General features: G+C 40.5%; 2 protein-coding genes across 6 annotated transcripts; both read right to left on the bottom strand.

Annotated features, from left to right (window-relative positions):
- Positions 1–30488: 30488 nt before the first annotated feature.
- On the bottom strand, positions 30489–64380 carry gapvd1 (GTPase activating protein and VPS9 domains 1). Of its 5 annotated transcripts, none has more exons than XM_053325994.1 (28): positions 64246–64380; positions 56371–56589; positions 55435–55702; positions 54761–55333; positions 54585–54668; positions 54357–54491; positions 53274–53466; positions 52591–52671; positions 51014–51171; positions 50526–50655; positions 50164–50289; positions 49845–50018; positions 46509–46646; positions 45131–45265; positions 44304–44423; positions 43895–43972; positions 41495–41841; positions 41237–41324; positions 39682–39753; positions 39451–39579; positions 39209–39335; positions 38965–39077; positions 35560–35719; positions 35206–35393; positions 34623–34836; positions 34196–34268; positions 33885–34082; positions 30489–33633 (listed from the first exon to the last, which is right to left on the bottom strand). In XM_053325994.1, the coding sequence occupies exons 2-28, from the start codon at positions 56553–56555 to the stop codon at positions 33493–33495; spliced, it is 4428 nt and encodes a 1475-aa protein (XP_053181969.1). In that variant the 5' UTR covers positions 56556–56589; positions 64246–64380; the 3' UTR covers positions 30489–33492. The 5 variants fall into 5 exon arrangements, with proteins under 5 accessions (XP_053181969.1, XP_053181971.1, XP_053181970.1 ...); XM_053325996.1 differs by having other exon boundaries at positions 45131–45262; XM_053325995.1 differs by having other exon boundaries at positions 51014–51168.
- Positions 64381–67953: 3573 nt separating this feature from the next.
- unm_hu7912 (un-named hu7912) lies at positions 67954–71160 on the bottom strand. Its single transcript, XM_053325882.1, has one exon. The coding sequence runs from the start codon at positions 71158–71160 to the stop codon at positions 67954–67956; it is 3207 nt and encodes a 1068-aa protein (XP_053181857.1).
- Positions 71161–72089: the final 929 nt, after the last annotated feature.

Genomic DNA, 72089 nt, shown 5'->3' with positions numbered 1-72089 from the left:
AGACCATCAGTGTGGATTAACTGCACTGGGTGAATTCCACCAAGAGTATCTCAGAATTTTTTACGTAAATAGACTCTGAATGAAAGGAAATCTTTACACGTTGGCTCAGTGCGGAAAGAATAAAAATATAAAGTAAAAACTTTTCATGGTTTGTCAAAAACTGTAAAAGAGGGTGATTTAATATAAAACACAAAGAATGTGAATAGAAAGATAAAGCTGCACTTTGAGAATGTGTCCTGTTTTATTTTATTATGTATTAGTCCCCAAATGTTATCTATTCACATGAATTATATTCTAGTCACAGTAGTATAGTTCTACTATATCCTGTAACTAAATGAAACTTTTGGAGCAAATAACTTCAATTGGAAGTATTTCACATGCATATGCACCATCTATTAAAATGCATTACATGATACAGCTTACAGTATACGTCAGAGAAAATGGGTTAGCTTAGGTTAGGTTAGCTTACAGTAGGTCAGGTTAGGTTAGCTTTCCTTAGCTTAGCTTATTTTAGCTCAGTTTAGCTTAGCTTAACTTAGTTTACGATAGGTTAGGGGTGTGTTTTGAAGTGTTTATTTATATTTTAAATAATTTGTTCTGTGTTTTTGTTGTTTTACAATGAAGTAAGATATCAGCCTTCTCTATCAGCCTTTATGCAAAGTCCCCTGACAGCAAGGTAACATTTTATATGCAGAGAGGTGCACTGAAGTAACAATGTGACTGATTAAAAGAGTCATTACCAGACTAGATTAGATACTGGTCAACCTTGTCCTCATCTGCAACTATAATATGTCAGGAAGACAGATAACAGCCTGAGAATGAATCTGATACTTAGAAGAGATAATATGAATTGATTCCAATGCAGTTCCACCATCTACCACCTCTCACTTTAAAACTAAATGACACTATAGTGACATAATGACCAGAGCTGTGTACCTGAAGGTTGCATCAAAAACAAGTAAAACTTAGAGGGTTTTCCAATTTTCCCCATATGATTTAAGACATATTTGTAATAAATTTTAAAAATCAACTCACAAGAGCAAAATTCAACAACTTTTGACATCTTGAAGTGCTCTCGAAAACTTTTAAATTCATCCACACATGTCCTAACATAGATTTATTTCAATTCCCAGCACATATGGTATAGGATAATATTTTTTCATTCTTTCTTGTGTGTATGTGTGTGTAGGAGGCGGGGGGTACATTGACAGAGGTCAAAAAGGCCATTTTTGTTTTCCTTTTTAAATCCCTTGGCAGTGTGGCAGGACATTGTGTCTTAAATTGTGTACATCACCCTAAACCTAAAATCATCCTCCACTGCCTTTAATAAAGCCAGATAAGTCCCCTTTCATCCCATGGCCGCTTCAATTTTAGTGTGCCACCGAAGTTATTTAATCAGCACTGCAGTCTCCCATTCACAGTGTATTACCAATTCTGTCTGTGATCTTTATCAGTGCAGTGATGTATGTATGAGGCAGATGTTCCAAGAGGCAGAGGAAACAGAGGCCATGAATGAATGAATTATTGGACTCACGAAAAGGAGCTATAGATATAGAATTTTGAGCCCTGTAATATGTTTGCTTTCTCTCCCTTATCTTGCCAGACAAAAATATACCTTATCTCAGACTGCTGGGGTCTGCATGAATGTGGAGCCTCTCCAGATCATCCTCTTGTTCAATTTCTTTGTGTTGCATCTGGATAGGTTGTTACTATTCGGGCTGTTGTTATTTTTGCTGTTGTGTTGCTCCTCTGCATGTAATTCGAATGGGATCTTCTGGTTTGTTTAGTGTCATGGTTGTTTTGTCGGTGGAGGTGAGGGGAGTGTGGGAAACTACTTTTGATACTGACTGTACTTGAGTTTATGCAAACACACCATAATCACCAATCCCAAAGCAGACGTGCACTCATGCATGGCCACGCCCTTCACTTTACTACACACACACACACACACACACACACACAAATAAACACATACAGTATGGTCTCCCTGTGCCCCAATTTAGACGCCTTGACAACAATAATATCCAAAGATGCCAAATGTTTTTCTGCATGTTTCCTGTTATGTGAATTTGCAGTGAGTGTATGGAGAAAGGAAAGGGCATCTGCACACACACGCACACACGCACACACACACACACACACACACACACACACACACACACACACACATACAGCTGCGAGCCAGAAATACACTAGGCTGCTGGATAATGAGGGTGGACAGGGCAGAATTATCACTTCACATCACAATAATATTATCCTTCTCACAACTCCCGCATCATCCTCCATGACGGTGTGACATTTCCATTTTACTCAAGTTTAATCTTGGTCCTCTAAATAAAACCATAGCCTGCGGGCCCTTCCCAAACTGACCCAGTCCTATTTTAATCACATGGAATTAAATAACTACAGTTTAACACTGTACTTGTTCTGACAGCAGTCATGACAAGTGGTTTGCACAGCAAACTTCCCCTCGAGTCAAATGAAGAATAAAAACAAAGTAAATGGAGGCTGAAGATGACAGGAGTGATACTTAGTATGACTGAAAACTATATACTTTTTCTGTGTAAAGGGACATTTCTATGCTTAAATTCATGTGATACCATTATTATTATCATTTTCATTCCAGTTTACCTGTTTGATATATAAAAATAGAGAAGTATGTTTCATTTTGTGTAAGTGCAAACAATATCAGAGCCGAAATAATCAACATAATGATGCTTATATGTTGCTGCCTGTTACTTCTCCTCTTATTTTGGAGATCAGCAGTTAGTTAAATGTCAGATATATAAGAGTAGTGGAGACATTATATACATTATATACACTTTTTTTACAATAATGTAAATATGTCAGCCTCTAATCATCACCTTTGCTAGTTATTTGATTTCTTGGAAAGAAGTGACAGAAATATTTTCTTGCATGATATTTATATTAGCAACTTTGAGTTTCCTTACAGGTTAAATAAGACTGCGGGAACTTCCATTTTGCATCTCTTGTCAATTCAAATGCTGTGCATCTCTCCCTGCAAGCTGGCTCTCCTCCTCCATCTCATTCCTTTGTTGCACTGGGGCTGAACACTATGTTAACCTAGTAATTGGCACTGGGCCTTCCCCATTATACGGCTTTCTATTGAGCCGTTCTACATGACTAGTTAAAGAAGATGGCATGAAGATTAATGAAGTCCAGCTAATACAGGAGGGGGGTACCTCTCCAACACTTCCACTGAGGAGATAGCAGAGACCAACAGTCCGCCCTCGGCTCAGCCATTTCTCTACACCTTTTTTTATATTGCCTGTTTTAACCCGTGAACTCTGGACCTTCCACTTGTGCAGCAAAGCCACCACAGCGTCTTGGTTTGATTGATGTCACTACAGCAGTCAGTCTTTTCCCTTTGAATTGAAAGGCCCGGCGCTCCAAAATAGATTTTCCAGCACAATTCACACTGGCTGCCAGGAGATAGAATGGCAGGGCAACCCTTTATGCAGTTTCATTTAAAACCATGAGCTAGCTGACGTGTTCATTCACTTTTGGCAAATGCCCCTTTGGATAAGGTCTAAAGTCTTCACTTTCATATTGTCTGGGTAGGTTTCATTGTTGGTCTTAAGCCACCAATAACAGTGAAATGATAGAGCAAAAAATGTGAGGGTAATCCTATATAGCTGTAGTTTCTTTTCATGTGTGTGTGTGTGTGTGTGTGTGTGTGTGTGTGTGTGTGTGTGTGTGTGTGTGTGTGTGTGTGTGTGTCTGTGTGTCTGTGTGTCTGTGTGTGTATACAATATATAAAATGTCAATTAAATGTGCCCAAAGTGTCAAATAATGAGGTATAGAAATCCCAGTGAGCAAAAAGTTCCAGCTTCAAACTGCTCTGAACTCTCAGTTTCCAACATTTTTTTCTACTTTCAGCCCGAGCTGATGTCCACTCATGATTTATTTATATGGTCATCTGCTTCATGCACAGTATGCAAGTTCATTTCTCCACTTTTTCATTATTTTGGGGGTAGTCACACTCAGCCATGACTTGAGTCAAGCTGACATGTTGTGAGTTTTCCCATTGCACAGCAAGGCAAAGCAAACATCTCACTGTGGCTGTCTCTGCTTGTACTCTTCCTTCCTCCATTATTCTAACTGATCCATTGAACAAATAGCTCCAGTATCTCAATATCTTGTTGTGTCAACTGTTTTTCTCTTAAACTCTTAAGTAAAGCAGTAAATGTATCAGCAGTAACTCAACTCTGATATGGCTACCCTCAGCAGGTGTCTGGAAACCTAGCCAATCAGATCAGAGTGGACTCACCTGTTAAGAGACAGGGCTGGACAGAGGGACTGTATAAAGTGCCACTATAACATAAAGTTTGAACTGTTTGAACAGTGAATCATGCAATGATACTCTGGTGGGGTCCCGAAACAAAAATGTAGAGCTGTATTTCACACATTTCAGAATTATAGATACTCCAAAAGTGTCATTGGTGTTGTATAATTATGTACACATCTTTCAGTTTGATATTGATTCCTTTTCCAGCCCTGTTTTGGTCTCCACCAATTCCTGAAGGCTCTTTAGCTGCAGCTAGTCACTTACTTTGTCTGCTGTTTGGTGCTAAGCAGGTAGTGTGGTGTGCAGTGGGGTTTTAGGGTGTTTAGAGCATATGTTGATGAAAAGAGCTGTCTACTAGAGCTGGAAAATATCCTTAAGGGCATGACGAAGCCAAAATAGTAATTTGGAAATAGCTTTTCTGTGGGCCTCTCATGAGTGTTCTCTTTCACATTACACATCCTCACTATATTGTTAATAAAATAGCAGCTTTAAATAAACTACAACACAGATGCATTCACCAAGCAAGCATGTCCTCTTCCAGGAGAAAAGGAGACCTTATTTTTAATCATGGCCATGCCACACTGGTGGCAACGCATACACTAAAACCCAAGAACTGCTTTGATGCAACACTTGTGAAAGGTTGACTGCAGCTTGTTCTGTGGGTGCTCTTGTAATCAGATAAATTAACCAAAGCTATCAAAAGATTGCAATAACACTCAACGCTGCCATAAACCTAAGAGCTGCAACTGTGGCGGGAGCTTTATGACAGACGTCACTAGAGCATGCTGATTTATTTGTGCACCCCTGTCCTATCGATCTTTTGTACGGAGGCCTTACTCTGCCTCTCAAGAGAGACCTCTCAAGCCAGGTTCTCACCAGCAACCAACAACATCAACTCTAAAGCACCCCGATATTGAATGTGCATGTGTGTATGTGTGTATGCGTGTCATTGTTTTTATGACCTCGGACATGTGACAGTTAGTGGCAGGGTGGCTTTTTTTTTTTTTTTTAACGCTGTCACAAAGTGTACGCGTGCATGTATTCCTCGGGTGTTTGTGTAACATTAGTACATCAGGAAAGAACGCTGCTAATGAAATTAAATAGAAAGCATGTGTGGGTAGCAAAGTGACCCGTATCCCGTTTGTGCATGTAATCAATATTATAGCTTGGCCTCTCTCGGTTGTTACTTTAATCAAGAACAAGCTCTACCTCTCTTAATCGCTTGGTCCCAAGATGAATGTTTCACAAATGCTGCTGAACATATGCTTTGATATATGCATCTGATTAGTGTATATAATATATGAGGGCTTTCTTTTTCAATTGGTTCCATGAAATGTTATAATTTGGATGGCAAATTGTATTAATTATTCCTATATATTGAGCCCTTTTAAGAATCTCTCTTTTTTTCATAAAGACACCTTTTTGCCATTTTAATCATAAATGAAAAGTATGACACATAAGGGCACCCAATCATATGGTACATATTGCCTCATCCTTTTAACAAATATGTTTCATAGCCCTATTAAAAGGGGTCTTCATCTGTCCTGTCAAAAAGCAGCCTAGCAGGGTTTTTTACTTTAATTACACTATCCAATTAAAAAAAAAACTGAGCCGCATTCTGATCCGCCTCTCCTTGGGTTTGAGTGGATATGACATTTACAAGGCTCGCCTTTCAAGCAGACAATGGCATGATTGATGAGGTGCAGACGCTATGAAGGAGGCGATTGCCATGTGGAAGCAGTGCTTAGTGCACTTTGATTTATTTATCATCTGTTTCTAAAGCAAGGCTGGCTGCTCCAGGTCCACACGGCTAGGTGAGGCTGTAGGTGGACCGTAGCCTTGATGCTCTGTGCTTGGAGTTTAAACAGCAGCCAGGCTGGAACATGACACTTTAACATAAGTGGTACCCACTGTAAACGTCTGAGCGGCAGTATCTTCAGAAGAGTATCAGGGCGCCAAATCGTTGTCCTCATTGTGCTATGGTGTTGAGTCCAGTAGCTAAATGTTGCTGTTATTGACATTGACATGCTGTGGTCAACCAGCAGGGGCCTCTTGTTAGCTGACTCTTGCTGTTTTGTGTGTTTAGAGAATGATTAATTCATTCAGTAGGGAGAAAAGCTGGATTCAGTCCATACACAGATGCTGATGAGTGAAAATGAAAGTCTGTTTGCCTTCATGTCAAAAGTCTCTTTCTATTTATATATATCAAAAATAGAACATATTTCTGGCATATGGAGTTGTCAGAGCGAGTTGTTAGTTGGATACATTTTCTGTGGGCCATTAGATTTCTACAATAAGTGCTAAAATGGACAGTAAGACTACCATACATCATCTTGTTACACTACATTTGTATGACATTTCATTTGGCTTTTTATGATACAATGCTTTTTGAATTCCTTAGTCCAAAACCCCACTATTAAGACTTTTTAGGACAAATTCAGGGTCTTCTATTCTGTTACGAAATGCACTTTTCTAAAAGAGCTGGTAACATCTTGATTAGAACATCTTGAAAAGCGCAGCTGCATTGAAACTCAGTGAGGCGTGCTCACTCACTGCTGCAACAGCAGCAGCAGCAGCAGCAGCAACCTCATCAGAATCCACTGATGAACTTAGCCTCTGACATCTCTCTTGTCTTCACACTTGTACAGCGATGGAGTCAGAATAATTTAAAGCAATATTTCATTTTTTCAGCACATAGGCCTTGGTGCTGGTTCACGACCGGTTAACCACCAATTCATGCTGCCCAAGATGTCTATAATGCTGGCTTTCACATGACTTCGCTTCAAAAACCAATTACACAAACTCACACTTCATACTCATACATTTGAGTCAGAAAATAGGAGTATCTTTATTTTGTTTTATACCGTCCCTGTTTTTATTAGAAAAAGAATGAATGAATGTCAAAGTTAGACGATGATATCAAAGGGGAAACCTGTGAGTGAAACGAAACATCCTTTCATGTTAAAAACACCTTATATTCTGAAACAAAAGCATGGAAAAACATCTAATATAGCAACTCTCCGATTCCGCGACATCCTCTCCTTCATCCCAGTCAAACTCAGCGGTGATGGGTGGCACTGTTAACTCAGCATGATGATGGTCAGCCCTTGGAGAGGGAGCAAGGGTGAGCCACCTTTGTTGTTTATTTGCTGCCTCCCTGGCAGCCTCCTCCATACAGAGACTGAAGGGGGGAGTCAGGAGACAGATGCTTAACGACTCCCTCAAGGCCACAGCTCCGGCCCTTATCTCATCCCCAGTTTGTGCAGGTTACCATAGTAACTGACCTGAACACTTGAAAGGATGAGTAACACTACAGTATATTGGCCCACAAGCTACTAGAAGAATTTATTGAACATATATACCAATAATAGCCTCACCCCTTGTTGGGTTAATGCAGTTATAATGTTCACTGCTTAGTATTACTTTTTTTACAATTATAAATGTATGTCTTTTTTTCTCTAAAACAGCAGAAGCAAAGAGCAAAACAACTAGATTACCAAATGTTGCCCTCCAGATTGATAATTCATAATTCTGATTTAAAATGATATCAGTTTTTGTTATAAATAGGTCAATTGGGCTCTCTATTGAATGATGTATAGGTAAAATATGATAGCACATAATATTTTACATTAATGATACAAAAATGCATCTGCATTAAACCATTATATCATTTGGATATCCTATATCATGTATCAGCACTTTTCTACATACATGCAGTTATTTGATTTCCACAAAACAAAATAAGTGATGATAATAATAATAATGATAATAAGATCATAATAATAATAATAATAATAATAATAATAATAATAATAATGAACTGAAAATGCATTTTTGATTCACCTGGAGAAACATAAATTCCTCTGACCAACATTCACTAAATGTTAGTGACTCATGATTTGTTTTAGCTTCATTAACATACCATAATTTCAGTTAACGCTGTGATCCGCTACTGTTGTATACATAAGGATATCATTTTAAAACATCATTCATATTTAAACAATCTGAAATGTATTTAGACATCCTACACGGACAGTTCCCATTTATTAAAGTAGGGTTGTATGAGGCATCATAGCAAGTGTATTACATGCAGTAGATTTGGGTCGCCATGGTCCCAGTTTGGAGAAGTAAGCAGGAGTACTGCTGTACTGCTGTGGACAGGGCCAGGAGCAAAATGTATTTTAGTACCTAAATAAAAATCTATATCAGTTCAGTTTTGCATGCTCTATTAAAAAAAATTAGAATATTTGCACCATGATGTCAGACAGTTTTTTCCTTTGGCATGACATTTCTCATCCACAGAATTTACTTTACTATAGATAAGAACTTCACACAACCCCACTTCAAAAATGCAAACTATCCCTTTAACCTGTTCTGTATTCAGATTAATTATAGAAGTATGACAAAGAATAGCAGACTAAATTAATTTTTACTACCTACTTACACTGACTGACTGTGACCCAGAATATAAGCATGCAAATGGGGGAAAAATACAGAATAGTTAATGAAATTCAGCCTTTTGGGAGAGCTCTTACATGCACAGCAATGTTAAATAAAAAAATCTGCAGTGTCTTTGTCAGCTGACGTTGCCATAGTGTAGTCGCAGTCTGGGTCTTGAAGAGGAAACTAAACTAACAAGGACTGGTTGCACTGTTGCCGGTTGCACCAGCATGTGCACCATGGTGATCAGACAGGTGTTTTGACATCTCCCTCTCTCCTCTCAGAGAAACATCTGGCACGGCTGCCAGGCCTAATTGTAACAGTATTTTGCAGGCTGTCAGTAACCTGGACTCTAACAAGCAAAACAAAATTATAATAATGATGCAAGTAAAGCCTTTTAAAATACTGTTGGTTTGTAATGTGGACTTCTGGAAGAGGTAAAATGTATCAGGCTTGTAATTAACTTATTCTTGTTTATAATGGTTAATATCTGCTTATTGCAGTTATTACTGGACAGCATGTATATTGGAGTTTGTCTTCAGTTTTTTACATGCTTTACTTTTTCATGCATGCCATTTTGCAGGTCTGTTTTTCAACCCATATACCATGAGGGCAATCTAAGAGAATTCAACTATGGGTCTTTTATTGCTACTTTGTTGCAAAATATGTCTCAAAATTCATGAATCTTTTCTATTTACAATAAATTCCATCTCCACCAAAAATGACTGACATGGAGAACCATGTTAATATTCTACACACACACATATGTGTTATTATTATATGTGTTATTGTTATTGTGTGCATCAAACTGTGTTCTTGCTAACTCTGTTAATTCTAATTTAGTTTAGAATGTGCATATGAAATGAGAGATTAAGCTGCATGTAGGTTAAAAAAAAACCCTACTCTCCTAATGTCAGCATTGGATGATTTGTATTGAAAACATTGTATTGAAAAAAGAAACAACTGTAAGAGGCTAGAACAGGGTACATTCATAATTGATTACTCTTTTTGAGCTTGTATTGTTTTATGAATCGTCATTTAGTTTCCATTTGTAGTTATGTTTTGGGTTATTATCAAAACTGAATGATTGATGGCACAGTTAAATCAATCATTGTCAGTTTACCAATATGATATCATGCCGTGCAGTCATTACAATATGCTATAGAAATGACAACATGTCAGTCAACAGGTGTTTATAGCAGACTGTAAACAAAGCTCCACCTCTGATTGACACTGCACTCTGTATGACTTTCGATTATGCCATAATACTACAAACCCTGTGTGTGTGTGCGCCTTTGTGTGTGTATGTGTGTGTGTGTGTGTGTGTGTGCCTCTGTGTGTGTGTGTGTCATGTTCTTTGACAAATAGAGAATGAACCGTTTTATAAATGTAGACAAAGGGTGTTAAGTAGAACCGTGGCGAAGAAATTAAATGAGTACAATAAAAATGGTATGAGCCATTTTACAAGTGACAAAAGATGCTTACTTTTACAGCATCCAGAGGACAAATTCCTGTGGCAGTTGTAAGGAACAATTACTTAAATAATTGGGCTTTCAAAGAAAAGATTGATTGTCTAAAAGCTGTTTTCTGTGGAGAATCCATTAAGTGAAACCATTTTTTCTGGCTCCTTGACATAGTGTTTTTATTAATTTCTACTCGCAAAGATGCATGATTCTTTGGTTTTTTGCAGCTCTGTCACTGGCCTGTATGATGAACTATGCAGCATGGGGAAAAGTCATCAGATGAACAATTTAGATTCAACCTCTGATTTACTGTGGTTATATACATATATATTTCTCAAGAAGAAAAAAAATGTAGGGAACTGCCCTGGAATAAATGTGTGCAGTGCTGCTGGATGTCCTGAGGTAACTGTGATGTCTTGACAGGAGGGAAAGGTAGTAAGCATTGCTGTAAATATGTGTGTGTGGGTTTTTTTTTGTTGTTGTTGTTTTTTTTCCTTGTGCATCCTTTGGCTGCAACAGTATGGCATCTTCTTTATATTCACAAGCTTAATTAGCACCTATTCAGTACATGCTCTTCACACTGTGAGGAGAGGCAAGGGCTAGGAGGCTGCTGAAGGTTATCTCCCAGACAAGCTGCTCAGACGCTGCAGCCTCATTCATAGTCGACCACGAGTCACGTCAGGCGGGTCGTGCCCCGTCATCTTAAACCCGATTTTATTCTGTCTCATTTTGAGGAATATATTTCCTCATCTAGATCCCATTTTTAGGCTATATGCGATAGGCTCTACCCTTGACTTTAATGTAATACTGTAAGTACCCAGATGATTGATTCAACATCTCCAGTAGTGTGCTGAGGCGTTGGGGGGCGGGGTGGGGGGGTTTGGATGTTGTTAAAAACGTATCACGCTGGCGGGATGATAAGGCGTCTCCCTGAATGCTGTTAATGCGAGGGGGCCTGTGGCCATCTTGAGTCCCCCTTCTGTTGTGCTGATGGGACAGAGCCACTGCCATCTGCTTCCCATCCTCCCCATTGCCCCACCCACGGACGCGGCCGCTCTCCGATGCCCTTTCATCCAGCACGCTTGCATTGTCTTCCATCTCTCCTTGGAGGTCATGCAGTGCGCAAGTACAATAGCCTAAGCGGTGAGAGTGAATCCAGGCCTTCCTTTGAATATGATACTGCTGTCACCACAGAGATCCAGCCCCAATAGGGAGAAATTAGGAGCAGGTGCTGTAAACAAAAACACTATGCAAAGTATATGAAAGTACAAACATTTCTACCTGCAATAAATAGGTGGTTTGGGCTGTACTGCTAATATTTTGGAGGCTGATGTAAATTACAAGCCAATCCTGCTGCTACATGCATCATCACATGACTCTATAAACCTTGGGGCTGATAGAAGTGAGGGTGTGCATGGTAGAGTATTATGTAAATGTAAAGAGAGGGAAGTGTATTCCAGGAAGAAGGAAAAAAATCGCTTTATTTATGTGTCCTACATCTCAACTTCTATTTCAATCATCCTAGCCCCCACTCCCTCTGAGAAGGGACCGGCAGCTTTGCTCCGGGGCAGTCTGGTCCTCCTGTGACTGACACCCTCCACTGCTGCCCCCCCACCAGGATGCTTCACACACAACCTGGGGGGCCCGTGTAGAATTAGCTTTAAAAGTAGGGCACGGATAATTGTCTGGACAAGAAAGTGTATCAGTGCTCTGTCATGTTCAAGTTCCTGCCACTCAGCCTCATAAGGCTAATCCTGGGGAGCTACCTCATGCTGTAGAGGCAGAGTCGCTCTGCTTTTTGACTTATTTCTCTGCACTCGTACATTCATGTTAATGCACTCCTCAGCCCAAGGCAGCTGAATATAATTAATATGTATGAAAGGTGAAAAAGGGAGGAAAAGAGGTGTTTTTGATTAATTGTTCCTCTGTGTTGGCTTTACCGTATTAATAACCAGGAGGATTAAGAAGGTCAGGACTGACCTGGTAAACATTAAAATTTCATGGAACTACTACACATAGCTGACAGTAAAAAGACAGTAAGCATACACACGCAGGCTCTCATGCTGGCATGAATATAAATTACTCACATGGCGTAACACCAACCAAATCTGAAAAGTGTGCTGGGATGTCATTAATAATAAACAGGCAGGCTCTCATTTATTAGAATAGTGAAAAGTCATGTTTTCTCCAATGTGGCCTATTTTAAAAGTGCGTCTGTGGGAATAGAGGAGGCGCTCTGTGCTTGTGTCAGAGCAGGCTTTCCAGGTCCCCGCTGGGAGGAGGTATGGCTCGCAAGCAGCTGAACACACTCCTCATTCTGGTGGGACAGCACTGGGACAAATAGCAGAGGGAATATTTTGAAGAAGCAACGCTCCTGCTAGATTTCCCTTACACTGTGTCTCCATTCTGCTTATCATGTAAAAGATCTGGGATTTTATTAGCCATGAAAATGTTCCGTATATTTTTATGCTTTCAGCTATAAAATGTAATGAAAGGGGAACACCCCACGGTGCATAAAAATTGTTCAGATTTTAGCACGGCACTGTAGAATCCAGCTGATACAAGGCCAAAGGGTCCATTTTTATCTTTTGATTCTCGCATTAACCTTCCATTAAAAATTATCTATGTTATCATCACCCTAGATTTAGCCTAATAAATTCCAGTTTTATGAGCCATCTTGGAGGAGAATTATCATGATGTTATAGTTTAAGTAACATATGTTCCAATTTACTGACATCTACTGGATTTGACGCGGCATCAGCCATCCATTCACATCATCATCATTTCATGGCATGAAATTCCCTGCAATAAGTCGCCTTTGGATTTTGGTGATCAAGCAGTACATGGAGCCAGAAATGAACAGCCTGCTGCTGATCCAGGAACAGGACGGTGGTAGGAGGGAATGGGCTTTTTTCTGCTTATTATGATCATATAACATAATGTATTACAGTCTCTTTAGTTAAGAAAGGAGACAACCACTGCACTGAATAACACGCACAATTTTCTTTGTTGAATATACATATGTAATGCTGAATCCTTATATTTACTGGTAAGTGCTGGGAAATGTTACTGAATAGAGCCCTATTAGCCAAAAAAATGATATATATATATATATATATATGAATCTTCAAGTGATTAATGTTGGAATCTTGTTAAAAATCCCTTCATTTTATACCATACCAATGTACTTTATTTCCTCCTCTAATGTCTTCGATAGTATGTAGTAAAGTGAGTATTCAGTGGTTCATTTTGCATGATTGGTATTTGATGGTTGATATATAACTAGAGTCAAATATTTTCTGAGGTCATGGGAGATGTTTAAAGTCTCCAAGGTGTTTATTGCCGGATTTACCCGGTGGAGGTTGACAAATGCAGATGTAAATCTAATCCTTAAAGGTTAATGCTTTAAAGAATTCTGAGTCATAAAAAAGGAGTTGTGTTTATAAGTTTTCCTCTTCCATCTGGAAGGCTGATAAACTTTTCCCCCATGCTTATTTCATGGTACTTTTCTCGGTCACAAAAGTATCGCCTTATTAAATAAAATTCAAATAGTTGCGTTATTTGTTTATGAAGTAAAATGTGACTGTCTGCTGTACATTTGATAGCATACGTCAAATGCAAAATAGTTTTTAGGATGAAAATAATTCTGAATTTACAGGTAATGGCTTAAACTGAAACCATTTTTTTCGTTTACAATGCATTGATGTCAAAAATACACTAGTACTGTCTAGAGATGAGTCATAGAAATGTCACAAAATAAAAGTGGAGTGATATCACTATATGTCTAACACCTCTACGCGATACACGCAGTAGCCTTTCAGGAGGTCAGCTGGAGTCATATGGTGGGAGGGAGACACTGGGGCAAAAACTCCGCTTTTCTGGACAGCTGCTGCAATAACCTGAATAGATGTCTACCCCTTTGCAATTAAACCCTCCCTGATTACGTCTCTCTGGCCATCGATTGGAAACTTTCACTTAATAACCACTAACATGGTCTCTTATCTTAACCCCAAGGTCTAGCCTTCAAGGACTGACTGCGAAAAGATTTATGTCTGTTCCCTTAGTGACTCCTTTGGGACATTGTGTCATTTCTATATTCTAAAGTGTGGAGAGGTCTGTTGATTTCTTGTATTACCACATTATTAAGCACTGCGCTTACCCGGTTTGCAGGTCAAATCTTTTTGTAGAAGTATAGCGAAAAGGGACAAGGATAAGAAATGGCTGAATGTGGCCTGAAAAGTTTCTTTGATTGTCATTGATTATGAGTTAGGTTGTAAGAAAACTAAGCTGCATTAAAATTGATTGACTGTATTGCTGTTCAAAGGGATAATTCTAGCTCCAGGTCACAAAAAGAGCTGCTCTGAAAATCAATGTGACATAAATGGACCCAAAAATGTTCTTTTTTATGTAATAATAACCCACTGTTCAATGGCTGTCTACATTAAACCACAGCATATTGCAGTATTACATGTTTAATAAGTTTTCTTAAAAGGGAAATTTTAGTTTCATTCTTCCTGAGTCTTAATTATTATTCTGATTAAAAGGATTCCTAAATTATTTTTAGTACAAGTAGGCCGATTATTAAAGTTGCCTTTATAGGTACAGAAATGGGCTGGCATTAAGTGGCTGTGGTAAGTGGTTAGAAATTCAGTTTTGACAACCCAACACACTTAAACACAAGTGGATAGTTGATGTGGTTACCTAGCGCTCCCAGCTCATCTCTCCATACTGTACAGGCAGCAGGTGATTCGATGTTAGCTAATGCACTAGCCGTTGCTTTAGCGTTGCAGGTGCTTCTGGCAGCATCTGGATTACAGATGTGTTTATCTTTTGCCTTTAAAAATGTCTATGTCCATTTTGTTAGCTGCAGTACTACCTTGCTGTAATTTCCAAAATAGCACTTATTTGCTTTTGATTAGCGAGATACTTTGCAACCAAATCCGGATGTGATAGGCTACTTGAATTTGATGAGGCTAGCCTGGGCTTTGAAAAACAAACATTACATATATTAAATTCTATTACATGATTTAATTTATCAATATTTTGATGTATCTGCAGATTTTCTACACAATTATTTGTCTGCTTGTCTGACATATTTCTTGCAACTGCTTTGTAGTATATCCATGTTTCCAATCTCAGCAAAAACTTTGGTGTGTAAAGAAATCATAATCTATACCAACTATAGATTAGCCAGAACCTAAACCCAAGACCCAAATTGTTTTTAACAGAAATTAGCCTGTAGGCTAATTAACTAACAAGTTAGCTTGTAGCAGAGCCAGGAATTGTGCTGTTTATGTCAGATTCATTTTGATACAAAATGCCAAGTGGGGAGAAGTGACAGTTATGTTGTATTGTGGATGTTTTACAGGCAGTGATATGTAAAATGAATGTGAATACAGCCGGCACAAAAGGTGAACACAGCAGGGATTCCCCAGGTGTCTGCTGTTCCAGGCCGAATTAAAGGATCTGTTGTATTCTTATTAATACATCAACATCATCTACTCATAAGCTATCAGCTGCACTCAACACTACACACTCGCTGTTCCTCTGTGAAGCAGCAGATAGCAAGCAACAACACCAAATAGTAAATATTGCAACTGAAATGTTGTGTGATTATTGTTCAATCAGAATTATTTAGAGACGGAATCTGTAACGTCTTACATTGCTGCCTGTAAAGTACAGCAAACATGGCAGAGCCTGTACATGCAGCTGTGCTTGTTGCCTCTGTGTTGTTCAGATCCAGCTGTTTACAGACACACATTGAAATGGGGGTTTGATGACAAGCAGACTCCACAGTGAAGTAAATGAGAAAATGTTGATCACAATCAATAGGCAGCATTTGGTAAATGGCTTAAACACTGAAAACAATTTCCAAGGTGAAAATAAAATATCTCCATCTCCAGTGGATATGACACAATTCTTATTTAGCATTCAACAATTTATAAAAGGTTTTGTATCCTCCATGTTTAATCCAGAGATAATTCAGTGATGCACAGGATGTGAGGACTTTTTAACAGCAGCTGCAACAGAGATTTCTTTGAAATAAATAGAAATATGAGAAAAGCACTGATATCCTCTGTGGCTAAATGCAGAGGCCCACTAACACAAACTGAGATCTTATGTAGAGGAAATCCATCCCGGGAGCGATATCAGTGTTTAAAAAACACCACAGCCCTGATCACTTATTAGCATTATGGAGATTTTACACACTGTACTGATGAATGAGACTCAAACCCATTTTTAATGTTAGTATAGTAATATAGCATAGATAGGCAATGAAGAGTTACTCACTGCCTTGAGCTCACCATGAAACAATAGAAACACGTTTTGCCTTATGATAGGAAAAAGTCACAATGCGTGTAAATGTTTCCTGGGACAGCTCCAAGCCGCTGTTTGCTTCCAAAAGCAACATTGACTTGTATAAGAAATTCACCCTTCACAGCTCACGCCTCTGAATCATACACCTGTTTGGTTTCAGCGTGCCAGTCTTCCTCACTCGCTCTCTGCTCAGCCATGTGAACACAGCGCAGGTTGTCCACAGTACTGCCCTCAGGCCCCGCAATGTGTTCATAGCCCGGCTGGCTGGCTGGCTGGGTGGGTGGGTGGGTGGTTGGGTGCGTGCAGGGGAAAAGAAGAGAAAGGGAAAGGGGGGGGGGGGAATTAAATAAATAATAGCATGGCCTTTCTCTGGGTGAGTAAGCAAAGAGGGAAGCAGAGTTTCCAAGTGGCAGACATGGTGCCCTTTTATTTTCCGGAGCTTAGAGCCCATGCTCTTTATGGTAAATACAAAGCTTAAGATGATAAAGTATGTTTGCTGAGTGCAGAAAAAGCTACAAATCTACAAAGAGAAGATCCACCTCAACTATGGTTCGCATTTACTAAAAAAATAGTCTATTATAAATATGAATGTGAGATAAATGTGAAATCGGCAGTGGTCATTTGCACTCTGTGAACATGTTGAACATTGTGGGGCATTATCTTTTGAACTATATCTTGCAGATGGAAAGATGATTCGCTTTCTGTTCTCTCTGTCTGGTGTCTGATTTTTGGGTAACTGCTGCATTCATCAAAGGCCTAGTCAGACACACAGAGACAATAGCTAATGAGTAGAAGCTCCCAGTTGGGCTGATCCGGGCTTTGGTGCTCCACAACATCTGTGCTGCTGAGTGCTGGTGTGTGCTGACAGAAGCGTCCCCAGAGAGAGAAAGAGAGAGAGAGAGAGAGAGCAACTGAAAAGGGGGGGGGGGGTGTGAGGTGGTGTCTTCACATGTCCTGGACATACAAACCTCCCCCCCCTTCCTCCCTCCCATCCAAGCCCTCTCATCACCCATCTGTACAGGGGCTTGACACACAGAGGGGATGGGTGGTGTGAAACCATGATCCATTTCTCACCCAGGTATATCGCTTGTACAAAACGTGAATCTCCAACTCAAGAAGCATTTGAAATGTCAAGAGTTTTGAGTTACCACTGGAAGAGGGAGAGAGATGATTTTTCCAGAGTGAGGATGAAGGAGGAGAGAGGGGGGGGGGTGAACCAGGTGTGGACCTCCCTATGGCTAGACCTTCTCAAGGGGAGGGTTAGCAAAGACTGAGGCTGGATGGATGGATGCCTCCCCACAGGGAGAGAGGTACACATAATTCAGGGAAGATGCCGGTCTCTCCCATACACAGAATTAGTTATGTTGAGTGGTGACAGGCCAAGCATGAACAATAAGAACCCTATTCAGGCTCAAGCTTTACGATTACATTACGACGTTTAGGGGAGTATCTCACTGTAAACATGCAGGTCTGAAAGCAGGCACGTCTGCACACTCACTCCCACCAAGGCGGTGACCCATCAGGAGGACAAGGTGTACCTGGTAATTAAAATGCAATCTCTGCTGCTGTGCCCCCTGGAGTGGCGGTGGCAGCAGACTCACCCAGGAGCCTGGGGGCGAGAGGTGCCACCTGCACTGCCACACCACCTGCGCCACCACTGCCTCCCTTCATTAAGCCTGGTATTTATACTAGCGCCTGCCCCCCCAACAGCCCTGGTCTTCATGGGCCCCGCTAAGGCAGCGCTTTATTAGAATTAATGTGGCACTTCAGAGGAGAGTGTCAGTGTGGCGCGTACCGGGGTGCCAGGAGAAAGAGTCCCCAGCTCTCCTCTGTCACATTGAATAAAGGCGCCACAGCCAGCGCGGAGCTGAGATGAGCGTGGACAGCAGATGACAGAACTGTTTTCCAGGGCCAAGGGAAAGCAAAGTATTCTTTATTCAATCTGTTCTCATGTTTACAGGATGAGCTATTATATTGTACATGGAGAAGATCAAAGCCTTGAAGTGAACGTAACAGCTCGAGACGGAACGTTGTGTCGAGCGTTTAACAAAAAAACGGACATTCGCTAAAGCTCACCGGAAAACACATGTGACAGTTGAGGAAAATTAATATCAAATGGCCCCTGCAGTCAGAGGGTTTAGAGGAGCCTCCCTATCGCTCTGTTTTGAATGATGTAATTGTCAACTCGATTGATTCAAAATTTGATACATAACACATTTATGACACCCAGCTTTCTCTTTTTACATGTTGGATTTTCACCTCTGCCACAAGCTTTAAAAACCAGCCAAAACTCAACTTGTTGAGACTCATGACATCAGTATCACATTGTAAACCTCAACACCTTCATATGGCCAGTCATAACAAGCCACACATTATAAACCACAGACCAAATGTCCATTGAATACTCAGTATTGGGTTAATATAGAGCAACAAAACACTGGGTCAAATTTACCCTTTAAGCATTTGTAGAAAGCTTTATGTCACCAATCAAACCAAGACACTGGGATGTTTTGACACAGTGTTGCACTTATTTGTTATACTACTGGAAGTCCCCCAAACTAAATATAGTTCTTTTGACACAGTAATAACATTATCCACATTTCTGTTGGGTAAATTGAAGCAGGTACTTAACATAATCTGAAACAAAAAAGATTCCCACGTGAGTCATGTGAGTGCATCTTTGGCAGGATTGTCACAAATACTTTTGCACTTCTTTAAATGCCAGAAAAATAAAACAAAACTGGCGTTTAGATGCATTTAGTGTCTAATATCTGCGTGTTATGTTGCCACATTTAAAGGGGATTTTGTAAGAGTGTGTTTCAGATGTTGTTAGCAGTACGTTTGGTCATTTCTACGAGGATAGATGGAAAAGGAGGGGTGGCAACACTGATGCTACTTGTACTGAGGCAGCAGGGGAGGGCATTAAAACCTAGTTTGCATCACTCAGCGCCTCCAATTAAACACGAATAACCAGATACAAGTTCCTGTCTTCAGATGTGTTTTATGAGCTCCTGTGCAGCGGGGGAATTCGCCAGAATATACTGTACATCTCCCCGCAGGTTGGCGATCTCTACTGCACGCCTCAGTTCATTAGTGTTAAAAATTGTAAGCATTTTAGAACCAGATGTACTTCTTAAAGTCTTATTAGCTTCAGATGATGTTGTTTAAGGGGCATATGAGGCTTCCAATTAAAACTGCAGGAAACTAACACAGAAGTTTCTCCAATATTTTTTTTTTCCTAGAGTTATATGCAACTTTTTTCAAGCCATGGGCCTAACTGTTAGCACCCTCCTTATCAAAGGCAGACATCAAAGGACTTCGGCGGCTTCTGCACACACAGCTATATTAATCCTTCAGACAAAAATCTTACAAGTTTGCCTCAAAAAGAGAAATGAACAGTTGAGTCATGATTTGTTGATGTTGTCCATACTCAAAAGTAGCTTGAAGGTGGCTTTAGTTTGGATGTAAACAAATGCTAGCATTTGCATGCAGTATATCAACTGGGACTTCCACTCAGGGTTTGTAAATGTCTAATACATCAGCTGAATAAGCAAAGACGCATAACGCATAAATTGATACCATAACACCTTGTCTGAAAATCCCCTTTTGCCTCAATGGATGAAAGTTACTTCAATTAATTTGTCAGCAGGTCTTTTAGAAAAAAACTCAATATGTCCAGCTCCACTGTGACCAAGGCACAGCTCTTTTGGCGCTCAAATTTTTCAGCAGGTCCGCTCTAATGGGTTCATCCTGAGCCGCGGCAAAGGCAAGAACAAAGCCCTTTAGCATCTCCCTGTACGGGGAGGTGCGCCGAGCCCGGGCCGTGCTGCACTTCCAATCCCCTTACAGTCCTGTCACTATTCATTCACAGTCTGCCCTTCCTCCTCCCGCCACAACCTCAACAGGGGCATCGCTCATGATAGAAAACAATGAGCGTGATTTGTGAACTCTCGTCGTCTTTGTAATTTCATCAGTGTAATGGGATTATATTTCAAATCACCACTCCTTTGTTCATTACACGTTTAAACTCCTCTGACAGACAAAAACTTAAATAAAATGTGCATGTCAACCCTGGTTGACTTTGCCTGCTCCCGCACTTGATTAGACAAACAGTGCACTAGGGCTGTGGAACAGGGGGAAATAATGTGCTCATTTATTCATTTTTCAGACAAGTCACAATAGATTTTTAACGACCAGTGTCTGACCTCCCTTAGGTACTTCTTGCTTAAGGGGGTTAATAAAGCCTAACGCTGTGGCGCTCGAGCACCAAGGCGAGAAGCACGCTGAGAAGGTTCCTGTGATGAAATAAAGACAGGACCAAATCAAGTCTCCGAACGCCCGCTCCAACCCTGGAGAAAGGAGGAGAAAGAGGGTGTGGGGGTGGAAGCTGTGGTGGTGGTGGTGGTGGTGGTGTCGGGGGGGTGAGGCTGGAGAAAGAGACTGGTATTCCACTTAGATTCCAATTCCACAAGTCTCTGAGGGACAATTAAACCAAGTGAGGAAGAAGTACTCTCTTTTCTCAATGCACTGGGGCGTGCATATTAGACGCCGCAACCATGGTGATACACTCACACACAGAAGAGTCTGCCAAAGATTTAAACTGGGAAGCTTGTAAAAGCCGCTCTGAAAACTTCACATTGACATTTTAGAACACAGAGAGATCTCTCTGAATCGTCCTGAAACTTAATGTCAACTTGTGTGCAGCTAAAGGAGTCCTCACAGAGTCACAGCAACACTATAAGCAGTGTGTGCGTTCGTGAATGTCTTACAAGCGATTGTGTAATTTGCGGGCCTATTAAGTGTGCATCCAGACGGCTTTAGATGTGGAACATCTTGGGAAAATGTCAAAAGTTTGAGAGCACCAGACAGACAGATATACACACACACACACACAGACACACACATACAGAGGGAGCCTGTGCAGATGTGCTGCCACAAGACATCCATCTTGTTTTCCCTCTTAGCTCAGTGCTCTATTTGTCTGAATCTCTGTCATTTTAGCTCACTCAGGTCAACGGCAATTCAACCTCCTCTTTCGTCTGAGGCACTTCAGAATCATAATGTGATGCATGTGGGATAGGAACCTGCTAAACACAGTCCCTGTCACTGCTCAGACATTGCTGGATATAAATGATATACACCCTGTGCTTTGCCTTCCCCACTCTGAGTGATACTGCATCCTGTTTCCACCTGTCCATGATCACTGCTTTCTGCAAATGTTCTCCCCCACATCCTCTCAGGTAGCTTTCGCAATGTGTCACGGCATTAGACTATAATCACACCTCCACAAACAGCAGAAAAAAATAACTCGTAGCGATCTGGAAGAAGAAATAGTAACGAAAGGATTTGCTCATAAGTCAATATTTCATACTTTTTCTGGGCTCAGCCTTGTTTCTCTCCTTTTAGTTGGTGCAGCTCTCTGTTGGACGCCTCTTGGGAGCAGAGAAAATTACATCCTACCTGATAATTAGGAAAGTTCAGAGCAAACTAAAAATCTGCCCCACTCTCTTAGCTCCCCACCACTGGCAGCTTTCTCTTAGCAACTAATTAAGTCCGCCTCTGAGGTTTTCAGACAGCAATGGTGCTGGATGCTGCAACAGCAGAATTAGAAAAACAAAAGAAAGAAGGATGGAAATGAAGAGTGAGAGTTCATTTTTTTTATTATGTTGTTTTTTTTCCCCCGTTTCATCTTTTTATACTGACGAATAAAATATGACAATGGTATTCCTGGAGGGAGTATTATTATTTCACACATGGATGCATTCTTCAAATAGAAATAACAGTGTTGGTCGCCATTATACACGGTAGCAAATAGCAAAGCACCCTCTGTCCATAATGTTCTTTAATTATTATAATGTCATCATCCATATCCGGCAATGTTGCATGAAAAAGGAACAGCAGAGCACACCGGGTATTAAATGCAAATCACTAATCTCCCCTCTCCCCACAGTTGAATGAAATCACACTACACAGACAGCATTATTAGTGATGTTATCATCACCGTTGCAAATCATATTTGAGACTTCTCATATGAAACTTATATGGTCACAGAATGGGGTTTGATGCATGCTTTTTTTTCTCCCCTCCTTTGTGGTTTAAAAACTTAAAAATATAACTTCTTTTCTTTTTCTTTTTTTGGTCCCAATCGCCTCAAGAACTCAAGAACTCGAGAAAGCAAGGACAACAAATAAGAAACGGGAATGAAAAGGAAAGTCTGCTATTCAAGTGCACACAAAAATAGAAGCTAATTGTAATCTGTCATAAACCTTGAGTTAAACACTTACATACAAGTTGCTCATTAGAGACACTTGAGCCACTGGGCCACTGATGACTAGCAGTGTAAATGGAGTCGGCTTTAAAAGGCAACCCAACAGCCTCCTTGATAAGGCTCTGAGTTGCACTGAGACTGTTTGTGATGTGCAATCCATGAGAGACGGAGGAAGCAGGCAGGCAGTCATTATTTTCTCCACAATTACCTGAAGTCCTTGATAACGAGCAAAAAAAATGCCATATAATTAGAAAAACACCAGCAACACCATTATTGTCAGGAGAACACAACAGTATAATGAAGCAATTATAAATGAGCAGCTTTGTGCTTGTCATTAATTTCTGCTTTTAAGGATGTGGAGATGAAGCATGGCTAAACGTCAGAGGCAGAATGAGCTGAGAGGATGTTTAGGTGGGTTAGGCTATGAGGAGAACACTCTGGGGTGCAGTGTGCGTGAGGGGCTGTAACACTAGATGGACCAGGCCTGCAGAGCTGCTGGTGATGAGTCCACCAAGTCTCACCCTGGACCAAAATGTCCTAGGGGGGACACTTTAAACACGTTATAATAACCTTGTATCGTGCAAGTGCAGCTAAAGCGCTCAGTCTGAAAGGTGCGTTCACAAATATGTTCAGATGAGGACACGTAGCTTCCACTGCGGACACAGGCAGCTGAACATTGCTCTGCTGTATTCAAGTTGTTTATTTTGTATCAAGTAGAAGATGCTCAGTTGCCAAATGGAAGGTAATGAGGAAAATTACATGCTGGGCGAGGAGCTTGCCCTTTTCACACATCATCACAAAGATTGATCTCTCCTTCCCTTCCTCTCACTCGTATCTGGTCTCAATTGAGAGATACTACATTTGAAATTCATGCATATTTTCCTTTGAAATGTATACTGTGCTCCTGATGCAGCCGTGCAATTAGGTAACGTGTTGCATTTCATTAAAAAAATTTCCTCCCAGCCACTGAGTGGATTAGAGGCACGTCTTTTTATTAATGAGCCTTTTTCCCTCTTTGATTTCTCCACATATTGATATGAGTGGAGACAAGCTGAAATCCCAGTTTCCTCCTGATATGTCAGGACTACAGTGAGCTCAGTTGTTTGCTGCCTCAAAGGCATCAAATGGTAAAAAGGTGAGCAAACAAGAGACAGTGAGTGAGTGAAGTCACTCCACTTGGTATACACAGAGAGTGCAACTTCCAAAGGATTGTCCTCCTCAGTTGGAAATGCCATCTTATTAACACATCCTAAAGCACTCTTCATCATATTGTCTTGAGGAGGCAATTGTATGGAAGGGGCAATTAGGACAGAGAAGCTGTGAGGTTGCCATTATTTTAGAATTTAATGACCACGCAATACGGAGCTAGATGTAGAAATGAGGGCTACAATACTACAATTATGCATAATCTGGCAGATCTTACCGCACCCCCCACACTCCTCTTCCTTTCGTCTTGAATAAATTTACATGGAAATGCATCTCTGCCTAATTTATTCAGAAAAATTAGAATATACATTACAAATATTTCCATAGACGACATCAGCAACATGCGGTTAGAAATTTAATGACTTATTTCTTTGTATTCGTGCTTATGGATTAGGTCAGGGGGTCCCCCCCTCCTCAGGCAGAGTTTTTGTGAAGACAGATAAATAATTAAACACAGACGTATACTGATATTTATATTCACCTTTCTTTTTTGCAGCTGCTCTGCCATTTATCGTATAGGAAAAGAAAGCTTTCTGGTGTAACTCCAGAAAGAATACAAACTGAAGAAATGTGTGTGTGTGTGTGTGTGTGTGTGTGTGTGTGTGTGTGTGTGTGTGTGTGTGTGTGTGTGTGTGTGTGTGTGTGTGTGTGTGTGTGTGTGTGTGTGTGTGATGCATGACTCTGGACACCACCCAAAAACAGGGATTATTGACATGGATGCTCCACCATTAATAAGCCGCTGTATCCTTTGTGTTCGGGGTCGCCATTGCTGCAGTTAACTATAACTTGTCAAGGCTGCTCTAGCTGCACAATGCGTACCTCATGCATCTCCTGTCAGCAGGCATAATTCCTGGATGCTGGCACGCCGCTGATTTCTGCATAAGTGATGCGAGCCTTCTAGTAGAGTTAGGAGCACGAGTCTTTTGCCATTGAGAGATGTTCATCATTCTTGATCTGGCTCTGTCAAGACCTGGTGTTTTAGTACCTCTCACGATTAGGCAGAATTGACAGGCCAAGAAGGCAGTGAATAGCAAAAATGTGAGGAACTAAGGGGGAGTGGTGTAGGCTGTAGGGTGAAGTGGAGTGTGGCCGCCATTTAATCTGCAATTTATCAGTTTAGGCTGCACCATGTAACATCAGGGAGATTACATTCCAGAGAGAAGGAGCTCTATCGCTCCTCCATCCCCTCCTCCTTCCCTATCTCCTCTCACATGCCTCCTAATGTCGTCTGACGGCAGAATGCGGAGGACAAAGAGGGAGGACTGTCTTTATTGTCACCATTATTGTTTCTGAAACCCTTAATTAATATATAGCATTGTGGACTCCTCTGTGAGTAAGCAATGAAGTGCCGGTGACAGAGAGACGGAGCGTAAGAGGTTTTGCTGCATCAAGACAGGCTGCATCCTTTATGGAGGCTGTTTGTCAAGAAGAAAAAAAGTTGAGCCAGATTTAACATGCACAAGCATACAGACTGTATGTGTCTTCAAACACACACACACACACACACACACACACGTACGCACACATACACACACGCACTGCCATTGATGTCTGCACATGACCTCTGACAACACTGATCACGTTGGGCCAATAAATGCTTAATTGCCATTTTTCCGTTGGGCTGCTTTATTGATGCCATTTCAAAAGTGATTAATATGAACTGTTAACTAGCTGTTGCACTTGGCACTAAACAAAACAGAGCCAGCATATTGAATTATGTTAAATTCTTAGATGTTTTTGAACACTGTGCTTTGATAAAAAATGAATTTAAAAATGTAATATGTAAATTATAATAAAGATTCAGACTTCAGTGACATTGTAAGCTTTGCAATGGGAAGCCGTTTACAGCAGAGGTATATCTTTTTTCTGTTTACACAAATTTCAGAATCAAATAAATCCAAAATATTTTCTCTACATGTGTACTTTCGGGAACATTCTGCATGATGTTTAAAAAGGCCATTAACAGGGTCGCTAACTGCAGTTTTATCTCTTCTAGGAAGGCAGAAGGAGAAATATGAAGACACTGGCTTACAGGAAGGAAACCCATGGCAGCCTGATATTAAAATGGTTCAGGAGTCAAGTAGAACAAGTCAAGTAGCTGGAGGGCAAACAAAAGAGGGAGAAAGAGGAGGGAACGAACAGGTCATTCTTAAAAGCTAATGGACTGTCAATGGTCATATTGTAATATGTCGAATATTATGAAATATGTTTGCTTCATGTGAAACGGCACTATTAGTCATTGACTGTCCATTGACCAACAATAAAAACAACAACAACAAACAACAAGGAAAAACAACAGAAAATAAATGAACTGAATTTATATACTAGATCTATATACTATTTATATTATTCAAATATACACTATTTGAATAATGTTCATTTTCCCAATCATCATTTTTTGCTTTTCAAAAACTGGATTCAATTTTTACATGTTAAAAATCTGATTATTGATATCTCCATAAATTCTCTATTTCTTCTTTTTCCCTACAGCTTGGTAACCTTTTCTGCGTGGAGTCTGTCGACCAGCTGCTGATATCAGAGCTCAGCACTGCTGCAGCTTACAGTGATATCCACCAGATGGACTGCAGTCTGAATGTGAGGCCATGCAGGGCTCGTACAAAACACATTTCTGTTTCTGGACATACAGAACTAGCAGGCAACACTTGTAATAAAATGCACTCTTCACATCTTGATTAGGAGATGTATTTGTTAAATACTAGTGTTTTAGAATGTACAGTGCACGAATAAGTTGATACACTCTATCGCTTCATGATCATCAGTAAATCAGCCTTTGTTAAGCACGCATGTATCCCAAGGGTTATTTTCTAGACATTCCAAGTATGACCCGCTACACTTATCTGCACAGCCTCTCTCCAGCGACAGAGAGCTTGATCCATCCTGAAAGGGGGATTGAACTCTCACAAGATGAAGACATGACATCTTCGGCTTACTTGATGTCAATGATAGGACAGCTCACTTGTAGATCGGGCATGTTGCCAGCCAGCTCTCCCTGGGTCCTGAATGCTGTCTCTGAACAGAGGCCAACGACACAGATGACATCCGGGGAAGCCCATCACCTGTTGCTTAAGGACAGAATAATCAAAGTGGGTCATACCGGGAAGCTGGTCTCGCAGTGTGTGCATAGCTGATGTGTTCATCTAATGTGTGTGTGTATGTGTGTGTGTAAATGTGTTGTCAGGGCAGCAGCCAGAGCTGAGCCCTGAAATCCACCCCAGTGACAGAGATCATCAGCATCAGCAGCAGATCTTCAGCCTAGATCATGTTTGCAGTGAGGGCCATGCCAGCCACTGACACCACTGCACTGTCCAGTTATACAGAAAAAAAACCTGCCTGCCAACAAATTTCTAAACATTGATTCTGATATTTGCAAATTAGCCGACAAGCAGAAATGTATAAGCAATACAAGTTTTTCTCCAGGCGATAAAAACAAAGGCATTTTAATATAAAGCACCAGCTTTATTGATTTGCATGCATCCAGGTAAAATATAAATTATTATTAGCCTTAAGGGATTTTTCCCTACGATCCACGTTTGACACTTCCCTAACAATATTGCTTAATTGCAACCTAAATGAAACATGCATGTTCAATCAGAGAGGGAGTTTGCTGTCGAATTTATGGAAATGTACCAAAGAGGCCTGTGTTAGTTGTAGGGTACACCTGCACTTGTCAAGGTACTCAAGTATGCCGGGTAATTGGCTGTTGATTGCTGCCATTAACATCTGATGGCTAAGTGTATCTAATTCCTGTTCCATTTCCACGGTTCAATTTGATGTCACCACCCACTCTTTCTCTCATAGGTGATTAGCCGTGCCTGTGAAATTTGTTCTTTTTCTAATGATATAAGGACAATATAAGGTAGGAGCGGTTGCTGCAGAAGCACCATTGTAATTGACACCTTTGTCTAATTGATATCCTTTGTAGTGAGCAGTAAAAGAAAACATGGGGGTTGTTATTTATCCCATTTTGTATCCTATTTGAGACCAAACCCATCTGGTTGAATGCCACAATTAAACTGCAAAAGGATGCAATAGTCCACATGTCTGTCCCTTGGAATGATATCACAACGTGATTTTTAAAGGTTTCTTAGCATTTACTGTATTACCACAGTTTAATATTTACTTTATAGCAGCATTCTAATGAACCAGAGCTATTCTGTTATTTGCTATAAGACACAAATCTCCTTTCCCACCCTTTGTCTTTGTAGTTTAAGCAGACATTATTACAGAGAATGGTGCTCACTTTTACCATTTGCATCTCTACAGTATCACCACCTCGGGGCACAGAGACTTAGTATCCCTTTGAGTTTTAATCTCCTCGTCTGCCTGCATCCTTGCGGCTATTTCATTTAAGTTTTAATATGTGTATTTGACATTTTGTTCATTTAGTACCCCCCTCCTCCTCCTCCTCCTCTTCTTCCTCTGTCCCCCTCCACCCTTAATTTAATTGACGTGCTGCTGCCTTGCGTTGTTTGTTTTGTCCTTAGTGAAGATTTCCCGCCACCACCAGCAGATTAGTCAAATGTAAGTTATACTGTATGGACCTGTACCTTGCAGTATTCAGTGGGAAATGCACGTGATGGGAGAAAAGAGTATTTGCACATCAAAGAAAATGCCACAAGGAACTTATTACAGGCCATATTTAATAATGACAATGATTTGCCTTTTCTGTCAGTTTGCCTGTTCATTTAGCTTGAAGCATGGTTATTGTCAGTACTATTGCATTTCTACAACTACTACTAGCCTACTACTAGTAATAATATAAATTATAATAATAGCTAATAATAACAACAACAACAACAACAATAATTGAATCCAAATACTATTAATAATGATATTAATAAAATATGTTTAATTTGATGAATCTCTATCTGTAATAAACAAAACAGATCTGTTTCCAGACAGCTCAGTCCCACTGGCTTTAAATGTCAGGCCGTGGTGCCCCGTGGTGTTCTTTGTCTGAGCCGCTCTCAGATCAGATCTGCAGAGCGTCGAGGGGAATGGCGCGTCTGCCATCTGCAGGCCAGCGTGGGAAAAACACGCACGCTGTCACAATAGCCGTCAAGTCAGTCATTCAGTACAGCAGTGCTTCTTGCATGCTAAACGGACTCGTGTTGTTAAAATGGCAAAGCTGCTTTGAACACGAGGAATTATTTAGATAAAAGGAAAATCAGTGGATTATTGCAGGTCGTGCTTCACGTGGAGTTACAGTGTGTCTGCAGTGCACCTTCACACATCATGTTACCTTTTGTTTAATCTCCACTATTAGATCACTAGAATTTATCTTTTGGCACATACCTTAGAATTCATCATGTTTACTGTAGACTGCACTGCTCTTAATACAGCAAAGTGTTCAATAACTATTCCACTGTTGTAAAAATATACAATGCATTAGTGAGAGTTTTGTGATGATTTAGATTTTTCAAAGGAGAGCTGCATTTTACCTGTGTTCCCTGTAACAAGCACAAAGATGCTCAGTCTGGAATGTCTGTGTTCATGAGATAATTTTGTACGAAGGTATGTGGTGGAGGCTAGATATAAGAAGGGGGGGCTCCTCCACTGTTCCCCTGCAGTCAGGAAGTACCAGACCTACGTGTGAAGTCATGCACGAGCCCCGCTGGACTGATCATCTGTTACTCCACAGCCATCTGGGTGAGACCTCGGGCCTGTTTATGTCTTCAAGAAACAGAATGACATCAATATAAAACTCTGATGAGTTAAACAAGCCCAAACCCTGGTTCCATATGCCATCACCTGAAAAACTTTTGAATTGGAAATATTATTATTACACCTGATGTGTGTGGACACTGCCTTGTGCTGTTCCCAGATCAGTGCTGAAGAGGGTAATTAGCCAGTAATAATATAGTATTTGGGGCTCCTTCTGAGTACGATTTCATACAAAACAAAACCAAGCCTCCTTGTATCTCAAATCAGCTATGTGCCACATAGTCAAAAAGATCAAATCTCCAAATCTGGCCTATCTAGCCATTGGCTTATGCAACTAATTAACTTCACACACCAAAATTTGAATTTAAATTAACAATTGTGAGATATCATCAGGGGACACAAAGCACCCCATGAAGAACTTTATGATGAAAAAAAGATGAGTATTAGAGAAGGCAATCGGTGAAGTAAGGAGGGCTTTTAGATGAGGGGATATCTCCAATTACAATCCAGCGTACACTTGTCAGCAGTAATGAAATGTTTGCTGAGAGGCTGCTATTTGTGGCTGCTAGATTGGATGATGCTGCTCCACTGCCCCCACTAACAATTATATTCCATGCATAAATTTCCCCACCATCTATTCTATTGTGTGAACTGTCCGCCACATATACCTACAACTGTCCAAGAAGCTGCGGAATAATGGAACATTATTGTACGCGTACAGTAGGTACAGTTTGACATTCTCCTGTAGAAATTCATATTGTATCTCAACATGATGCCAGAGCCACAGAAAAATTAAAAAAAGGAAAAACTTCTGCTTCTTTTATTGTTTTTAAAGAATTACATAATGCATTAATCACAGTAAAGACAAACCGGCTTTCCCCGCATGTCATAATTGTGCAAGCTTACAATTAAATGTAAAATTAGATGTAATATGTAAAACTTTTTTTTTCTCTGCTCATCCTTTCAACTCAATTGTACAGGGAGCAGAGCAGTAAAGCTTTGAAGAACAGACCTCATTGGTCTGGTTTATTTGACACCACTGCTCAGTGGTTTGCATACAATCAGAGCTAAAAAATTATAGTCAATATCACAGTCGTATGTGTTTGTTTGCGTGTAGATGATTTGGTGTTTTGATCAGTGCTTCACTGGGGTCATTCGTAGCTGTGACCGGCTATCTGAGGAAACCCTGAAACATAAGCCAGGTCCAAATAATTTCATCAGATTTGTGCAGTATGTATTTCCAATTAAAGTGACATCACACAAACCTAATTAGTATAGATGCAACCTGCAACTTGATTTTCCAGTGCATGGTTTTCTCATCAAATTGATTACACAGACCCTGCGAGGAAGTGTACAGCACACATGTGAATCTGGTGCATGTGCTACTGTAGACGGGTAGAAAATGTATTTGTGATGTCTCCCATAAACGCGGATGCTCATCAGCTTGAAAGAGTAACAGTCAGGTCCTTAAGTTTGCTACTCAAATAAATGTTCATGTTAAATGACTGCGGCTGCGGAGGCCAGACAGTAATTCCAAAATGCACTGCTCCCTGTCAAATGCTTATTTTTTTTAATTTTTTTTTTAGGAAAAAGATATTTTGTGCAAAATAAATCATTGAGTTCTGATATGCAAGTATCACGGACACAAAGAAAAGCTTTGCATCCTCTTGCAGGTTCAATTACTGGCCTGTGGCAGATACTAATCCTATTCTACTGTTTTACCATGATTGAGAATGTACAGACCATTCAATGACTTCATGCAAGAGGAGGCAGAGGGTCAACCAATCACACAATCGTCTCACACACCCACTAGACAAAAAAGAAAGAAAGAAAAAAAGAAAGAAAAACACTCATGTACTACACCAACCACTTTAGCATTAACTGCAAAGTCAGTAACAAGTCAATAGTGTTGATTATTTGATCTTCTATCCTACTGTGTATTGTGCTGTCAGGTCATTTACCATAAAATGTAATGGATTATTCAAACTATAATACAAGTGGCACGTCTGTGCACAAAAATGAAGCAGAGGAATTCAAGAGAAAAGGAGTTTTAGTCATTTCTGGATAATTAAAGACATGCTTCTTCTATAATTGGAAAGATACAATGACACTGGGATATCACAGCACGCCAAAATAGGGGGAAACAAAAGAAATATAAGTGCACATAAACACGAGTCCCTTTCTTGAACTTATGAGGAGGTAGAGCGCTAATATCCAATAGTTCACTAGTCTGCCCATGCGGACACATGTGGCATCTCAGGTAATAAGATCAGAAAGTAAAACGTCTTTGTTCACTAACAAAGGCTTGTTATTTAAGGGTGATGTGACCACAACAAGCATCACAGCAGCTCAGTATCCCAACTTTCCTCCCCTTCCCCTTTATGTATTACTATGAAAAGGCGCTGAACTTACGAATCTACAGCAAACCTTTGACCAGTGCAAAATGTGATCCAGTACTCTGTTGTCGACCAATGCAGGACAGTTTCTGTTTCTGCGGACTGATATCAGGCTCATTGGTTTCAACTCTGAGGTAGGATCTAGCTAAGAATACCGAAGGGGATATTTGTTCAAACTCAAGTGCGTTTAAAGGGACTGAGCCGTCACAATCAGTAAAATGTGGCAATGCCTGTGTGTTCCTGCGTGTGAGGGCTAGACAAAAAGGTTCCTCAGTAAGATGTGGTTGGCCCATTGGAGTGTATGTGTGTGTGTAAGAGAGGGGGCGTTAATGCCTATTCTGGGTTTAAAAAAAAAAAGAATATTAACTACCTGTACAGAGCGCCCCACATCAAAGGCACTATTTTCAATATTTCCTCAAATGCCACCACTGCTCTGTGCATGAGTTGACCCTGTATGTCTTAGATCGCCCAGCGTCCCCCGCCTTAAGGGCTACTCACTACTAAGGTGCCTTCCTAACTCAAGCTTTTTTCTCGCAAGTTTAATACAATACCAGCACTTGCCTCAGACATTTGAATGGGCATGATATGTATTTTCATTGTTTTTTTTCTTAAAAATTAGATAAACAAAGCATTAAATAGAATTACAGAAATAAATACATTTTATTTCATATAAATATGTGGGCCCTTCTGTCCAAATTGTTCACTGACACGTGTTTTGGGAATAGGATGAAGTAAACAATTCATGTAATAAGCTGCCCTACTGTTTGATACACTAATCTTATGAGTAGTGATGGTTACTGTGAATTGCTCTCTATGTTTGAGTCACTAAATCCCATCAGTAACTCTCACGCACTGTAAATCACCATGTTACAATGCACTGATGGACGTTGCATTGTAATTTAATTGGAAGCCCATCCCTCTCACTCTGAAAAAAAAACAAACAAAAAAAGATCAGTGATCACACCAAGGAAGTCTGGTCCCTTTAAATAGGATTATCTTTTAGGTTGATTTAATGTCATACTGATAATTGTATATGTGTGTGTGTGTGTGTGTGTGTATTTATATGTATATATTCCTAATACAGACCCCAAAAGTGAAACATGACGGAAGAGACAAAAAGATTAAAAAGGAAAAATCCAAATTCGGTTCAAAGTTAACATTTTGCCAAATTTTTTCCCCCAAGGCCGTTTTTTCCCACCACGGCTAAAACCTGGATTTGTCCACATACATACAGTAATATATATTTTGTAATCTTTCAACGTCTCTGGCTATGTACAAGCTATACAAATAAAGAGCAGGCTGAGGGCCAGGTTTTAGAAGCTGTGCAGAGGGAGCAGTTGGTTGGGAAGTCTCCCAGTCTCCCGGCTCCTTCCCCCGCAGTCTGCCCATACAGGTGGCTGTTCTGCTTCACTTGCGATCGTCGATGGTCTTAATGAATTCCACTGCCGCGGTGAACTGCATCCACCAATAGCACTCCTCCCCACTCAGCCGGCTGGCGTAGAAATTATTGATGTACTGAACGGTGGACAGCAGGCAGGGCGGGTTTGCCTGGAGGGGGAGGAGATGTGGGGATGGGCCCGCATTAGCCGCTGAAAGAATCTCACGCTATGCCATACAGATTACAATCATAAATATGTAAATATGTAAGATATATACACACACGTTAAGGTGCCTTAAAATTATAACACAGTCATTTTTGGGGAACAATTTTCTGCTATTTATTCATTCATATCAAAATCTTGGAAATTTAAAAAATTGTTTAAAAAATGCACCTCAGTAGCAAGAGAGGCAGGACTCACCCTTATCAGGACAAAGACGAGCACGGGGACAAAGTCGTCGGCTCCGGGGACGGAGTCTTCATTTGCCAGACTGAGGAGGTTCATGATGGTGGAACACATGCGCAGTATACACTGGACTTTGTCTCTTGGAGTCTTGTAGGCATTGATGGTCCTGATCTCAGACTGCGCAGAGGGCCAGGGAGTCTCCTTCAGGTACACCTGCAGCCAGAATAAGTCACAACATTCAAAATCATTCAGAAGCTACATGAATCTTCTGTCTCCACAAATGCATTAGTAGAAGTGATTTTCAAATAATGTGAACGAGTTGATACCTCTGGGATTTGAAGAGCTTTATGATTCGCCGTCACAACTTTTGAGAGCCGCTGGATGTGTTCGTGGAAAAGCCTGCAAAGAGAAAAACAGCTCAGTGTGTCACGGCAGAGAGCTCATATTCTGTTCAGTGTGCTGGTCACTATTACTAAACTGTTTTTGTGTATTGGTTGTATTTGTAGCTCATCCTTTGGTTTTTTAATGATTGATCACATTGCCTCAACACTTTTAAAATACAGAGAATACAGTAAGATGAGCAAAATGAGCTTCCATGGTTTCATATATATACACACACATACACACACATACACACAACTTTCAAAATGATATTAACTCTATATAACCATACAGTATATTTTTGGATAATATAATAATATGATGGTATTTTATTCCACTTTGAGAGGCACTGTAGTAACTCCAGCTACTCACTGGTCTCTGAGAATATCTCCATCCTGGTTTGGGTAGAAAGCCAGTTTGAAGATGCGGTTCATAACGCTGCGCTCGATAGCCATCTGGGCATCCTGCAGCTGGTCCTCGCTAGCATACTGCCAAATGGCATCACTGGCCATGGCACCGTACAAGTAGCGCAGAAAATCCTCCACTGCTGCGGTCTTGTCATCAGATGCTGTGCACCCCTGGAACGCTGGAGGGAAGGCGGCGAATCAACAGAGTCAAAACCAGTACGGGATAGAGAGTGGATGTTTTAAAGTGAGTTAAGTAGAGTCTGACAGTGACACTGTGTGTGGACCCACGTCAACTGCCTTTAACTACATTTTAAGGATAAGGACACACAAAATAGGGAAAAAAGTGTCCAGGAAGTACATTTAAGCTACCAACAAATCACATTTTAGGCACTTACTGTAACTGCTTGTGAATAAACTCTACTCTATATTATGAATTGTATGTCTTGTATGGAGGCCACAGTCTCTTCACTTGTTCTGTTCGTGCAGTGATAACAGGGAAAAGCATTGGAAAGCTTGTAAAACACACCTAGATGAAAATTTAGAGATACCTTTAATGAAGTCCAGCATCTTGGACTCCATGTGTTCGAGAAGGAGCCGAACGCAGACAGTGGTGAAGTAGCGGTTTGCCACTTCCTTATCTCTCAGCACCCTCTGGACGAGCCTCTCCAGATGGGCCTGTGAGGTCTGCAGGCCCTGACGACACCTGGTTAGATAGGCTATGTATGGTGCCCGCTTTCTAGAAGAGGAAGCACACGCAAGAAGTTGTTTTTTATTATTGACGCTGTAGTACGGGCTTTGTCTCTGAGTTGCAGCATTATTCACTGAACAAAGAAAAGATCAATTAAATATACACCGGGTGGACAAAGTGAGTTCTCCTCATCTCTCCGGGTTTCCAAAGTTACCTGTAATCCTCCGCGATAGCAGCCAGCAGCTTCCTGCAGGTACGTGCGTCGAAACGGCTGACGCAACGCGTGGTCTCCTGGATCTGGGCCATCTGGTTCTTATCCTGAAGGTTGATGGCCTCTGCTAGCTGGACCTTCAGGAAGCAGACGATCTCATTGTCTGGGAGAGGGGACGACGGGGAGGCAGCATTAGACGCAGTGCTCGCCGCTCGCAAAGGGACGGCTGGTTGCTGTAATTTGATCAACCTGCCGCCTCCACATGACAATGTGACTGATGGCTACAAAGATGAAGTCTTATGGTTCTACTGTTAACCATTTCACAGCGGTGGCGTAGGCAGAAATTGTATTTTTTGGTGGGCCATCTTTTCCCCCAGAAAAACTGACTTGTGAAAAGTTTGAAGAAGAAGGAAAAAAAAAGAACACGGACAAACTGAAAAACGAGCGTTCAGTTTACTTTGCAACGCTCTTCATCACAAAAGCAATAACAGCGAAACACACTGCCTATCCAACATGTTCAACCAACAGCATGTCATAATATAAAGCCTGTACACAACAGTATAGACAAATAGCAGTCTTTTATAGCCTGTCCAGTCTAAAATACAGTATATTTGCACTGGCGAGACCGGCTGCTCATCAGCTCTACAGCACACCACACTGTTAATTAACTATTTTATTGCATAAAGTGGCAACTGAACATAAACCCAGACAGCGGAGGTGTTAACTTAGACAGAAATCACATGTAACATATCCCTTGTGCATTTATTATAGCCTACAGACGTTACTTCAGTGCCGGCCAGCTCAGGAAAAACCAAATCTGCACATTTGAAAGAAAACTGCGTCCTTACAAACTGTCCTCACCACTGTGATGAGAAGCTCCTTGATTTTCCATTCTTGGCTGTGTAGAGGAAATTGATACAAATGTAGCTGTGAATGTGGTTCATAAATGGCACATAAATCAGTGGGTTGAACCCATAGCTGCAGGAACATGATTTCAGTTGACTATTAAAACAGCCGCTCCCAAATAAATGTTTGAGTTCATTAAATACGTGCAGCGATCCCACCACAGCAGAAACAATAAGTGCGTCTCCCCATCGAGAGAGAAGCTGTACTTATGCACAAGTCACAGTAGTAGGGTTGGAAAATTTTTAAATTTGGAAACTTTCCATTGGAATTAACAGGAATATATGGGAATTAACGGAAATAAACTCGAAATGTACAAAACTGGATGTTAGCCTATAACAGGGAACTTACTGTAGTTACAAAAAAAACATCTTGTACCATAATCTTGGTTAAAACAAAAAAGGTTTAATGCAAAAACAGCTGAATATGTCTCCTATTCCTCAATCACATGCACATAGCACATTACTTACTGCAGGGCCACACCCCCTACACACACTGAGCATTCCTCCATCACATGCTCACATCATTTCTAGAAGGGAATATGTTTATTTCAACATTCATGTTTTTGTTGTTCAATGAAAGAATTGATTCAAGTTCTAATCACAAATAAATCAGGCAAAATGTCCTTTAAAAAAAAAAGTATTAGTTTGTATGCATGTCTGCTTATGACAAAACTTAATGTTTCTATTTATGTTTGTATAGGCTACAGTTGACACAATTTGTATAAATTACCCTAAACTTCCAGTTAATTCTGTAAATCTCTCATAATTCTCATAAATCTCATAATTCCCATGCAAAGTTTCCAATTTGGAATCTTTCCAAAATTCTCCAGTTTAACTTCCTATGGTATCTGAAATTTTCCACCCCTTTGCAACCCTTCACAGCAGCCTACCTACATTGATTATTTAAACCTCCCGACAGGCCGACAGAATCAGTCAGGATCTAAAGGTAATTAAAGAAGTGTTGTTCTACACATCCAAAAGGTCAAATACAGCCCAGGTTCATACATTTAAATGGTTTAGAGAAAAGCAGTCGTCCTCCTGATAAATGCTGAGCTCCATCACAGCTGTCTAAAAATCTAATACAGAAACTAAAAGTTGAATTCAATTTCCCCTGGAGAGTTTCCTCTGTTCTGTCAACTTGTTAACTAGTTTTTAGTTATCAGGCTGCCGGAGACAAATCTAGCCTGCATGTGTCAGCCGGGTCAATGAGCCGAGTGTTTCCCACCCAGTTCTTTTCCCCAATCCACTATCTTTACACACAGGATCTATTTTTGCTGGACCAGCTCGCACACGACAAAAAATAATAATTAATGCAACAACACAAATGGGCCTTTAGGTTGGAAGCCACCTGGAGGTTGCACAACGCCTACTTCCCCAGCTGTGGGTGAACCTGCATCGGGGTGACCGATGGGGAGAGAGCACCATATCACCAGGGAGAGAGCGGCTGGGCTGATGAGTGTGGTGGACTCAGTCGATGAAGGCAGCTGAGTTTCTTTTCCTTCTCAACTTTTTTCAAGTAATACATTAAAACATTTTTTGCCACTGTAGAGGCATTAACATTACATCACCTGAAAGGCAGCCAGTTGGCTAAAGGCAACGCAGGAAGGTCTGTGTGTCAGAACCAGCGCAACTACTTCCATTCTGGAGACTTCCTACTACTTATATTAACAGTTCAACTTTAATCAGCCCACAAATTCAAAACAAATGTCAATATATATATATATATATTTTTTTTATATCTATTGTTACAAAATGTATTTTGATTAAACTTAGATGGGTGGGTCAGTGTCACCAAGGCCCATTACTCACTACTCGTCTATTTCACTTAATTCTTTCTGCTTTTTTTCCTGCTTCATGATGTGTGGACATGAAGGTGGTGCCCTGTAGAATTGCTGTGAGGAAAGGTTAAGAGGTCCCTCTTTTATTTTGTGCACCATCCAGGTTCTTTTACCTTTTGATGAAATGTTTTGGGCTATAATTAATCCGTGAGGTTAAACAGGTATTCTTAATATGCATGATGGCTTTATAATGTGATATTTTACAGATCCCAATAGGGAATTCATTTTTTTTAACATACCCGACTCTTTCAACCTTCCCCCAAACCTTGGAGGGCGAGTCAAAAGGTGAAGGTGGTACAGATTTGGTGTCTTGCTTAAGGACTCTTTCAGCAGGTTGGATGTTTGCCAACATTAAAATCTGGTACCCCCTCCCAATACAGAGTTGTGACACAGATTGCTATTATTTAGCAGACAGGACAAAGTATAACAGCTTAATACACCCTGTAACACATTACTGAGTTAGCTTGTCTGCATTAATTCTGTCCTGCTGTTCTGCATCACGAAATTAAAAAATAAAAGTAAAAATAAATTCCTTCTTTTCAGAAAAAAGAAAGTAAATGAGTTGTGATATCTACCTATTCACTTCAGTCTACAGCAAGATCAAAAGCAGGCAACTCTTAACTAAAGTACTAATAAAGGATAAATGTAGCATGGATGCAGCCTACCTTCAGGGTCCATGTGGTCAGGCAGCCCATTTCGAGTGGTCGCAGGGGTCATGATGGGCAGAGCCACTGAGTCTGCAGAGCACAACGCCAACCTCAACTTCTTCTTTGCATCACTGGAAGACACAAAACAAATAGCATCTCTAAATAATAGCAACGGCGAGGCAATATTTGCTTTTAAAAAAAAAGAAGTGTTGAGTGATCGTTTGTAAAGTGGGTTTCGTGGTTTTTCTTAGCGATATCTGACCTGAAAGAGAACTTGGAGTCATGCTGCTGTGCTGTCTGACTGGCAGAGTCTGGGAGGTCATCTGTTGAAATGTTCTGCAGGGTGTCTTCTCTTGGAGAGTCATGCACGCTGTCCTCAACACAAAGATCTGTCGACATAGGAAAAAGCAAATAAGAAAGCAATAATTACTCGGTTTATCTGATGTAAGTGTGTGTAATAGCCGTATATATATACACAGAAAAAGGGTGTTGTTTTTTTCTGACCTCCGGTACCATCGTAAGAAGCTCCGGCTGCGGCTCCGTCACTCGGGCTGGTCCTCTTTATGTTCCTGTACTTGTCCAGGATGTCTTCAGCTGCCTGCGCTTGTGTGCTCTGTCTGGGCAAAGGGTCATCTAGAAAAATCCCAAAGCACACATGATGCATTAAACTTCCAACATGTCGGAAGTGCCTCGGCCAGTCTTGCACTGTCATTAAAAAACAAACCAGGAACCGACCTTGCGGCATTCGCTCCGGAACAATATCATCTTTCTCCTGCTTGTCCCTTTTCCTAAATGCTGCTATCGGTGCTGTGGAGGAGACGTAATGTCAGTTGGGTGGAGTGACAACAATTTCATTATCGCTGGATGACAGGCTGATCATGAGTAACCTGTTGGCAGCCCATCAAAAATGCACTTTATTAAATCTTTGGTACTTTTTCATGGGTTGTAATTAGACTGAAAATCTATAAGTGGGATGTATGGTATCATTCCATTTACAAGTGTCAAAAAAGCAACAAAAAAAAAAAAGGTGAATGAAACCATTGGCTGATATCAGAACATCAAAAAGGTCTGTATATCATGATGAAAAATATATAAAGACATAAATAATCCTACTGATACTTATCCTATTAACACACAGGTGCAAACGGGATAAACAAGACACACAGTGAGTCGACCATTTGATGGATCACACATGAAAATCTGATTGTCTACATTGATATTCTGTATTCTCCAAACAGTCAAAAATGGCAACATACTGTAACAAAGGAAGGGTGACAAAAAACAGATGCATGAATGAGGAGTGTGGGTGTATGAACTCAAGCTACACCATGTCACATCACAGCTATACAGCTCTAAAGGCGACATCTACAAAGCAGCATGGCACGCAGCCGCTGGCTCCAGCAGGAAAAGCTACGGTAGCTCAATGACGACAGCGTGAAAGCGTTACCTGGGACATCACTCTCAGCCGTCCAATACAGCACTGTGAGGAACACAACAGACAGGGTTGGCCTTTCACACACAGGCTGCCGCTCTGCGGGACGACTGACTGTGCGTCACCATGCAGAGCAACAGGACAAACACAATGGGCTCTACAGAGTTTTTGCTGGGAGATTAAGGCTTCACGACTCTCTACTTTCTCCATGTGTTCACACTCCTCATTTTTATGAATAACAATTTAGTGTTTGCTTAAGAAACATCATTATCTCAAGGAGTAATAAGCAGTCATTCCGCGTGGGTACAGCCCATTATTTCCCAGACAGATGTATGAGAGATGGTTGTAGAGTAGAACTGCAACAAGAGATGTGTCATCTATCAGTGCTGATGACAGAGAGGTCTATCTAATGACCATTAGCCGCTGGCTGACAGCACTGCTGGGAGGGCTACAGCCATACAATCTACACAGCTAAAGCTCCTGTGATGACTGATTAGCTTTGAAAAGTCTATATAAATCTGCAGCCGGTGAGACGTGAGAGAAAAAGGACTGGACATGTCTCTGGAGTAACTTCAAACAACAAGAAACATCATTTTCCAACTGGAACATCAGCAATGGAGTGGACAACATGGATCATCATTCTCTTTCTCACATTATAAATTGTTTTTTTTCGCTCTGCTCTTTAAAGTGTGATATTTTTCTGTCAGTTATGATTAAGAGAAGTTTTTAAACTAGAACAGAAAAAATAAAAAATAAAAAGGAGCACCACAATCAAACATCACTTAAATGTGCAAAAGCTGATTTTTCAGTTTAGAAAAGTCATCATGTTTTAAAATGACCGAGCGACCTGTTTCGTACCTTTGGGAATGGCTGACACAAAACGTTTCTTCCACCAAGGTCTGTTGCGATCAGACTTCTCATCATCACTGTCTTTTCTGTCCTCAGTCTGTGAATACAAATCACCAAATTACTCTTAGAAGCTAGCAAACAGATTATTATACCTAACAGTTGGAACTGGAGATGAAAGAAAACATTCATTTTTTTTTATTTGTTCCTATTTCTGAGCAGACACATCTGTCTATAGCGACGAAAAAGAGCACTGCTGTAGTTGGTTACCTCTCCTTTCAGGGAGTCCTTGCTGGGGGACGAGGACGGTCCTAATGCGAAGGCCCCAGCAGGGTCGCGCTCTTCGACTGCTACCCGCCGATTAAGGCCGGGGTCACTTGTGGGCCGGCGGCCTGGGCACACGATGTCAGAGCTGCGGCTACGGACCAGCCTGTCAGGGAAGGAGTGGCGCTGCTTAGTGTGCTCCAGCTCAGCCTGGGCCAAGCAGTGGGGCGTGAAGAGAGAGTGGCGTGTGTCCTGCCCCAGGGCACTGGCTTCAGGGATGGGAGGGTCGGGGGGAGGGTGAGGGGGCCTGGCGTAGTGCACTTTGGGCCTCACTATTGTTCCAGTGGAGGAACCTGAGGTAATAAATGACAGAAAATAACAGATTTGTTTAATGGAAATTTGCCAGATGAATATAGAGGACATTTAAATATGCACTTGGTATGAGTAGTTTTCATTAGAGTCCCTCTCATTTTTACTTTTAAGCCCAATGCTGAGATTTCAGACTTTACATAATAATCACGATGAAGGCACATCAGACCCACTTCCTCCACTTCAAGTAGCTGACTGAAGCTAGTCAGGAGAGAATGGGAACTGGTATGGCCTCTCTATCCTACACACACACACACACACACACACACACACACACACACACACACACACACACACACACACACACACACACACACACACACACACACACACACACACACACACACACACACACACACACACACACACACACACACACACACACACACACACACACACCAGCAGCGAGACAGTGAACCAGGTGAAGCGAAAGAATTGACGACTTTTACACTCATTACCGTAAGTGCAATAAAACCTTCACAAGAAAAAAGCCAAGTACTTTATCGAAAAAACTGCTTTGCCTGCAGTCCTTCATCCTCCACCGTTATGTTTTACACAACCACAGCTCACCACTGAGGCCAATAGCAAATTGTTATGAACAAGCTAAAACGATAACTTACTGTACGTCGCTGCTGTAAATGTTTAGCTTGGTTTGCCACCTATCTTGAAATTTGTCAAATTCTTGTCAACTTAGCTAATGGCTGAGACAGTAGCCCCCTTTCAAACCTTTCCCCCCCCCACCCCTCCCTCTACCAGCAGTACCTGCAGCAATGACTCACAGCGGCAGCAGAGGGAGGAGGACAGAGGACAGGAAGGGACTGATAGTGACTAATGTCTACATGTTCTTCTTTGTTTCTTCCCTCAGTATTTTGATGTCAGAAAAAATTATTTATTTCACTGACATTATAGATTTGTGTCCAGTGAGATACTATTGAGTTTATATAGTGATTTTGCTACTAATATAAATTTATGCTAATACTGCTCTCTGGATTGCTTCAGGAAATAGCACTTAATTCATGTTCATGTGTAATTCATGTTTGACTGTAATGTGAAAACTATAATCTGTGTTGGGGTTTTTTATATTGAAATGATAACTGGTCCAAAATTATGTGAAAATGCAATTTTTAGTCAATAACTTCAAATGTTCTTGGGGGAGGACCCCTAAACCCCTTAAATATATTGAGGCATTTCACTTTTCACACTTATCTGGAATGAATGAACAAATCTAAGCTAGTCTTAAGTTATTCCACAGCCAGTGTGAGTTAATACAGGTCCTGGCATTGTGGTCTTTGTTCATGCACAACAGAACTGCTGATTGAAGAAAAAAAAAAAAAAAACTGGATTATTTTTCTAAAGTAGATATTTGTGTTCAGCTCTTCTAAAGAATATAATAAGTTAATGAAATTCTACCAGTACATTAGCCAAGAGGTGTTTATTCTGCACCATAATATTTCACTGTTCATAAAGAGTAGTTGCTAAACATTACGGAAACAGTGGAAAAAAACACCTCGAAAGTGGGGGAGAGTGCTAAAGAGAGATGTTAGTGGGAGATGAGCCCTAGGTGTAGGTAGGCCACCTGTTCCAAGGGTAGACTCTCTCTCCTGAAAAGCTTCCAATGGCAGCCTCGTGCCATGAGCACAGTGGGACAAAGGGACAGTGCCAAAGAGCCTGGGGTGAGGTCTCTCAACCTGTCATCCCTTCACCTTGCCACAGACACACAGCCACTACCATCCTTCTCTCAAACAATCTCCACCTGCACTGTAAGAAAAAAAATAAAAGACTCCAAAGATGGGACAAAGACTGATCAAAATGGATCATTTGGGACACTAAACGTGGCGAACGGAATGACATTTCACTTCCACTTAAGACTGCATCCAATAATTGGCACAAGACTTGGGCGAGGGGGCACAGGCACTCTTTTGGTTAATTTCGCAGACCTCAAGCTGTTCCGTGAGCATGCGACATTAAGGTCGGGAATTTAATGATACTCATTTCTATCTCTGACTGGCTGTAGAGCATTACGGGAGCGCAAATTACCTTCACCGGAGGAGAGGGGATCAAACATGGCCAATAAGGAATCAGCTTGTGAGGGTGGAGATGTCAGATGGTGTGATCCTGTAACAACACAAAGAGGACATGAGACAATTAACAGAGTTGACTAAATTGACCACTGACACACAAATGCACATTTCTGTTCACTTGAGAAAAATGTCTATCATTTGAAGTCTTCCAAACTTGCTGATTCCACGGTCCTGCTTACAAGCACTGAGCATTTAACACTCTCTTTTAAATCTCAGTGAAAAAATACAACTGTTGAGCAAATGACACAGTTTGGTGGCAGCTGTGGAGGTGACAGGGATTGATAGCTCTGGCTTCTGCTGTTTTCACCAGGTAGACACCGGACTGATGGCTTAGCTAGCCTAGCGGGGATGTGACACTCTCCTACCGTGGCCTGACTCCTCCCCATCTGGACTGGTCACAGAGTCCTTTCCTCCAAAGTCTGAGCTGCACTCTGACCGCAGGTCCTCGATCTTGTTGGGGATGTCTTCTGAGGTTGCGCTGATACCTGCGGCATAAAAACAGCTGTGTTGATATTCAGGACAAAAGTAACTCAATATCACCTCAGTCTACAGAGAGATGCTTCAGCTTGGCAGCAGTCAAAAAGAAAGAAAAAAAAAGTGAGAACCTGCATGCTAACAAAAAAGAGGATATTTTTCTCTTTAGACTATGCTGTATGGCGTCTCTCAGATGGGAACCCAGTGGGAGCTCTAAATTGGAAGCGTAAGCTCCCATGGGTTAGGGGAAAGACACAGATAAGAGTGATCATCAGGCGTGGACTATCCATCGGCTGGATCCCGCGGGACATTTTCCTGTGTGCTGAGCCTGGAACGTCACCGCCGGCTTCTTAATCTAGGATACTACTTCATGCATGTCAACATAGCGTGTCCACCTGAGCCCACGGAAAAGACAACCGGCATTAACCTCTGTGTCACACAGAACATTTCACACTGACCCCACTATGCTGGTTAACAACCCTCCAAGCACCATGACCGCTCCAAAAAAGAAACAAGAGAAGCTAGAGGGGAGGCAGTTTCAGTCTGTGTATTTAACCTGCAGGTCAGCATACGACTTTCTCTACTTACAGAGACAAAATGAACCAGAGAGTAAAAATAGAAACCGAACTGAATTGTTTCAAAAGGAGAAAACATGTGAGATGAAGTAATCGAGTGTAAAGTTGGTGTTGTGGAAGAGACGGAGTAGGTAGATTTATACCTGAGACAACACTTAGGCCTGGAGTGCTGGGTCTTGAGCTGACCTCTCTGACCTCTGTATCATCTGAGGTACTGCCAACACCGGAGCAGCTCTCCAGCTCCTGCAGACGCTCCTCCTGTTTCAGGTCCGGGGCTTCTGCAAAAAAGCAAAAAATAAATAAACATAGAATTTCCCTCTTCAGGAAAAAGTCGTCTTTCCTCACTTGTAGTGCGAATAAAGTACCGTTTAAAACCAACGGTACTCATAGCTGTTACCAACAGATGCTGGTCATTCTGTCACTCCACCCCCTCCTCTGTTACGGTTAGGGGGAAATCAAGCGCGCACATATGCATGAAATCAAACAAAGCATACATTATCATGTCTTATACCTGCCAAACGAAACCATAAAGCTAGTTCGGCCAATTCTTTGGCTACCCAACGGAGCTGTTGGGTCGGACCCAGAGGCTCCATACTAACAGCAGTACTCATTTGCATGCTCGTTAGTAATAATGTGTTGGTGAAGTGCTCTTCAGAGTGTAGTTTTCTGCTGTCTAACCATGAAACAAGCGCTCCACTCAAAGCAAGCCTCCGATCGTGCTATTACAGAGCAGAACAGGAGCAGCAAACGGAACAAAAAGCAATCAAGACACTCATGCATGTCATTTCTACACTGCACATATTGAGATGGTGTACTACTTCAATTAACATAAGGCCCAGGCTTTTCAAAGCAACACTTAACACTATCAATAAAGCACTCCACTGATTTTCACAAAGCACAGGTAAGCACACAATCTCTAATTAATAAAAGCGTTAGACAGTATCTTCATTTTCATTTTCAAAGAACAGACAAAGAAAATATAATCTATAATTTAGAAGACAGTGTTTACACTGACATGGCGACACTACTGATGCCCAGAGTGATAACTGTCATAACAAAATAATAAATATATGCACACCAGTCTCTGAGCAGTGCAATGTTACATCTAGCCAGAAAAAGAACTGACACCACGTAAACTGACGGAGGACAGCTGCTGTCCTTGTGCTTCCCTCCCCACTGCTCCACCACAGGTGCAAACACACCTGGTGGTCCCTCTAAGGAAACCCTGAGCTGCCTTTTACTGGCACACGCAGATCTGCCCTGAAAGACAGGCAAGTGCACACAAATATGATGACAGATGCATGCACACATTTTTGGTGTGGAATGCAGTGCATCCACACCTGGTGTCCCAACCCCCCACTACATTGAACAAACAAAATATGCATGCAGACACACACACACACACATGTTTAAGCCTGTCGTGGAGATGAAGTGCAAGAATCAAGACAATAACCAAAAAAAAAAAGAAAAAAAAAACTGTCAAAAGGAGTCTACAACAGCAGGACAAGCCTAGCACCACACCTGAGTCGCTGGGCAGGACCTCCACACTCCAGGCCTCGCTTGTGGTCTCCGAGATCGTGGAGCCATAGGGGTCGAGCAGCACTGAGCCCGAGCCAGGAAGACACAGCAGGCTGCCGAGCATGTTCTCCGCAGCTGCCCCTGACAACAGAAAGAGACAGAGACAAAGAGTTAACCTCTTTCCCCAGCATGAAACTGCTTTTTGTTTTGTCTGAAAAAGTGTTGGACCCGCAAAAAGTCACCTCTGTTGTCGCAAAGTCATCTTGAGGGCACCTTTTGGTTCCTTTATCAAGTCTCTATTTGTTGTTAAGGCACTAGTGTTGATTCATTTTCTGTAATTAGTAGTAATAAATTATTCAGATATTAGGTATGAGCAATGTGTGAACTTGAGAATGCCACTACAGAAAGTATACCTTCTTTGACACCTTGAATTTTTTTTTTTTTTTTTTTTTTTTTTTTTAATTACATTAAATTAAACTATTTAGTCTGTAAAATGATCACATCTGGGATTTTACGGTGATATTTTCCTAGCAAATCCACACTTGAGAAGCAGGAATCCATCTGCATTGTTTCTTGATGAATGGCATAAAAGATTAACTGATTATCAGAATGATTAAAATAATTTATTTTTAATCAATTAATCACCTAATTGACTAATCATTTCACTATACCTATTGCATTAATTTTATGGTTTATATCTAAATTAGAAATGAACTGGCTCATCAGTTGTAAGCCTTTGTTTCTGACTTCTAAACAACATTGTGAAATGGCCTGAGATAAGCAAAACTAACTAAATAAAGCCTAACTGACTACAGAGATGGTGAGCTTTACATACAGAGACACAGACAGAGTTGGAGGTCACATGCATTTCATGCTGGGACCCACAGGCACATATACCACTGTGCCAAAGGTCAGAGGTTAATGGTAATATCTCACCCTGCCCTGGCCTCCGGGACCATGACTTTGAGCTTTTGATTAAGCCTAGCATTACTCACAACCAAATTACCGCTTCGCCCATGCTCCCACTAAGTCCTCAGCACAGTATCCCTCCATCTCCATTTGGGAAGCGGCGGCTTAACAAGGCGGAAGAATGCGGAGGAGTGGGAGAAGAGCTAGCAGGTGTGAGTGGGAGTCAGTGGCCAAGGCTCAAGACCAAGAAGTCGACCTGTGGTAGCCGCACCCCCTGGTACGTCATGCTTCCACTTCATGGCACACGCACGCCATGAGCACACAGGCATGCCAGCGCCCGGGCAACAGTGTGCACTGATGTTGGCGGGGGCAGGGCTCTCATTGGCGGTGGGAGAGTTCTATCCCGCTGTCCGTGTTTACAGTCTTCAAGGTAGGGGCGCAGAGTACTTGTCTTTCAGGTGGATGATTAAATAAGTGGCACAACAAGAAGTGAAACAATTAGAATTTCTGCCTCATTATCATGGTAATCTTATCAGTGGGATAATGAGGTATTAATGGATATTTAATGTGCATCTCATAACCCAATCCCTTGGAGAAAACACATAAGGAAATCGCTGTAAATTCACTTAATGATGGAAAAGTCCCCCAACGCCATATTCCGAAGAATGAAAAATGGTGGATGCAAATGAGAAGGAACCAAGGTCAATAAGACTGCAGGGACTGAGTGAATGTCAGAGAGAGAGAGAGAGAGAGAGAGAGGGAGAGAGAGAGAGTGAGTAGGAGAGAGATGGGCAGGGGGGCGGGTTGTGTAGAAAAATACTGAGGCAGAGCAGACAGGAAGATGGAGGTCTGAATAACATGAGGACTCAAATATTGTGTCTGTAGCTAGTTTCACATTAAATGACTGCTCAAGTCATCACAGACAAACCTGTTTTCTTTACTTATAACTAACTTCTACAATCTATTAAATATCTTTATCTTCACTCTATTATATTTATGCATGTACTTACAGTATTCACTGCTATCACTGTGATAATGCAAGGTATCCTCATTTTACATATATTTTATGAAATGATATCCTATCCTGTCTCTAGCTTTCACATTCTCTATTTTATTATAATGCAACCACTACACTGGTAATGTTCTATCTATGGGGAAATAATTCATTGCTTATTCATATAAATCCTGCAGTCATTGAAAATGGCCATTTTTGCTTCATCTGGCAATTTGTAATCAAAATTCAAATTAATGTTACAAATATGACGAAGGTTATGTTTTCTAAAATGCCAAAATCTTTAAAACTCAGATGTAATACTCAAACTAAGCATTGTTAAGATTTGGTAGTGTAACATGCCATTAGAGATGCAACGATTAGTCAGATAATCAATTAATTAATCTATAGAAAATTAACCAGTAATTATTTTGATAACCAATTAAATGTTTTAAGATAATTTATTTATGACAAAATGCTGAAAAGACGAGGTTCCAGCTCAAATGTTTCTAACTAAACCATTTCTGCTTTAGTTCTTGTCTCTTAAATCAAATTCAAGCATTTTAAACCTTTTCAAGCACCTTTGTGTTCATTTATATTTTATTCATCACATTAAATCAGATGTTATTGTGCTATAAACAACCACAAATGGTGTTAAGTGAGAGCATTCAAAAGAAAGGAGATAAATTAAAAAGGAAAACACAACAAAGTTTCAAAATGTATACTGACCCAGGGATTTACAGTTCCAAGCACTTTATTCAAAATCCAAGCACTTTTCAAACCTTGAAAATACTACATTATAATTCAAGCATTTTCAAGGATTTCCAGCACCTTTACAAACCCTGTAAACTGAATATCTCTGGGCTGTGAACCTTGGTCAGGGGAAACAATATCTTAAAATTGACTTTTTTTTCTTCCAGACACTTTATAGAACAAAAGATTATTAGATTAATTATGAAAATAATCTCCAGATTATTCGATAATCAAAATAGTTGTTAGCTGCTGCCCTATGACACTCTATTTGCAAAACAACAACATTATATTGTTAACGCTTCCCTGAAATATTACTTTCAGCCCAATAAGGAAATTAAGATTGTAATGATTTGCAGCATTTAAAATAAGTGTAATGAACCTTATTTTTGATATTGTAGAAAACTACTCAGAGAAAACCCTTAACAATGGTCATAGCCATATTCTATTTTGTATTCATCTGGTGATTATCTTTGTATGCACTGAGCTGAAAACCTGCCCTTTGCTGCTATTTCACCCAAGTACCACAAGGTGATGACATTTCCCTAAATCTACTGATATGAACAGTCACAGAAGGTCTTCGAGAGCAGAGCATTCACCCCTCATCATAAAATATTACACTGTCAGTTTAGGCCATTCAATTAATTTACTGATGCAGAGAGTAAAAGGATTCATCACCCATGTCTCACCTGCTATTTCCTGCAGACGGTCTTCATCCATGTTGGGATCAAAATCGCTGCCGAGCACATCAGTACTCCAAGTTTCACTGACAGTCTCAGAGATGTCCCTATCGTCCGTCAGGCCCATCATGTCTCTGATCTCAAATTTGCGCAGTTTATCATCCAGGTTGTCCTGAGTGGTGGCTGAAGGAGGCAAACAGTATGTCAGAGTGGGCCAAGTCATTATGAGCATCTATTTGTTTATAAAAATGCTAAAAAAAACAGTATCTATTCCTTCAACTCTATACCTTTTTTTAAGCAACATTCACAAAAACAAACATGTATGTACCCTGTTCATGCTCCAAAAGCTGTAGAGCCTCCACCCCGTTGCTCCCTGAAGGTCCAGCTCCCAACTCAGAAACTGATTCTCCCTCCAGGTCCAGGGATGACACAGAGTTAGAACGATTAGATGGACCTGAACATAAAAAATAAAAATTTACACAAAATTGTAGGGCTGGCCAGTAATTATATCAGGATTGTTTTGGTCACTCAAAATCCAATCAACTGTGTCTATGACAGACCATATACAAGCAGTTAACATTGTTTACTTTATCACCTTGCTTATATATATTCTGATATTTAAAAAATACCCTGTAGTAATTAGTTATTTGTTAGTTTTTGACTTCATGTGTATTCAGATAGCAGACTGACCCTCTGAGATGCCCTCCAAGTTGTCACTGCAGAGGGAGAAGCGCAGAGTTTTGTCTGGTTTACCATGCAGCTTAGTGTCATCAGCATGGCCGTCCCCTTGGGCCCCATCAGCCATCTGCAGGTTCAAAACCTGCAAATGCAAGAGGCAGTGGAGAGTATTGAGCACAAACAAGTGTGTGCATGAAAAAAGTCCCTTATGTTTGGTTGCAAATTTCTTTTGACTTTGGTCATTCTAAACAGAGGCATTACATCATATAAAAAAGTCAAGGGCCAGTTAAATGTGGATGAGGGAGTGAGTCTAACAGGGTATAAAATGGTTTCTTACCATTTAAACATTATTGCAAGCACAGATAAAGCCCTACAAAAGGCATGACACCCACTCTCAAAGAATTCACACTCCCCTTCACTTGACAGGAAAAAATATGACATTGAATTTATTAGATCATCATCTCTCCTGCAAATGAGTACATTAATTCAAGTCACATTACCTCATTCTCTGACATCATCCCAGGGACATTCTGAGGACCAGATCCTAGTGAAATCACCAGCACCTCCTCTGGCATCAGCTCCTGCAGGGACTCTTGGGAGCTGGCCTCTGCCTCCCCCTCCTGGGCTATGTTGGTACGGCTGCGGCTGCGAGCAGCTGCTGGTTGGATGGAAGGGAATTAGTAGAGAAGCATTGTTATTTTCAGATTGTTGGACATTAAACAGCATTTTTCACTTGTGTTTTAACCCTCAAGTTTTTGTTAGATTTAGGCAATACATTATGGAATCAATGTGTCACTTTTTGAGCCAACAAATTGCATTTGTGAAAATAAACAGCTCTATCTTAAAGCCAGCAAACCAAGACTCATCTCGTATATGTCATACCAATGTGTTGTCTGTAACTGCAACTTAATGACTGGTTTGAATTCAATTTTAATTTACTTTCTTTTACAAGAAAATGTTTTATATACAGTCTCCATTTTTTTCTCCATGTAGCTACATTTATAACACTGGTATGACATTTATGATGCGTGCCTTTGCCTCACGGTTTTTAAATGTTAGACAGTAGTTAGTTAACAATGCAATGGCTGAGTCTTTAGTATAAATATGTTTTTTTAATCTGAAAATGTTATTCCTGTTCAACTGTGAACAGTTTGCTGTAAACAAATAAACACACACACACACACACACAACAGCGTATAGACAGCTTTGATTATGATGTCACTTTATGCACCAATTCCTCACTTGAAAATAGAAGAAACTACATATTTGTCACAGTATTTAAACAATGTGATTCTGCCAACACTAGTACACTAGTATAAAGAATTCATAACACTGTGCATGAAAACTTGTAACATTTCAACAATTCAAACTCCCAACCCAAAATAAGTTGAACTACACTGGACTACGTTAATCTGTGTATGTTACAATACCAACTGACATGCTTTCATAATGTTTCTGGGATTAAAATGGCCAGCCTGACATAGTGAAGCACTTAAATATCACATGACTTAAAGAACTTGACTAATCTAAAAAAACAGGCCTGATGTATTTCATCCCTGTTGGACTGGTTTGATTCTTTAGCTTCATCCACTGAACATAGTCAAAAACGTACAAAGAACAGCTGATTACAGGCACTATACTAGTTCACAGAGGTTCTTCAATATTGTCAGTGTACTTAGTTTGGCCTTTACTCCCTCTCTCAGAGATACTTGATGCTCTATGTGCTATCAAGAACACAACTGCTATTCCAGTACCTGGAAATGAATAGCCATACTCCGCTGAATGAGGAAGCAAAAAGGGAAAAACTTAGAAAAAAACGAAATGAGTGGGGGAAAAACATCTTAGCCCCTAACAAATGAGCCAAAGCACTGTGCAACGCAAAAAGCATGGTATGGTGAAAGCACAAGGAGGAGAGCACTAGCGCTAGGTATCAGTGGCGAGGCGGGGGGAGGTTACTGTGCCGCTCGGGAGCATGGGCAGGATGCTGGATGAGCGTTATCTAACACGCAGCTGGGTGAAACAATAGCAACACGGCTAACTTCTCTCCAGCTCTAACAACGACTGACAGGCTACCCACCAAAAGGGGTTACTAATGGAATGTGAGCAGACAGAGTGGTGGTTGTGGGGTCCCAGGATGTTATAGCTGCTAAGTGTTGTCCTGGTCATTCATTGGCAGCACAGGAGGAAAAGGAGAAGGACAAGGTAGGGAGGTTGGAGAAAAGAATACAGAGTACATCTCAAAATTCAAAAGTATTTCAAGTATCAAAGTCAAGACTGTGTAGTATAAAACGTCATATTTCAGAGAAGCAAGAACAAGTGGTTCATTTCTAATTAAGAGGGGAGTCACTGCAGCATCATTTGTCTTGAAAATGCTAATGAAGGTAGTCTATGCATCTTTTCCATCCATTCCAATTAAAATGAGTTCATTTATATTTGGTAATTTAATTGGTTGTCATTTCTGTAATTGAGCCTCAATCCAGGCCGTGCTAATTATCTTTATAACAAGCTGAGAAGAAGCTCATTAGCTTCCTATAAAACACAAGGCCTTTCACTAGCCATCACCGCTCAACTCAACTTGTTTATTTTGCTTCTCATTAAACAAAATATTACAGTTTCATCTTATAGTTTTTGTTTCGAATTGCGATACTCCTTTAAAGCAAAATGGCCTTCAGATCTTCACATCAAGAAATTACACGAGGTTGCATCATATTGGGCGCATCGATAAGCGAGTGACAGGAAGACAAGAGGATTAGGAGGTACCTATGGGGAGCCTGTTCTTCTTGTTGGCGGGAGTGGTGGCTGGGGAGAGCTGAGGGGTGTTGGATGGGGTGAGCTCCAGGCTGTTGCTCTTCACAGTTCGAGACTGGGGCACATTGGCCAGCAGGGTCTCCAGAGCCATGTGGTCCTCCTCCCGAAGGTGGTCTCCCGCCGTCACGCTTCGCACAAAGTCCAACTACACATGAAGAAGTAGAAGATTGTTGTTTTTTTTCCTTATGAATCACAATCAATCAGTCTTTGAAAGTCTACAGTTATTCTAAGGAAGGGCGTGAGATGTTTGTGACAAGTCTGCACATGTCAAGCTTGCACAGTATGTGAATCTAAATGGTTGCTTGTTTAAATTATGGGATTCGACACAGAACCACAAGTGAGGTTGAAAATCCACCAAAAATATACGAGTAAACCAAAAGGCTCTTGATCCACCTTATTTCCTGACATGATACACTAATACGCACACACTGAGGTCACACTAATAATTTCTGCTGTGTTTGCAACCGATTTGTCAGTAATTCAGACATGGATTATCTATTTTTACCTCTGTGGGTTGCCTCAACAAGTCACTTTCAAGAATAATGCTTGTCACACGCCTACTAAAGCTTTTGTATACTGCTGTTGTGACTCACTTGTGCCATTTCCTGTCTTAAATTGTGATTCACATAGTTTGTGACTGAATTGCTATTAAATGATTTAAAGTGAGAATAAGTTAGGTCTCAGTATACATGGCCACATATGCCTAACATAGAAAGACTGCAAAGACAAGACGTCACAAGTAAAAACTGCCAACATTCCTGACATAATATAATAAAACCCCTAGTTTCAACAAGAACTCAACAATCTGAGCTGTACCAAAAGGTTGTTAACTGCACAGCTTTGTATTACAGTACATAAACTCTGTATCTGAAAGTTCTTACAAAGGTTTCATGGTAATATGCACATTTATGCTCCAAAATCTTATCAGATCACCTAGTCTGTAGGGAGCACGTGTGATGCAGGCTTGTTCATTTTACTATCTGTTGTTCCAGGCTGGCAGGACATAATTTGGCTATCAGATGCAAAATAATTTACCAGTGCCAGCAGCTGATGATGCGTAATATAGACCGCAGTCCTGCTCAGGCCTTCTAGAAGATTCATTGAGGACATTGGTGGGGTCTCGACTGCTCTACCTCCAATCACCACGTCCAGAAAGGCAGCTACACAACTCTGGAGAAACAGAAAAGAGACGTTGTATGAAGAAGTTGTAAAAGGAATGCAGTTAGGGTGCAGTTAGGCACAGCATAGTACCAATGTACATACCTTATCAAATTTAGACAAGCAGCTTTTCCGCCTTGGGTCTGCATCATCGTCAGCCATGGCCAACTGCTGCAAAAGCTGCCCCACCTGTACAACAAACAATTATCCAATATCAATCCATAGCAGAATGAGTCCCACATCTATATATGTGTGAGCAGATTACTTCCTGTGCTGCTGACCTGCATTAGATTGAAGCGGGCCACTTCATTGATGGGGGCATCTGAGATGATACCATACTGCTCCGGGTTGACTATAGCTGGGCAGATGAAGCAGGTCAGCAGTAGGTCTGTGCACATGGTGCGCACCTCACCCACTTCAAGACGCTCCACACAGGACAATGTCTTGTACATTTGGGACACAATCCAACGCAGGCTGTGGGGAAAGCAGTAGGTGTTCTGCTTCAAGTAACCAATAAACTTATTGACCAGAGCAACCAGCTTGGCTTCATTGGCCTCCACCGCTGCCTGCACCCGTTGTTTGTAACCCTCGGAGCCCTTCTCTCCAAAGCGCTCCTGCTGGGCCGGAGTAAGGCGCTCTGTCACCTTGGCTGGGTCTGTCTCCAGGTGGTCTTCATCTTCCACCAGCAGCTGCATAATGGGTTCGTGGAGGGTGGCAGTGAGGAAGAGTTTGGCTGAGTACAGGCCCTCAGAGAAGAGCTTGAAAAGGATGCTGAAGGCACAGGTTCCCCTTCGCAACAGACGGCGAGGGTTGTCATTCTCCTTCAGCTCAAACTCTACCAGGTACCGCAACACCTGGAAGATACACAAGAAGAGGTGAGACGACAACATTTCATCTCACTGAGGAGCTAAATTGTTTTTCTAATGTGTAACACTAGAGGGAGGTAGGACCTCACCTGTAGCAAGTAGCTCTCATCCTCCTGCATGATGCAGTTGCCATACAGTGAGGTGAAGACTGTATAGATGACCCCCTGGGTATGCTCCTGGTTCAGCCTCTCTCCTGCCACCAGGCATGACGCCACCAGTCTGGGGTTCTCCCTCAACCGGGCCACGAACTCACCGTAGATTGTCTCCTGGAAGCCCAGAGTCTTGTAGCCATCAACAAACTGTGTGTCTTCCAGCATTTTGGCATGTTGGCAGCATTCAGCTGGAGAGGCTTCCGCACTGTAGATTTTTAAAAAAAAGCCATGTTCTGATTGACATATATCCACTTTTACAAAAGCAAGTACATGCATTAGATCAAATGCTCATGATTAAAGGGTTGCTCTGGCTTTGTAGTTTCCCTTTCAGAACAACTGATCTGAACTGTTGTGGCCAAGCAAGTCCAAGAACACCACAAAGAATCAAACTTGTTTTTTAAATATTTGCATTTACCATTATTTTACTTTCAACAACAAATATCACTTACTCATTCGATATCATGCTTTTTGTTGATATAAGCACCACAAGAAACAACAACTCATAGGCATGTATAACAGGAAATATTAAGTTTCATACTACCTCTAAAGCCACAAACTGTTGTAACTACTATTACATTTCAAAATTACAATTTCTATTACAATATTATCACATTTCAATCTCGATGCAAATTAAACAAACATGTTAATTGCATGTTAATTAATGAGCTACAGAGTTGCTGGCATTCATATTATTAGACTTTGGAGGGAGCCAAGCTAGCCATTCCTACCTGCTCCTACTCTGAATAGTAAGACAACTACTGTAGGTCCTGGCTACAGCTCTGTAACACACAGGCATCCATCTTCTCACCTCACTCTTGGAAAGAAAGCAAGCCAGTTTATTTCCTGAAAGGTTAAACTATTCCTAGATCTGACCTGGTGAGGATGAGACGATCAAGGTTGATCCTCTGCTGCTTGGCGATCCAGGCGGCCCGATAGAGCCTCTCAGCTGTCTTCAGCACATCGCTGTTGAGCCTCTGGATCAGCTGCTTCTCCGACGCCACGTACAGTCGCTCCTGCTTCAGGTGGTGGGCCAGAGTGTGGATGTCTGGCTTCACCATCTTCACCAGCTCTCACAGGCAGAGGGGTAAATAACTAGGGAACAAAAAAAAGACAAGAATAGTCAGTCATGGCTGGAATACAGAACATAATTGTGCAATTGAGGTGAATATGAGGAACAGAGACTGAACAAAGCCTCATATTACCTTTCATCATATATTAAATAAACATCAGTGGGGGTAAAAAAAACAGGAATAAACAGTATAGCATGACATATAGCATGAAATAATGAAAGGGCAGGCCATCCCAGCAGTAGGATGGTAAACTGAACGTTGCCATTTGACATGAGTATCCCAACTATAAATGTATCATAGACAAATGTGACAAATGATCAAAGACTAGAAAAAGAGTTTGTATTTGTTCAATGAATTAGTAATGATGGTAATGACACTGGGCTCCTTCATACCTATATCATTTGTTCTGGACTTTCAGACTTTTTGTTTGTTCTGAACCAAAATTACAGGCGTGAAACCTCCACCGGATCACAGTTCAGACCAAACAGCCAGGCCTCCTTCCAACAAAAACAGGTAGGCTCGGTCCGCATTAAACCGAACCGCGGTTGGGTTCGTTCCTGTGATCCCTCTGTGCAAACATTTTTTTGGATGGCTCAGACTTATGGATCAATTACAGGAAGCTCTCAGAACCAGAAATAGAAAAAAATGAGCTGCAGAAGTACATTTTTGGTTCATATTTTCAGAGAGGATTAGAAAGAGGATATGAGAGGACAGGACAGCAATGCCAACTGAGGATAAAGAAACTGTAGTATATATGGCCTAGCATAATAATATAATATAGTGACTATGATTCATTTTTCTCTGTTAATTCAAACAATGATAGAAAGCAACACGCCAACGTCAGACACACACCCCCGTCTACAATCCAATCAACGTCGAGTACTGGGAGGCACAGCTCATGTAGGTGATGACGACAAGACTTCATGCATGTCATGTCAAGTTCTTCAGTGCACTCACATGACTGCAATGTGGAACCAAAAATAACTGGATCAAATGTTATGTAATAAAAACATAAACCTCGGTTCTGACTTTCAGGTGTCACATCAGGCAGGCTCTCACTCAGAGGGATGTTCACATCAGCGGTTTCCAAGGATGCAAGAGAGGCAGATTCACATTTGTTTTGACAACAGAGCCACACAGACGCTCTTAAACCAAAATTGTCATCACTTTCTGATCGAAGCAGATTGCGATGTTAAACACTCCTTGTCTGTTTAATAGGCACTGTTCTGGTTTTGAAGCCAGCTGTGCCAGAGGGGAACACCAATTTTACATCTAAGTTATGCATTATGTATAGGACCATTTAGCTGGGTCAGAGTTGATGATGACATCATCTCAGCTTGGGCCTTGAGACTACAAATTTATAATAAAAGCCATTTGCTCTGTTGAAACAACAAGTAATCAGCAGATGTTGGTCGGACAAATCAAGACATCTGAAGAAGGCTTTGCCTCTGAGAAACTGTGATGAACATTTATCTGACATCTATGGACTAAACAATGAATCAAGGAAGTAATAAAGGTTAATCCATAGTTAAAATTATTAGTATTACTTCTATTACAAATTGGGGGCATGGGGTTTGAAAAGAGGTTCTGATTAAAAGGAACTATTGGTGTATTATGGGAAGTGTAGCATCCAGCAATTCTGGCTATTTAACCAGAGCAGAGACTAAAAGTCTGAATATTTGAGCCTATGCTCATTTTTGTGATTGCAGAGTCCCCAAACTTTATGGAAGTGAATAATGAAATTGCTGAAGTTCCTGTTTAAGCATCAAAACACTGAGCCGGGATGCTTTTTCTGTAAGCACTTTCATCAAAAAGGAGAAAACTGCAGTTTTCACTATGTCTCTGTTGCACTGGCACAGGGCTTTTGACTGTGCAGTATGTCTAGTACCGTACAGAAACCCCAATCAACCAACTACTGCAGAGTAAAAAGCAACACTTTCAATTTCCTTGTTTTTTTGCAAATCTTTTCTTTTCATTTTCAATATTTGTGTAATGCTGCATTTTAAAGTAAAAGAAGCAGGAAGTGGCTCCCTTTTCTGTAAATGTCTGGCTGAACACTAGCACACACATGATGTGAGCGTCATGCAAGGGAAGTGATCATTTGCATTTAGTGTGCTTCACATACTGGCTGGATGACAACAGCAAAAGCATGCTTTTTCAGCTACATCGCAGAATATGCAAATCACTCTCTCCTGTTCCAGACAGACACAGCCAAGACATACAAACCAAGCTGAGTGCATGAAATTTGAATGATTTCTTGGTGAATCCTTTGCACAAAAGCCTCTTTGTGGCTGGTTGCTAACATAGCAAACACAGATTTAACTGCAGAATTAGGGCCCTGGGAGGAGAATGAGACCAGACTGGTGAAAACTGCCACAGAGCGGGAATGACTGCAAGGCAGCGTCTATGCTCACAAGGTAATAGACAACCACAACGTTAGAGTTGATATGCCTGACAAATCAAATTGGTTATGCAGATTTAAACACATAATGATAGGCTGTACAAAGAGTCCCTTCTGCAAGCCAAGAATAAACAGTGATTACTGATTTCAAATTACTGTGATAAGATTGTTTCATTAAAAAAAACAGGTCAAGTTTGAAGACCATTAACATTCTGTGTTAATTTATGGTTCAGAGAGAAAACATACATTTATTTTTTCAGAAATTCTTTATAAAAACACAGCTGCTCTTTATCACGTGAAAAACATGATGACTGCCTGAAAGCATGGCTGTAATCAAGTGACACAATGGTTTTATTGCAATCTCAATAAAATAAGTGAGTTAAAATATAGTTTCTGAATAACAGTTTTGAAATCATGACCACCAGCCTGCTTTGCATCATTTCATGTAATTTAGAAGTTTACACATTTTGCCATTGAGCATAAAAAAACAATCCACTGAAAAAATAATGAACACATGCCTTGGTCATTAAAACATACGAGTTAACATATCATTCTAAAGGATAAACCTTAGTGAATATTTCTCAATTTTCCTTCCTCCACTAATACTAATGTTAACGTTACTAGCACCATAATGTCAAAAGTGTCTAAAAAGAGAACAGAAACAACCTGTCTCACGCTTTACTTGAAAACCTACAAAGAGGGGCTGCACAACTATGGGATGGGCTTACGTTCAGGACATTTCCAGATTATAAATACATTTAAGATAAGATATTAAGATATTTCCTTTGGTTTCTTTTGTTTTTATTTTTATTTTACCTCATGAGTATTAGGCCATAAATTGACTTCAATACAGGATCGCAATAAAAATGTATGTCGATAACAATGATAAAATTTTATTACTAAATATAGACAGATGTAACAGTCTATCAAACAGCAGAAATAAACATGACAACATCCAGTCAGTCTGCAGTTTTCAACCGAGTACACACACATTTACTACCATGACCAGCATGACTTTGCTAGTGCTATCATAGCAGGGCTACAAGCATCCTGAGTGACTGTCACATCTAGGAGTAACGTTAGCTTAAAAAAAAAGCTTCTGAAAATCATGGACATGTTTCCCTAGTAAACACATCCCGTCTGCAACTGTGGGAAAAAACACACTCCATTGTTATAAACAGGTTGCTTTGACTTTGAATGAACAAGTTAACTACTAAACTACATTAAGCTTGAAGCCAGTAAACAGGGTAGCAACAAAAGGCTAGTTAGCCACTAGCACCAGTGTTGTTTCATAAAGAAAACTACTAAATCTAATGATATGTGAACTGAGCACAGAAAATAACAGTCAGTAAGATAAATGAAAAGGTTACAGCAGAATATAGATACAGAAAAGATGTAACATAATGACTGCATTAAAAGTTTGTACTTACTCAGTTTAAACCATTATATATTTAATATCTTTTACATTGTTTTTATCTTACAGTTGAGTGTATGAATGTGCCAGGACCTTTGTGATCCACATGTTTATTTATGTTTATTTTTGGTAGTACCTCTGAACATTTGAGATGTTTGCTGCCCTGCCAAAGCTATTTGATGTGATAGTAATCAAAGCTTTTATATTATTGTATTGTATTTATTTCATTACATTAATTGTCATTGTAAATGAGGCTCGCCCTCAATGATCTCTCGAGCATAAGTAAAGGTTTACTACTAGTACTACTACTACTACTACTACTACTAGTGCATTAGTAGGTTACAAGCCAGGCTGACTTGGGTTGTGTTGTTAAGGCAGATAAAACCTGTTTGTTAAGTTATGTTTACATTTAGATATGTAAACATAACTAAAATATATTCTCAACCAAACCGATTAAATCTTTACATTTTGTTATTCTACTTTTTTATGTTAATTAATTAAAAGAAAAAAACTCTGCTTTCTTCAGGCTTTAGTCATTATCAGGATACCCTTCAAATGCCAGCATTATCAAATTATATATATCAATATTGATCAACATGGACAAATGACTGATCATATTTTTGCCATATCGTCTAGCCCCATTACGTAGTACACTCATGGTGCACTTCGACGTGTGCTCTCGTGTTCTTGAATAAGCACATTCCTCACATACTTGGACGGAAGTGAAAAAGCAACTCGGCTATTAAGTGGCTAGCAGGGAGGTTAACTGCCATTTGTCATGGCCTCCTGTGACCGCCAACTCCAATACCATCAACTGCATAAAACTACCTGGTGAGTCAGTCATGGAGAGCACTGAGGAACTCTAAAGCAGAAGAGAAACCAAACAGCAGAGGGGTGTGAAGGACGGCATTATCTACTGCCTCCTGAGTTGTGTGAGAATGATAGTGGCTGTGGCAGGATCGTCATGAATATGGTTAATGTGGGAGACAAAGAAGCTTGATAACAGAAGCCAAACATCTGTGTAAGCACCTTAATTATAACAGCAAGGTAGGACAAGAGACAAGAGGCACACTAGAGACAAAAAAAAAAAAGTTAAACGCCAGGGGAAGTCCAACCACTTAGGTTATCTGATCAGATTTAATATTGCCAAAACATTTTTTTTGACATCCAATGCACAAAACAACACAATTTTACACAAAAATGTAAGTTAACATGAGAGTATTAGAGTAAAGGTGTTTGAAACACAACCCACTCCTCCTACTGCCTGGTCTCACAACCACAAACATACCAATGGAACAAAGTGCTTTTTATAGATATTCAAAGGATTTCACTCTCTACAAAAGGTATTCACGGTTGTGAGACAACATCCTCTTCACACTTCCCTTTCAGATAATTTCTTACACTGCTCAGCGAGCAGTAGAGTACAGTACATGAGATTTATGTGTGACTTCTCCCACCTCCAGCAGGATAAGTCACTAGTGGTGGAACTGAACCACAAAGCTTTCAGAGTACTGACCAGTATTTTTCCATAGCATCACTTACCTAAATCTGTCAACTACTGAATAACAATGAGAGATTGATCAGATTTTTAACGTGGGTTCGTTTTGGGAAAACGTGAGATTTATCAGGGGATGAAATGAGCGACCCTCTGGCCACACGCCCCCCCCCCCCCTTCTCTAACTTTAAATCCATCACTGCCCCATGAGAATGTTTGGCAATGTGCGAGACACAAAAAGCTGTAGCAGCGGGGCAAAAAAAAAAGAAGAAAAAAAAAACACAATGAGCACATAAGCTGTGTCCCAATTCAAGGGCTTGAGCTTCTTAAGTCCATGTTTCTACACGAAAGATAGTGTGGAGGGCACACAAGTCTCATTTCAAGGGCTCCTCTACATAGAGCCGAGAACATGAATGTTTATGTTGAAATTCTGGCATCGACTCCACTGTTTGTTATTGTTATCAGCTGGGATATGTAGTTAATCACAGGGTATATAATGAAAGTAAGGTGCACTTTTTTATCAGTTGTTTGTTATATAAATATAGGTTGATGTTACATAACAACTCAAACTGTGAACTCAGGTATCATGGAACATATCTCAGTAGACCACAGGTACTGACAATACAAGTTCAGCCTAGTCTTCAGGCCCTCTATGGTGGACCAGAACGTGGTCCCTAACCCAACGAGTGTGTGAGATGACCTTAAGAAGTGTGAAAACACTGGATTCTGAGTGCATATTACCAACCCACAAAGAATTTACCAAAAACAAAACTATTAAATTACAAGGACCAGAGTACAAATACACAAAGAGACACATATGGCACAAGCTCCAAAATGTTATATCCTCTTTATTTCTCACCAACTTTCTCACTCAGTGACTGCACACTTTAAGAAATGATGCAGAGTTTAGTACCAAGCATCACTGTTACAGTAAACACCACTGAATGAAAGCAGATAGACGGTGGTATTGCAAAGTACGAAAAACATTAACGTTGACATTTGTATCATTCGAAATGGCCTCATGAGAAAACACAGGCCTACAGCATGAGCCCAGGAATGAATAAAATCCAGTTACGAAGCAAAATCCGTCTGTTCCTTTGATCAGCCTTGAACTTAAAAGTCATTCCACTCTCAAACCATAAACTAGATTGGCTCCATTTCCTGGCAACATGATTATTACTACACAGGAAGAAAGTCCTGTTGATTGAACCTCGATCTGAGCTAATGACCACAATATGATACATTACAGTGACTGGCTGGAGCTAACTGATGCATTGAAGTTATAATGTAAAGGGATGCTTTGCTGTGTAATGTTGCAGCATCATCATTAAATTACAAGTTATGAAATGATCATTTTCATTATTTATCATATGGGATACAAGTTCAATAAGCTTTACAAGCCTTAGTACATTTAGTCTGTCAAGCAATAATTTATGATATGAAACAGATATAATAATAATACACTGAATTTGTACCACACTTGAAACTCAAAGAGCCACAGCTTTCACAACATAAATAAAATGAAAGAAAATGAACCCCACATTTCACAAATGTACCAATAACCAGCAACAGTTCAGCATTTTCACCCAGTAAAAAGATTAGATGTAGTGTATCATATTCAATTATTTTTTTTCTGTCGTTCACTAGCTGACACAGCACTGTTAAACAAAACGGGAAGATGATTAGTTTTAACGTGATGTTGTGAAGAGTTAATATTATCCAGTAATTAAATGACAGCATCACAAGCCTTGCAGATGTGTGTTAATCGTTCTTGTTATTCGACTAAAAACTTCAGTCATGCCTTTCACGGCCTCGGCGGGCAGCTGTACACACATCTGACATAAAAACTGAAACATTTTGACGAGCTGTTAAAGTTCACTTGGATGTTTTCAGTGTCCTTGATACGAATGTATTGATGTATTAGCCAATCGTTATTTACCGGTAGCAAACACACCCAGCTGGATTAGGTTTGGTTCATGTCAGCTACCGCTTGGTTGGGGTAAACCTGGCCAAAAATTACCACCAGACGAGTTGAGAATGATATCAAATAATCCATGTTACTAACGTCAGGTCAGCTAAAGGCTGTGAGGGAAACTGACAGAAGAAAAAGACACCCACATATTTGGTACCAGTCAAGAAAGGACTTGTGTTCGCACTGATTTGAAAGGAGGACCACAGATAGCAAACTGGTCAACTGGCCAACCAAGCAGTAGCCTGCTAACCAAGTTAAAGTCTGCTAACCTTAGCTAGTCAAGCACGGCAAGCTAACGACAAGCTAGTTGGCTACGTTAGCTTAGCTTTAGGTTGCAAGCTCCTGTTAGATAAAATATGATCCTAAAGATACGCTAACGTAAATTCAACGACTTACCGGACGTGATTAGCTCACACTAGTTGTTCACAGTGGCTCTAAACACGGCTGATCATTAGATTTCTCGAGTCAGAGGGATTGTTTGTTGGCGATTAGCCGTCTCTCTCTGGTTCTGCAGGGACGAACAGTGCTGTCATTTGCTGTCATCACGAGGAGACCTGCGCAGCCCGCATGCGCAAAGGCTTTGTTAAAGGAAGAATCCACAGCATTGCAGACACAGGTCTTTATGTGATCACTGTAATATACGAATTTGGTGCAATTTCAAACAAATGTTTTTCTGATTCATATGCTGTAGGCCGCAACTTACTGAATATTACCTAAGATAATTTCCATATGGATCCACAGAGTCACAAATTGTCTGTTGGCCACTTACAAAAATGTCTATTATTATCAGTTCATATTTTTAGGCTAATTGCTGTCTCTGTTTCTAAAGTAGAATGATAAATATAAATATGTTATGTTATTTTTGTCTTAATGATTATGTTGCAGTGTTGTTTTTGTCCTGTTCCTCAAATTCTCAAGCAAATTGTTATTATCATTATTGTGTAACAATTGGATGTACAAATACTACTTATATAAATGAGAGAATGTACAATTGAGAGATGAGATCAATAATATTATTGGTGCACCCTGGTGGCCTAGGAGTTAAGAAACAGACCATCAATATTAGCTTTCATGCAAAAAAAAATAAGATTCTGTATTACTTCAATGCTGAAGAGAAATTTGTGATATGGCAGTATCACTTTCAGGAAATGAATTGCTCTCGGATGTAGTGATGTGGGTAGTGTAGCTAGCATTACATCCAATGGGTAAACAAGCTAACAAGCAAGATTCATTCATCTATTTATATATCTGAACTGTGCTAAGGGCTCTCCAGGAAGCAAGGGAAAGGCAAGGGCCACTTTAAGCAGTGCCAGGATATTCCAGGATACTGAGAAAAAAGAGATTCATCCTTTTATACCATCCCACCATGACTTTGCAATTACTGTTGACTGTAAAAGAAAAGAAAAAAAGTAGCCCAGCTTCAGAGGCTCTAAAATAGCTCAAAAGAATGTCATGTTCACCGAGGACTAGAGGATGTTGTATGCTGTACATATTGTAAAGACCCCTGAGGCAAATTCGTGATTTGTGATAGTGGGATCTATAAATAAAAATGGCTTGACTTGAAGGCTGCTCCAAACCCTATTTATTGTTCCTCCCATTATTGTTCCCCAGCCTTAATAGACTGCCCAGCATGTTTTTCTTTGTATACCCTTTCTCACCAGCTATAAGAAGGCACCAGTCAACACAATTTGTTGAAAGTTTCTTCAAAAATAAATTCAGCCTGAATTTATTTAGAATTATGTCCACATACTCTTTTCTGAACACTGCTGGATTTTGCGGTTGCAGAGTGCCCATATGAGACCATTACAGGAAAAGATTAAGTCTGTTTAAAGTGGCAATAATAGTAAATATCAATCAAATATCAATGTGTAATGTGAGTCTTTGGGAAATGCTGCAACCCTGGGTACAATGCACAAAATAGGTGGAAGTAATGCCGCCTTTATTCCACTAGGTGGTGGTCTAACAACATAGAAAAAAGCCACTCCAGGAAACACCGCAAACCATATAATATATTCGAATGTATAGAGGCATATAATATGATTTATAATCTATTTATGGCTAAACAAGTCATGGCATGCCACTCTCTATCTCTCCTACATGTGTCTCTCTATAGTGTCAGCTCTCAAATAAAGGCAAAATGCCAAAAAAAAATAAAGAACATATTTAGTCATGTAAATGTATTTGATTATTTAGTTACTGGTCAAAGTCAGTTTTGCAGATAATTACAAGCTTGAGTCATAACTATGTGGACCAGCCCTCGTTCTTCCATATAGTGTATATGTGCTTAACATTAACTCACTTACAAAATTCCCATATTTACACTTTAACACTCATTCTTGCATTTAGTCTGTAAGGGTCAGTATCTTGAAATAAGAGTCATTATATTGAGATCAGGAAGATCAAGAAATTACAATGCAAAAATGTGTAGCTATATTGCCATTTTTTATAATAGTTGTGAATTTTATTGTGGCATTTTTATTAGTGTTTTAGCTTTCATGGAAATTGTTGATTTCTCTCATAGTTCTTGATGGAATATTCCTGCATGTATTTCAAAAACTTAAATTTAAAACATCCCAGCTCAAGAGCAAAGGGGACTGGATGTCTTCAATTCTCACCAAAAGATATAGTGGTCAATTAGTATAAAAACTGTTTATGAGTACTTAAGCATAAGCAGTATAGAAGAAAAATGCAAAGCCAGGAGGTCACTTGTTAAATTCCATTTATTATATATTTATGTATAGGTTATAAACATCACAAAATAGAAAGTTGAGGAAGGTCTTGCACAAAGATATATAATCAAGTAAAAGAGCAACCTTAGATTAGTCAACAGTGGCAATGGAAGCAGGCATATCATATCTGTGTTCAGTGCTGCAGCTATGTTAGGAACATTCTTATTTTATAATTTATGTTTTAGTGCAAACAAAATCTTTGCAGCTTTTGGCTTCAAGCAATTATTCAATATTATTAATAAAATAGGATTTAACAATATAGATGTTAAGGTTGCTCTTTTATTGCATATTGTTTAAGAACATACTGTAGCATTAGTTTGTATGTTTCAAATGATCTAATATTCAATATATACCTCTTACATAAGCATCAAATGGTATCTCATTAACATAATACATTTAATTATAAGCAATATCAATATTAAAATACCTGAATTTAAATAACATGCTTTGAGCAAAATAATTGTTCATTTACAATGGTAGTTCAACCCAGGTCAAGACCTGTTAAGCCTTTAGAAACAGCTAAATGTATACATTGCTTTGTGTCAAATGCATTGGGGGTTTTTTCAACTGAAGGCCACTTTCAAACAAAGCAATGTACACGAGAATGACATCAAGTCTTATCACGAGATGAAATAAGTTCTAACAAAAATCTTAATGAAGTGGGCAAACAAAATATGTGGTTTGATTCTACCTTTTGTCCATCAAACAATAACTAATATGGCAATAATTTACCAAAGAAATACCACACAACTACAGTATACTTAGGAAATAATACTTAAGTACTAATAAATAGTTGTAATACTACAACCACTGTAACAAGGTATAATAAAAAAAATTGATATAATATTTGTTGGAGAAAACAATTGTGGGTGACTGTTACAATATGAGACCTTACTGTGTACTTCATAAATATTGTGTGCTTCATACATCATCTGCAGAAACTGCACAGATCATACATGTTTACATCTTAAACACCTGGGTAATGGGTTTGTGCCTAGTCTACATGCAGGCTATTAACTCTTCTGAGTGCAACAGTATCAAACAAGCCAAAAACAACATAGGGCAACTTTTCAAACTGTGTATATAATGTGTGTGTGTGTGTGTGTGTGTGTGTGTGTGTGTGTGTGTGTGTGTGTGTGTGTGTGTGTGTGTGTGTGTGTGTGTGTGTGTGTGTCTGTGTGTCTGTGTCTGTGTCTGTGTCTGTGTCTTTGTGTCTGTGTCCTTGTGGCAACGGAAAGAAATCAGAGAAAGAGACAGAAAGAGAAATCGGGCACACACACATTTCTGTATCAATTCTCAATTTGCTAAATCCCACCATGTATTTACAGTATGTACATTAGTGTAACTGACATCATTATTACTATTTAGTGCTTTTCTATATAATATCATCCAAGAGATGTGGGGTGCCCACCCAATCCAGTGTCCGTGGCTCAGATGCAGCCATGATCATGCACATAAACTGCTTCCCTGTTCTCTTATCTATTGGATAAATCGTAGTTGGAGTAAACCTTTTGTTGCTCTCCACAAACTCACACAGCTGATTATAGATTTTGGGATACTCGTGACGCAGAAAGACTCCCCTGATCCTGAGCTCACGCTGGATATTGACAAAGCACACCTCTCTGGCTTTTCTTCCTTCCTCCCCCTCCTTGTCAATGTCTGGTGTGCCTGGAGGTGGAGTGAGGATGAGAGTTTCCATTTCACTATCCCTCTTGAGTACCTTTTTGTCAGGGCTTGAAGAAGCTAAGGACACCTTTGCATATTTTCGAACTGTTGGTGTTTGGAACCTCGGTGAAGGTCGGTTAGGTACTAGTTCACCAACAGCTATGGATACATTCAGAAGGAAACATTCATTGGGGTCGTACTCGTTACCTGCATGCTGCAGTTCCTTGCAGTATTCACCTAGGTTATCCTTGAAGCCATCCAGCTCTCTCAGAGATAAGTATGTGGGAGACATGAGGAGACTCTCTAGCCCAACTTGCAGGAAGTTATCAGCTGTCTCTGGATTAGCAAAACCCAGAAAGAGAACGCCTCTCCCTCTGGAGAGGTAGCCAGCTTTAGCAACACGAGAGAAGGCTTTATGTATCTCTGAATTTTCTCTGCAGAACTTGAGTGTATGTCGACAAACACTGCTCACACGGCCATACAGACAGGTCTCTTTATGGATCTCCCAGTCATCCCTGCGACAGTTCCGTGAGCAATAAAAGGTGTAGCAACTATGGCACGATTTGAAGTACAAGCAAGCATTGAACATATTCTCAGTCCGATTGCACTTCTTGTTAGCACAGACCATGGTGTCATCTTCATCTGTGCTGTGGTCTGGAGAACATTCTTCTGCACTCCTTTGTAAAGCATCACACCCACTATCAGGGTCTTTGATTGTGTCAGGGCTGGATTTAGAGGATGGGAGCTGAGTGTTCAGACTTCCTAAGTTTTCAAGTCCGGAAGATCCTCTGCTTTTTTCATCGTCCTCACTAATCAGATGTTTCAGCTGGTCCAAAAGGTCCTCACTTGATCTTCTGCTAGTTGGTGGTTTGTAATCAACAACCAAGTCAGCTAATAGTTCATCCAGTTGCTCCAGACTCTGCTGAAGGGAGAAGTTGTTGTGTTTCCTGTCTTTGGTTATGTCTGCTGTGTTGGATGTTGGTTTCTGATGCATTACTCTCGGAGATGGTGTCTTTTCAATGTCCGGTGTATCCCAGCTGACAGAGTGCACATCACGCCGTTTGCTGTTGCCTGCACATATGTCATTGTCTGTTATGGTGATCTCCGGAGTTACAAACCACTGCCCGCTTTTGGTATTCCTCCATGGATTGCTTGAGCCCCTCTCCAGCGAGTTTTCGGAAAGTGACAGGGCAGCATAGCGCCTTGGTGAACTTGAAAGGTTAAGGATAACAGGTTGAGATGTAATATCAGCAGATGTTCCATGCCTTGCTTGGTAAAACAGGTTTTCATAGCTTCGTCCACGAGGAACTGATTGCTCTCTGTCATGCCGTGGATATAGAATATTGTCCCAAGACTTGGAGTGGTTTTTGACCTCTGCTCCTAGTCTTGTCTCCATACAGCTGTTAGTAAACCACTGGGGTACACCGGGGTCTTGCCTTACTCTTGGTGGTGTGTGCTGAGAGGACTGGTTAGAGTAACCAGATATACTTGAGCGATACCAGTCATCTGAAAAAGCCTGGGACATTCGAGGGCGTCGACGACCTTCTGTGTGATATGGCCTTGATGGAAAGTACTGCTCCTCAGGAGAGTTGAATGGCTTGGAATAAAACAACCTTGAGCTACTTTGATGATATGGATTGAACCGTTGGTCCTCCCCATAGTAGGATCTTGACAGTGGAGTTTGAGAAAAGTATGACCCTGCCTCACTTGTAGAGTAAGGCCTACTATATACAGAGTTTGCTGGCTGGTTGGGAATATGGTCTGTGTAATATGACCTGACTGGAAGGGTGTGTACCCATCGAGTCCTTGGATCATACTGACTGGTCATAGTACTTCCATGACTGGTTAGACTAGACCGATCATCCTGAAAGTATGCCCTGGAATAGGGATGAACTGGATACCGAACAGGGTCCTCAGTATAGAAAAACTTTGTAGGAATGTTCGGGTTTGAGTAAGCTCTTTGTTCTTGACTCAGATATGGTGCTGTTGGTGATGGCATTCTATGCATGTCTAGATGCTGGTAAGAGATGGGAGACATGCTGGTGGCGTAGTGGTAACCTTGTCTAAAATCTCCACTGTAGCATTCGCTTGGAATGGGTGTTGGTGAGGAGACAATCTGCCGTGGTACATACACACCTCGACTACTACTGGCCTGTGAGTATCTCTGCCAAAGATGCTCAGTCCGTGCACTGGGAGCCAGTCTGGATGTGTGCTGGAGTACAGAAGCATCTGGTTTAATATCCACACGGCACCTGACATGAGGGGTTATGGCTGGTTTATCTGGTTTATCCTCTTCAAAACAATCAGAGACATAGAGGGGAGAATGAGGCTGCAGTTTTATAGGATGGACCTCATTCAAAAAAGCCCTGTTTGAAGAATATGTCTCTCGATGCATCTCAGAAGTCCTCAAAGTATCTGACGCAGCCTGAGGTGCATCCCTTCCCTTCCTGGTTCCTGGTGGAGATACTGAGATGGGCACCGGAGTGAGGGTGGACTTGATTCTCGGAGCACTTTTGGATCTCTTTCTATTTTTAGAGTCTGACCAAGTAAGATGGCTAGTTTTGTCTTGGGTGGTGTGCTGCTGAAAATGCCTGGTATTAAACAGATCAGGAGATGAAAAGCGAAGGTGCCCCGTTTGATCTAGTCCATTCCACATTAGATCTTTGTTTAATGTCTGATGCTCAGCCCTCTTGTAAGGGTACTCCATTGAGGAAGAGAAGGACTGTGGATCGTCCAGGGACTCAATGAAGTCAAAGCTACGGCAGTGTCTTTTGTTGATGATTTCTGGTTTGTCAATCATCTTCAAGTCACATTGCTGGAAGGAGTGGAGAGAAATGGAGGGGTCAGTGATGGGATTTAGGGTAACGTCCCGATATAGAGTCGATGCCAGTATATCAGGGGGATGCGTTCGTGTCATCTTAATGGAACTTCAATCCTTCCCATTCAGTGCTCCCCATTCTTTCCTGTGGAAAGAAAGACATGCATGAAAACAAATGTACTTAATTGCTGTTGTTCGAATGTTCTAATGTCCTGAAAAAAGATAGACATTTAATCGTTAACAGCAAACAATGGCGACAGTTAATATGTACTTAATCAGAATACAAAATGTTTTATTGTGTTTTTAAATAATTTAATACCTTTAATATAAGTGAATCTATACAACAACAGTCTTTTTGGTTTCATACCTGATTTGGTTTAAATTTAGCAGATGTAGTAGTTGTTGATTTACTAACCAAATTCATAGCAAGAGCAAACAACATATTGGTGCTGTATCTGCGTAATGTCACCATATTTTATCTCAAATAACAAGTTAATTCAGCATCTTTGAGGAGGCGTTTTGTTTGTTATCAAACTACAAAAACTGATAAGACATGACCTGTAATTAGACTGGAGATACAATATGCAAAAATTAGCTATTTACACTATCTTGCGCTGTTTTTCTATCAAAAGAAAGAACTAATGTGTCCATACAAAAGCATTTTAATCAAATGCTATGGTACCAATTGTATATTAGACATTAAACAAAAATGCTATTTAAAAATGTTGTTTTCAGTATCAGTAGAATCCTATCCCGGTTTCTAAAATAAAATAAATAACATGCCACAAGGAATTTCTTCAGTCTAATGTATAAATAATTCAAATCTTATCAAAAAATAATACACAGATGCCCTCAAACTCTGCTTAAACATTGTGAGTATTTATTATTATTTATTAGATTAAAACGATCCAGTTCAACAATGGATTTTAATGTGTCACACACACATGGGCTTTCTTTTGGCACTCACCCACGAACTAACCCTGCGTTACCATCTGTTCATCGCGATGAAAGAGGACTGACCAGCCATC

Source organism: Scomber japonicus, chromosome 9 (assembly GCF_027409825.1).
Source record: "Scomber japonicus isolate fScoJap1 chromosome 9, fScoJap1.pri, whole genome shotgun sequence".
Lineage (NCBI taxonomy): Eukaryota > Metazoa > Chordata > Actinopteri > Scombriformes > Scombridae > Scomber > Scomber japonicus.
The sequence above is the reverse complement of the archived record's forward strand: the minus strand, read 5'-3'. Positions and strand labels throughout refer to the sequence as shown.

Coding starts and splice junctions, on each gene's coding strand:
- gapvd1 (XM_053325994.1), bottom strand. CDS start 56,555: ATGGTGAAGCCAGACATCCACACTCTGGCCCACCACCTGAAGCAGGAG. Junction 41,842..43,894: donor TCCCCTCTCCTCCGGTGAAG/GTAATTTGCGCT, acceptor TTATTACCTCAG/GTTCCTCCACTGGAACAATA. Junction 39,580..39,681: donor TCCGGAGCGAATGCCGCAAG/GTCGGTTCCTGG, acceptor GGATTTTTCTAG/ATGACCCTTTGCCCAGACAG.
- unm_hu7912 (XM_053325882.1), bottom strand. CDS start 71,160: ATGACACGAACGCATCCCCCTGATATACTGGCATCGACTCTATATCGG.